Source organism: Hydractinia symbiolongicarpus, chromosome 1, assembly GCF_029227915.1.
Source record: "Hydractinia symbiolongicarpus strain clone_291-10 chromosome 1, HSymV2.1, whole genome shotgun sequence".
In the NCBI taxonomy this organism is placed as follows: Eukaryota; Metazoa; Cnidaria; class Hydrozoa; order Anthoathecata; family Hydractiniidae; genus Hydractinia; species Hydractinia symbiolongicarpus.
In genome coordinates this window covers 13,809,715-13,880,944 of record NC_079875.1, presented here as the reverse complement: position 1 = coordinate 13,880,944, position 71,230 = coordinate 13,809,715, and the positions used below count along the sequence as shown (strand labels likewise).

General features: G+C 33.8%; 7 protein-coding genes across 13 annotated transcripts; 1 reads left to right on the top strand and 6 right to left on the bottom strand.

The window, feature by feature from the left end:
- Window positions 1-6,550: 6,550 nt before the first annotated feature.
- LOC130630865 (uncharacterized) lies at window positions 6,551-8,113 on the bottom strand. Of its 2 annotated transcripts, XM_057444367.1 has the most exons (4): window positions 7,700-8,113; window positions 7,319-7,354; window positions 7,218-7,236; window positions 6,551-6,684 (listed from the first exon to the last, which is right to left on the bottom strand). In XM_057444367.1, the coding sequence occupies exons 1-4, from the start codon at window positions 8,047-8,049 to the stop codon at window positions 6,640-6,642; spliced, it is 450 nt and encodes a 149-aa protein (XP_057300350.1). In that variant the 5' UTR covers window positions 8,050-8,113; the 3' UTR covers window positions 6,551-6,639. The 2 variants fall into 2 exon arrangements, with proteins under 2 accessions (XP_057300350.1, XP_057300339.1); XM_057444356.1 differs by lacking the exon at window positions 7,218-7,236.
- Window positions 8,114-12,100: 3,987 nt separating this feature from the next.
- On the top strand, window positions 12,101-13,045 carry LOC130653346 (uncharacterized). Its single transcript, XM_057456072.1, has one exon. The coding sequence runs from the start codon at window positions 12,101-12,103 to the stop codon at window positions 13,043-13,045; it is 945 nt and encodes a 314-aa protein (XP_057312055.1).
- Window positions 13,046-16,668: 3,623 nt separating this feature from the next.
- LOC130630671 (uncharacterized) lies at window positions 16,669-18,255 on the bottom strand. 2 transcript variants are annotated; one of them, XM_057444344.1, is made up of 4 exons: window positions 17,842-18,255; window positions 17,454-17,489; window positions 17,342-17,360; window positions 16,669-16,807 (listed from the first exon to the last, which is right to left on the bottom strand). In XM_057444344.1, exons 1-4 carry the CDS (start codon window positions 18,189-18,191, stop codon window positions 16,763-16,765), a joined length of 450 nt encoding a protein of 149 aa, XP_057300327.1. In that variant the 5' UTR covers window positions 18,192-18,255; the 3' UTR covers window positions 16,669-16,762. The 2 variants fall into 2 exon arrangements, with proteins under 2 accessions (XP_057300327.1, XP_057300266.1); XM_057444283.1 differs by lacking the exon at window positions 17,342-17,360 and having other exon boundaries at window positions 17,842-18,254.
- An 8,457-nt stretch (window positions 18,256-26,712) lies between these two features.
- LOC130641212 (uncharacterized) lies at window positions 26,713-28,279 on the bottom strand. 2 transcript variants are annotated; one of them, XM_057447929.1, is made up of 4 exons: window positions 27,861-28,278; window positions 27,495-27,530; window positions 27,391-27,409; window positions 26,713-26,851 (listed from the first exon to the last, which is right to left on the bottom strand). In XM_057447929.1, exons 1-4 carry the CDS (start codon window positions 28,208-28,210, stop codon window positions 26,807-26,809), a joined length of 450 nt encoding a protein of 149 aa, XP_057303912.1. In that variant the 5' UTR covers window positions 28,211-28,278; the 3' UTR covers window positions 26,713-26,806. The 2 variants fall into 2 exon arrangements, with proteins under 2 accessions (XP_057303912.1, XP_057303903.1); XM_057447920.1 differs by lacking the exon at window positions 27,391-27,409 and having other exon boundaries at window positions 27,861-28,279.
- A 938-nt stretch (window positions 28,280-29,217) lies between these two features.
- LOC130641193 (uncharacterized) lies at window positions 29,218-32,455 on the bottom strand. 3 transcript variants are annotated; one of them, XM_057447907.1, is made up of 4 exons: window positions 32,042-32,455; window positions 31,661-31,696; window positions 31,557-31,575; window positions 30,879-31,017 (listed from the first exon to the last, which is right to left on the bottom strand). In XM_057447907.1, exons 1-4 carry the CDS (start codon window positions 32,389-32,391, stop codon window positions 30,973-30,975), a joined length of 450 nt encoding a protein of 149 aa, XP_057303890.1. In that variant the 5' UTR covers window positions 32,392-32,455; the 3' UTR covers window positions 30,879-30,972. The 3 variants fall into 3 exon arrangements, with proteins under 3 accessions (XP_057303873.1, XP_057303890.1, XP_057303881.1); XM_057447890.1 differs by lacking the exon at window positions 31,557-31,575 and having other exon boundaries at window positions 29,218-31,017; window positions 32,042-32,096; XM_057447898.1 differs by lacking the exon at window positions 31,557-31,575.
- A 2,600-nt stretch (window positions 32,456-35,055) lies between these two features.
- Window positions 35,056-36,621, bottom strand: LOC130641179 (uncharacterized). Of its 2 annotated transcripts, XM_057447880.1 has the most exons (4): window positions 36,184-36,621; window positions 35,803-35,838; window positions 35,720-35,738; window positions 35,056-35,194 (listed from the first exon to the last, which is right to left on the bottom strand). In XM_057447880.1, exons 1-4 carry the CDS (start codon window positions 36,561-36,563, stop codon window positions 35,150-35,152), a joined length of 480 nt encoding a protein of 159 aa, XP_057303863.1. In that variant the 5' UTR covers window positions 36,564-36,621; the 3' UTR covers window positions 35,056-35,149. The 2 variants fall into 2 exon arrangements, with proteins under 2 accessions (XP_057303863.1, XP_057303854.1); XM_057447871.1 differs by lacking the exon at window positions 35,720-35,738 and having other exon boundaries at window positions 36,184-36,619.
- Window positions 36,622-64,309: 27,688 nt separating this feature from the next.
- On the bottom strand, window positions 64,310-65,176 carry LOC130653180 (uncharacterized). Its single transcript, XM_057456071.1, has one exon. It carries the CDS (start codon window positions 65,174-65,176, stop codon window positions 64,310-64,312), a length of 867 nt encoding a protein of 288 aa, XP_057312054.1.
- Between the last annotated feature and the right edge of the window lie 6,054 nt (window positions 65,177-71,230).

The window sequence follows — 71,230 nt, the reverse complement described above, 5'->3', positions numbered from 1 at the left end:
TTTAAGTCCTTTAATAAAATCCCCGAGCACATACTACTTAAACAGAATCGCGATTCACAATTTTTGGCGTAGATCCCGAAAGTAAAACCTTGCGAAAATATAATGAAATGAGCTATTCCTTTATATCACTCCCATCGTCATTTTTTAAACGTTTTGTGTAATAACTGTTTCTCAACTATTTGAATCGATTCAAGGTCGTGCAGTTTTTTTTATCGTTGTTGGCATTTTATTGCATCTTTACACATTGTATGCGATGCACAGTCCGGTAAAATATGCCGCAAACAAATGTGCTTTTATGTTTCATATTGTTAGGAAGATGTGAAAAAAAAATTGCAAAAATCAACAGCTATGCCTATTGCGAAAGTCAATTTTCGCAAAAACAAGTTTACATGATCATTCGCGATAGCTGTTTCGCAAAAAATATTAAAAGAGGCCACCTGCGAAATTTGTTTTTCTTGAGCCGCAATTTTTTTTGATTCATAAAAGTTTTTCCTTTGAATTCTGCTTTTGAAAAAACCTCGTTCTCTTTCTCTCTCTCTACATTCTATCTTTTCTTTCAAGGAAGAATTAAAATTAATATAATGCTTTTTATGGCGTTTATTTAAAATAAACGGCCAAAGATTCTTTATTTTCTTCTTCCTTTTCATTATTTCCCCTCCAAAAATTAGCGCTGGAACAGAACCTATTTGCAAAAAGGGTTATATAATCGAATGTAAAAAACAAAAATAAAGAAATGTGTAACAGATAACAAAACAAAACATAAAAAATTGATTTAGGAATTAATAACTATTTTTCGGCCATGCAGCTGTTAGAGAAAAAAATTCTTAGTTGGGATTTTCCATTCTGTTGCGTGCAAAAAGTATGATTTCGATGACAAAACAGGGCTCCTGTTTTCACGACAAAAGCGTTCAAACGAATCCAATCGATAGTGACACTAGGTCAAATATAAAAGAGTTATTGGAAGATTTTGCTTCTAACACAACAGCTCATGGCTTTGCTCAGATAAATTTGAGTGGTCGAACATCAACAAAAATGTTTTGGATGTTGGTCACCTTGGCTGCGTATGTATATTTATACAAAGAAGGATCATCTTTATTTAAATTTTATAAGAGTAAGCCAATCACGACCAACGTTTACTTTGAAGAAAACGAATATATGGATTTTCCTGACATTTTAATATGTAACCTAGATCCTGTCAAAGAGAAATTAAAGAACAAGTTTATAAAAGAGGGTATAGAGGCTTACAAAGAGATGCATTTTAATGACACTAATTTAATGCCTTTTGCAGATTTACGCACTGAAGATCTATTTAGAATATTGCATTATTCAATGGTTGCTAAATATGGCATCTCAGCAATACAATCAAAATATCTTAAAGAAACGTTAGACATAAAATGCTATTACAAATATTACAAAGTCGATTGTTCTTCTTCAATCAAATGGAGCTCAGCTCGTGGCAACTGTTGGCTTGTTGATCTAACGCAAGAAAAGTTAAGATCTATCGACAAAGGGAGTTTTGATGGTATTGCAATAAAAATAGATCTATCTCCGAATCGTATTTCTAGTTTAGAAGATTTCACATCATATCCTGGTGTTGACATTTTGATTCAGGATAAAAATTACATGTTCTTTCCCGGCTATGATGGAGAGAGTTTGGCCCCTGGTTATTCGTACAATATCGGTTTGAAAAAAAAAATTGTCAAAAGGATTGATCGATTTGGTAACAACACTTGTATGGAAGACTATTGGGTTACAAATTCATTACAGCATTATTCCCCTAATATTTCTTACAATAAAGCAAATCAACGGTTGTGTAGACTGATAGAAATGTTCAAGGAGAGTATGGAGATGTGCAGATGCACCAACGTTGCATCTATTGCAAAAATAATTGATGAAAAGTTAGTATGTTGAATAAATGACAGTTGCAGTTTTAATCAGACGTTCTCAGGTAAATACATATCGAAATGCCCTTTACCATGCCATGAGACGATTTATGAACAACAAGTATCCAGCCGACCTATAACACCAAGTTCAATAAAAAATTCAGGAGCTGCTGAAATTAAATTATTTTTTAGAGAGCTAAGAACAGAAGTATGGGAAGAACAGCCTGCCTATAAATTTGAACATTTTTCTGGAGAAATGGGTGGTTTATGCGGTTTGTTCGCAGGCATTTCGTTAATCACCTGTTGGGAATACATATGCATTCTGGGAGCTCTTTTATTCTATTGCGCACAAAAATTGTTTCAAGTTACAAGAAAAAGGGCTATAACATGGCATGTTAGTGGGAAGTCTTAAAGGTAAAAACCTGACAAAACACTGTACTGTCTCATGGGAAATAGAATATGTTTTCCATATTCACCGGGCATGTTTAATCTAGATACTGATTAAGAAATATTTGACTTTCCAAACAATTTCAAAGAGATGGCGACAAACCATCCACATCTTGGTTACCATTGTTTTTTATATATCTGACTAGAATGTAATGGAAAAGGTTTTGATGGCATTCCACTTTGACGACAATGACAGCAATAAAAGCAAATACAGCAATATCAAGTAATACGATGTTTACTTTGTTTTTATGTTTATTGTGGGTTCCTTGTGAATATTGTTATTAATATACTCTTAATTATTAACACGTTAGCACGGACATAAAATTCCAACTAGTTTTTATTTCATTATATGTGTAACTAACTTCTTTAGAACGTCTTTCTCAGTAAGGTCGATTTGTAAATTTGTAGGAAGCTTACCCTAAGTAATGAATTTTAGTTGGCCAGTGTGAAATTGACTTTCAGAAGTTAAGGTTTTTTTGTGTGTAGATCTTCTGTGTTCTTCCTATTCCTATATTAAAATGGATAGGTATACACAGGCATACATTGTACACATTTAGTTGTTTCCCATCTGCACTGCGCATTAAATTTAACAAAAACCACTCTAATATAACCGTATCCAGCTTAGATTGATCTTTTTTCTTAATCTGCATACTTTTTGGCACACCTTGGCCGTAAAGTGACTATAAATAGTAATCCTTTTTTACATCTGATCAAAATTTTCCACGAATGTGCACTTCCTACAACTACTGCAATTATCTTTTCTTTTTTAATATTCTTGGATGTTTTAACAAGGATAAGTAAACTGTCTCGTCTGTTGATTTGACTATTTCAACAACATAATGATTACTGTATTTTTCACGAAGCCTTCTGCAAAAAGGGAGCTTTTCTATCATGCAGGATCATTCCAATATAAAGAATACAATGGGTTGGAATCATAACAATTACACTGACCAGAGGTGTTGCTGCAAGTGTGAGATAAGTTAATTGTGAAACCTTGTTCCTCTTTCTTGTAGCTGGATACCATTTTGTTTTGGGTTAAGTCTACACCAGTTGAGTTTGGTACCCAGCTTTCCCCAGTTCCTATCAATTGCATTTTAGTATAATGTGCCTAATTGAGCTCACATCAGGGAGGCTAGGCCCAAGTAAGGAAACCTATAAGTGGAGGCACAGTAGGCAGTGCAGGCTGGTTGGTTGTAACAAAGAAATGTGTGCTAAGAAAGTATAGATGACAAGAAAGTAGTCTTTTATTTGGACACACCCTCTAACACATCCGAATAGGTCACTAAGAAGACTCGTGGTTTCAGTCTACTGAGCAAAAAAAATTCAACATTATAATACGACCTCAGCCATGTTCTAGATTTATTTAACATTTTTAATCAGTATACTTTATTTACTCTGATGAATCTTAAGCTTTTTCTAAGTTAAACCTCGTTCCTGTGTTTGTGTACTATTAATGTCATTTGTGTCAAGAACAACTGTCCATATTACTATCCGACTAAACGTATACAACGAGAACCTAGTTGATAAAAATAATGAGAAAAAATCTTATAAAATCTTATAAAGAACATAATTGGCTTTAGATTCTAAAAATAGTGAAAAAAAAATATTTCCGTACAGTTTTCCTTGTTTTTCTTTTTTAGAAAACGAGTTCAAGTTTCCAACGTATTTCGGAAAAACAAAAATTAGTACATTTGAGGCTGAGAAATAGATTCAATAAGCAATAAAATGATAACCTCATAAGCACATCCAGCTGAAATTAAATTTTCTTTTATACAAAAAAAAAAAAAACGAAAAAAAGAAAACCAACTGCTCTTTCTTGCATTTGTTTAATGTGACAACAAGTGCCCTTGCCACTTTATGCTTCACTTTGCTTTGTCACGTGACCTAGAAAACAAAAATGCGGAATAAGCAGAAATATCACACATCTTAAGTTAGTTTCGCAGAACTATCCACGTGTTTGTGTCTGAATTCTTTTGTGTGTATTGACGCGCAGGGTTTAGCGGAATCGACGCTATGCTCAACAAAATAATTGTTGGTCTTCCAGACATTGATTGGTTTTTATTATTCATGAAAACCAGGCCCTCACAGCCTGGGTACAGATGCGTTTCTTTAACACTGGATTCCAAAGTGTCTGGATGCATTTTACAGAATTTTAAAGAATGTAGAAAAGGTCCTGGTCACTCTGGCGTTGCAGTCACAAAAGTAGCATTCTTAAAGTCTTGCATCTGCTAGTAAAGAAACATTAGGGACGTCTTCTAAAAAGGAGAGAAACCATGACAGAAACGTTACAATTAGCTGTTTGAACAATCTCTAAAAAAATCTACCCAAGAAAGGAATTTTTCACGGATACCCAATGCTTCCATATGAAAGGCTAATAATTCAAATTACTCGTCGTTAAAGGTCAAGTAAACTGGTTGGTGAGCGTAACAATATCTTAAATTTTTCCCTATTCCATAAGTTTTGTAATAAACTATTAAGCTAATTTAAAAAGGAATACAGTGGAATCCCCCTAAAGCGGACACCCTATAAAGCGGACAGCCCTCTAAAGCGGACAAAAATTTTTGCACCGGCAGAATTTAGGTCAAACTCTCATAAAAAAATCTCTATAAAGCGGACGATTATAAAGCGGACACTCTATAAAGCGGACAAAAATCTTTGCACCAAATGACAGTTTCCCTTATAAACACTCCCTATAAAGCGGACAATGGAAAAATAACGAGATGAAATGTCACTTTTTCTTAAAATTTAAACCATTTTACTTAGTACATCTTTGAGTTTTGTTATTTACCGAGTCCAACACTTTCCTTATATTTTTCTCGGCCCACTCAACTGCCTTTTCAACACCAATTAATTGGTACTGGGCAGGAATTTCTAGTATTTCGTAGCCAGCACCACGGTTCACTCGCTTCCCAGTCACTTTACATCCGATGGTACAGTTAGGAAGCGACATGAATTTGTTGAATAGTTTACTAAGGTTTTTAGGGACGTGCCCAACTACTTTATCGTCATCTGTAACAGCTACAGCAAACTTGTCATGTTCGTTATCTTCTTCCGCTTTTAAACAAAAATTTTCTTCTCCGACATATGTCCATGTAAGCATAAAATTAAGCGATCTACTATTTTTGATGATACATGCCAAGAAATGTTGTCAACCATTACGAAAAAGATTGAGGAACTTCAGCTTCAAAATAGAAAACAATCCTCAATCAAAGATTATTTCAAATAGGGAGAAAAACGTGTATTGAAAGACCTATAAGATAAATGAAATATATCTTCGTAATATAACTTGGTTTCTTAGTTTATAACCTTAGCAACACTTAAAGGTTGGTTGCAACACCGACAAATTTGAGCTGCTAAACTTACTTTACACAGCCAACTTGGGTTCTTTGCTCGATAAGCTAAATCTATTGATGTTGCCGTCTACCCTAGTGTTGCAAGTCACCCCATGATACCCGCCAGTACTACAAAAAAAGCTTTTTTGGTCAAAATTAGGTCTAAAACTAATTTTTTGGTCAACTTCCTATAAAGCGGACATCCCTCTAAAGCGGACACTTTTTTTTGCACCAATGGTGTCCGCTTTAGAGGGATTCCACTGTATTAACGTAATATGTTGTTGTCAAAGGTCGGCATTATCTGCTGTTCATGATAAAATTGATGGCCACCGCGTTGTAGAGCATTCTACATTTAGTGCTGTTATGGCAGGTGTGTTAAACTAAAAACCACTTCTTCCAAATTACACTTTCATTTGGGTTATGTTGATTGTAATTGATTTTTTGAGACAATTAACTTCCTATAAGATCTTTGTAATAAAAACGCAAAATTTCAGTGCCTTCACGTTTAGAAAAATTCTTTTAATTGAAGGGAGCCCTAGCTCCCATTCGATCTACAAAAGTTGTGCAAGCACAGCAATCGCATAACTAAACAACAGCCTAAGATATCAATCATTTCTTCATGCTAAGCGCTAAGCAGAAAGGAACTTTATAGTCTCTGGCATGACTCGGCCGTGGTTTAAACCGAAGACCTGCCGCACTGGAAGCAAACGCTCTACCAAAGACTATCAGTCAGTAAAGAATAAATTTGTCGTGTTCTATAAGAATGCTCTACGCCACGTTTTGCAGTGCGTTAAGTTTCTACGTCAATTGACAATCTGGTTGTAAAGATTCAGGTGTTAGAATTCGGAATAACTTTGCGGGTGTTTTAATAAAGTAAAAAGGCCTGTATCCCAGCATTCATTTTTAATAGCAAAAACAATAGCAAAAACTAAATACAATACACGTAGTTAATATTTAAAGATAAATCACAGTAGCACTCAAGCTGCAACTCCCGGAAGTTGCAATAAACAAAAATCCATTTTCTAAAAAAAAAATCACAATGTATAACTGAATGATGTCTCAAAAATGAGGCATAGTCGTGGGAAATCAAAAATTGAATTACGTGACAGCCGCATTTTCTTAAGACTAATCAAACATTTCATATACATGTTAGCTTAGCCATACTTAAAGTCCTGAATCTGTAATGTAAAATTGTTGATTAAAACTCACACAATTTTCTGCGTAAAATGCGACAATAATTTCTCGGCATCTTATTAATTAAAAAAGTCGGAAATTCCGACAAAAAATTTGCCTGAATGGCCCATCTTGCTGACATTTTAGAGAACGTAATTTATTGCATATCAGAATTGATGTAATAAACAAGTCTTATTTTTCCTTTTTGCTGCACAAAGAACAGGAATGTCTGAAAATGTAATTGAAGGATAAATATGTGAAGTTAAAAATGTGATGTAAACAAACAGTGTTTTTAATTAATCATTCCTATTCAGAATTTTGTTTTTTTATAAAAAAATATTTCATGTAGCTGTATAAGTTAATTTTTCTGATAAATACTTACGCATCTCATTTTACAGCATCTAAAAATAATCGATATTAAATGTTACAAATATAAATAACGAAAGAAAATATAAAAAAACTGTAATGAACATTATGACTTACAATTGTGGATCATATTCATTTTTGCAAGTGTCCATGCTAAAAAGAAAACCGCTTATTATTCATAAACGCTTATATTCAAATAGAGAATATAGTAATTGGTTTTCGGTACTACATTATCTGCAAAGAAAGTACAGAACACTTTCTTTCTTAAACAAAGTGATATGGAATCCAAGGAAACATCAAGCGCCGTTTAATACTTTTTAAATCGCGCGAGTTAAAAATTTATTAACTAACAATCATTTTATGCAATCTTAACAGCCGCCACAACTGCCAGATGCACACTGACTGAAAATTAACTGGATAAAATTAAAATTTTAACTTAATAATGCATTTCTAAATATAAAAAGTATCAATTATTTTTAGCATTACTTAAGGACTTACCAATGCACGTAATCTATTTCTCGCTTAAAATAACCACTTTCTTGCTGGTTGATTCTAGCTCCATCTCTAGTCATGTCGAAAAACTGCGGTTGTCTCATTCTCCTCATTCGTTCCATGTCTTTCCATTGTTGGATCCTTAGATTTCTTTTGGCAACTTCATCCCTGGCTGCGTAAAAATCATTCATAACCAAATTATGTTTGTTCCATTCCTGATCCTTTTCTATCTGCGGACGGGATGATTCGCTTCGTAGATACAAAGCTCTTCTCATTTCCTCATCTCTTTTTCCCGGATTAAAACTTGAGGCAACATTGAGGTAAAAAAATGATATTAAAACTCCTGCGATCAACATTTTCAGTTCAAGATATGGCGGCCTTTATTCATAAACGCTGAGAAGTGAATGGTAAAATTACTTAGATAATTTTCCCGCTTTATGCTATTTCGATTCCCAAGAGGTCAATTGACGTTACATGTTTCAAGCAACTTAAATTAATCCCAAACTAATTCAATTGAAATAAACATTTAGATTGCCCAAATCAGCATTTAAACACAATCATTTTAATTTTGATGTGCGAAAACAACGTTCAACAAAGACACAATGCCTAATAAGCAATTTGTGAATTGAAATAACATTTTCCCATTGGATTAAACTAATTACCGGAGAATCAGGACCCGTTGAAATCAGAGTTTAAGGTTATAAGAGAAGTATACTGGTTACGAAGTTGTGTAATAAACCGGGAACGAAGTTTCTTCTTGCATTCTGTGCTGCAACGCAAACCTGGTTCTTTGTTGATGTGCATGCACTTTGGATTACTAAGAATACATATTTTGTGTATGGAATGCAATAACTGCCTTATTGACTAGACGGTGGACATATATGGATTCTGTCATGTGCATTATGTCATATTACCTGTGAAATTAATGTTGATAAATATATAAAAGATAATAATTATATAAAAGATAAATTTACTATACGTTTTTAAGAAAGACTCGATTACTAATTATTAGCATATCATTTACGTGTAGTTATAAGTATTTTTAATGTAACACATCTAACTTGTTTGCATATTTAGCTATGATTTACATCTTTTTTCCAAGATCTGTCTTTGATATAATTTAAAAAAATTATTTTCAGTAGAATCATCGAAGCCAGTAATATAGCATTTTTTAAAAAATACAAAGCTATCACAAAAAGTAGTTTTCCGTAAGTCATACTGAAGAAGAACTATTTTGTTTATCATTAACATGCTGCCAAGCAGTGAGCTGGATTCGCTCCGCAGTCCCCAGAACTGGGAGCCGCAGACAAACCCACTACGCTACGTTGCACTACACTAAAAAATAGTTATTCTTCAGTATGACTTACACGCTTTATTCTCGCTGTGATGATCAGAGGTCTGATCGGGGTGAACCATTCTCTGTTGAGAATTTAATACGGATGTGCTATGATAAATACTCACCTATATGGAGTTTTCCGTAGTTGCATAAATCCCGATTTTACTTGCATATCTGTTACCCATATTTTGAGTGTTCTGTTTATCACACACTGCATGGGAGAATCTAGCCAGTATTTTTAGCGAAGCGTTATGACCTAAGAGAAAAACGAAAATTGGTCAAAACAGTTGAGGGTCTTGGGGGAATTCCCTAAGCAGGAATATTTTCGTAAACTAAAGTAGCAAGAGCCTCCTTTACCAGGTTTTTTTTTCCTTATTGATATGAGCTTATATCAAAAACACATAAAAAACTGGGGATGAGGGTAGAGCCTCCTTGTGACTATGCATAAACCGTAGCTTTGTTCTATTTTTGTTTTATATCTATTATGTATTCAATAAGATGAGGGTATTACAACAAAAACAAGTTTCGCTGCCAACGCACTGCTATTAAATGCTATAAAGCAGAACAAATTGTGGCACCCACACTCATTAGTCGTAAATTTGCACTACTGACAAAGGCTTATTCCTTGTTTCAGAACACACACAAGAAGCCTTCGAATGTGTTTAAACCGTACAATTTGAAGCCTCAAAGTGTTCTTTAATTGCTTTTAATATTTCTCTTATTTTGCTAATTTTGAATCTTAAAGATAATATGCAAACATATGCTATATATGTTGGTATATTATCTTGAATGTTTTAGTATGCTTATATCTGCAGCGGAGATCCTGCAATGAATCAATATCGAAGTATGTTGTAAACAAAACGAGACAGAACAGTGAGAACAAAATCAATCACAGAGATTAATTTAATGAGCCAGTACACAGAAAACAAGTATGTAGCTCGTTTTCAGCGTCATATATTACCAGTTTCGAAATTTTGAAATATTTTGTTAGGTAACTAAACATGTTTAGCACCTTCAAGTTACATTTGCAAGTTACCTGTTGATGCTGGAGGTTATGCTGAATATAAATATAACTTAATAAGAAGTAAATAAAAGGTTAAATTGACAGTTTTTATTTTCCTTTAAATAGACCCAACGTGCCTCATGATTCGTTCGCCTGTGTCTGCCATTTCGATTTTTCTTGAGTGGCATTGTTGTTGTCGTGTGCAATGCAATGTTTAGTAAAGAATGTTATAGACATCCACCGGTAAAAATCGCATATTTAGTTTTTTGTTTTACCCTGATATAATGGCATATAATCACTTGTAATAATAAAACCTTAAATTTTCTTAAAATTTTAGACCTATGAAGCCATATTTTCTATGGTTAGTTCTCATTTGTAAACAAAGAATATACATGTGAAGCAGTAAGTATTGCTCAGTGTTCCTGCGTACACCCCTTTGCAAAAACCTGAACATTAATGTCATCCTCATGTTTTCAAATGTTAAACCTAAGTCTGGTTATGCTTCTCTATGTTTGTGTTTGTTTTCAGGAAAAACAAAAAGTCAAAAATTTAAAACTTATAATTGTTCTTATTTTTCAACCTTTTGTTCATCCACTATGGAAAACTGGTATGTAGCAAAGTTTCAGTGCTGCCATTCTAACCAAGATAGATAGATTGGGAAAAAAATCATGATTTCTTTGCCACTGGAACTCTTATAACTTTGGTGTTCGCTAAAGCTTACTTGAATATACTGTGCATTTGATGAAAGTGAACTCTCGTAGCAGAACCACCTCCTCGAAGATCGAGTACATGAAAAAATAAGTGAGAATATTTACAGTACAAGCTAGTCTTTATTATTTACAAGGATTCGTAACTCATCCACCATCATATTCCCCAAAAAACAAAACAGCATGTTAATTTTAATCGACCCGACACCTGTTGTAATCTAGGTAACAAACCTAGCTATAGCTAGCTACTTTAAAATATGGTTGTGACCACTATGTAACAAACACATAGTTGCATAAGAACAAAACATACATAACACACCTCAAAAAAATCAAAATCGACTTGTTCTGTAATATTAGGAAAATACTTTCATTTTTTTAAACCAGTTCGACATGCTCTGCTTGTCCATCTATGTCATTATTTTTTACTTTGCTGACTAGAAAGTTGGTTTATATTTACTGACTAAAATTAAGATGAATTAATACAGTTTAAGTCAGTACAATTTAAGTCCTTTAATAAAATCCCCGAGCACAATACTACTTAAACAGAATCGCGATTCGCAATTTTTGGCGTAGATCCCGAAAGTTAAACCTTGCGAAAATATAATGAAATGAGCTATTCCTTTATATCACTCCCATCGTCATTTTTTAAACGTTTTGTGTAATAACTGTTTCTCAACTATTTGAATCGATTCAAGTTCGTGCGGTTTTCTTATCGTTGGTGGCATTTTATTGCATCTTTACACATTGTATTCGATGCACAGTCCGGTAAAATATGTCGCAAACAAATGTGTTTTTATGTGTCATATTGTTAGGAAGATGTGAAAAAAATGCAAAAATCAACAGCTATGCCTATTGCGAAAGTTAATTCACACAAAAAAATAGTTTACATGATCATTCGCGATAGTTGTTTCGGAAAAAATATTATAAGAGGCCACCTGCGAAATTTTTTTTTCTTGAGCCCGCAATTCTTTTTGATTCATAAAATTTTCTTCCTTTAAATTCTGCTTTTGAAAAAACCTGGTTCTCTTTCTCTCTCTCTACATTCTATCTTTTCTTTCAAGGAAAAATTAAAATTAATATAATGCTTTTTATGGCGTTTATTTAAAATAAACGGCAAAAGATTCTTTATTTTCTTCTTCCTTTTCATTATTTCCCCCCAAAAAATTAGCGCTGGAACAGAACCTATTTGCAAAAAGGGTTATATAATCAGATATAAAAAGCAAAAACTAAAGAAATGTTTAACATGATAACAAAATAAAACATAAAAAATTGATTTAGGAATTAAGAACTATTTATCGGCCATGCAGCTGTTGGAAAGAAATTCTTAGTTGTGATTTTCCATTCTGTTGCGTGCAAAAAGTATGATTTCGATGACAAAACAGGGCTCGTGTTTTCACGACAAAAGCGTTCAAACGAATCCAATCGATAGTGACACTAGGTCAAATATAAAAGAGTTATTGGAAGATTTTGCTTCTAACACAACAGCTCATGGCTTTGCTCAGATAAATTTGAGTGGTCGAACATCAACAAAAATGTTTTGGATGTTGGTCACCTTGGCTGCGTATGTATATTTATACAAAGAAGGATCATCTTTATTAAAATTTTATAAGAGTAAGCCAATCACGACCAACGTTTACTTTGAAGAAAACGAATATATGGATTTTCCTGACATTTTAATATGTAACCTAGATCCTGTCAAAGAGAAATTAAAGAACAAGTTTATAAAAGAGGGTATAGAGGCTTACAAAGAGATGCATTTTAATGACACTAATTTAATGCCTTTTGCAGATTTACGCACTGAAGATCTATTTAGAATATTGCATTATTCAATGGTTGCTAAATATGGCATCTCAGCAATACAATCAAAATATCTTAAAGAAACGTTAGACATAAAATGCTATTACAAATATTACAAAGTCGATTGTTCTTCTTCAATCAAATGGAGCTCAGCTCGTGGCAACTGTTGGCTTGTTGATCTAACGCAAGAAAAGTTAAGATCTATCGACAAAGGGAGTTTTGATGGTATTACAATAAAAATAGATCTATCTCCGAATCGTAATTCTAGTTTAGAAGATTTCACATCATATCCTGGTGTTGACATTTTGATTCAGGATAAAAATTACATGTTCTTTCCCGGCTATGATGGAGAGAGCTTGGCCCCTGGTTATTCGTACAATATCGGTTTGAAAAAAAAAATTGTCAAAAGGATTAATCGATTTGGTAACAACACTTGTATGGAAGACTATTGGGTTACAAATTCATTACAGCATTATTCCCCTAATATTTCTTACAATAAAGCAAATTAACGGTTGTGTAGACTGATAGAAATGTTCAAGGAGAGTATGGAGATGTGCAGATGCACCAACGTTGCATCTATTGCAAAAATAATTGATGAAAAGTTAGTATGTGGAATAAATGACAGTTGCAGTTTTAATCCGACGTTCTCAGGTAAATACATATCGAAATGCCCTGTACCATGCCACGAGACGATTTATGAACAACAAGTATCCAGCCGACCTATAACACCAAGTTCAATCAAAAATTCAGGAGCTGTTGAAATTAAATTATTTTTTAGAGAGCTAAGAACAGAAGTATGGGAAGAACAGCCTGCCTATAAATTTGAACATTTTTCTGGAGAAATGGGTGGTTTATGCGGTTTGTTCACAGGCATTTCGTTAATCACCTGTTGGGAATACATATGCATTTTGGGAGCTCTTTTATTCTATTGCGCACAAAAATTGTTTCAAGTTACAAGAAAAAGGGCTATAACATGGCATGTTAGTGGGAAGTCTTAAAGGTAAAAACCTGACAAAACACTGTACTGTCTCATGGGAAATAGAATATGTTTTGCATATTCACCGGGCATGTTTAATCTAGATACTGATTAAGAAATATTTGACTTTCCAAACAATTTCAAAGAGATGGCGACAAACCATCCACATCTTGGTGGTTTTGATGGCATTCCACTTTGACGACAATGACAGCAATAAAAGCAATTAGAGCAATATCAAGTAATACGATGTTTACTTTGTTTTTATGTTTATCGTGGGTTCCTTGTGAATATTGTTATTAATATACCCTTCATTATTAACATGTTAGCACGGACATAAAATTTCAACTAGTTCTTATTTCATTATATGTGTAACTAACTTTTTTAGAACGTGTTTCTCAGTAAGGTCGATTTGTAAATTTGTAGGAAGCTTAACCCTAAGTAATGAATTTTAGTTGGCCAGTGTGAAATTGACTTTCAGAAGTTAAGGTTTTTTTGTGTGTAGATCTTCTGTGTTCTTCCTATTCCTATATTAAAATGCATAGGTATACACAGGCATACATTGTACACATTTAGTTGTTTCCCATCTGCACTGCGCATTAAATTTAACAAAAACCACTCTAATATAACCGTATCCAGCTTAGATTGATCATTTTTCTTAATCTGCATACTTTTTGGCACACCTTGGCCGTAAAGTGACTATTAACAGTAATCCTATTTTACTGATCAAAAATTTCCACGAATGTACACTTCCTACAACTACTGCAATTATCTTTTCTTTTTTATTATTCTTGGATGTTTTAACAAGGATAAGTAAACTGTCCCGTCTGTTGATTTGCCTATTTCAACAACATAATGATTACTGTATTTTTCACGAAGCCTTCTGCAAAAAGGGAGCTTTTCTATCATGCAGGATCATTCCAATATAAAGGATACAATGGGTTGTAATCATAACAATTACACTGACCAGAGGTGTTGCTGCAAGTGTGAGATATATTAGTTGTAAAACCTTGTTCCTCTTTCTTGTAGCTGGATACCATTTTGTTTTGGGTTAAGTCTACACCAGTTGAGTTTGGTACCCAGCTTTCCCCAGTTCCTATCAAGTGCATTTTAGTATAATGTGCCTAATTGAGCTCACATCAGGGAGGCTAGGCCCAAGTAAGGAAACCTATAAGTAGAGGCACAGTAGGCAGTGCAGGCTGGTTGGTTGTAACAAAGAAATGTGTGCTAAGAAAGTATAGATGACAAGAAAGTAGTCTTTTATTTGGACACACCCTTTAACACAAGCGTTAGTTAAACTACTGATACGGACGTTTTATCCGGATAGGTCACTAAGAAGACCCGTGTTTTCAGTCTACTGAGCAAAAAAAATTCAAAATTATAATACCACCTCAGCCATGTTCTAGATTTATTTAACATTTTTAATCAGTATACTTTATTTACTCTGATGAATCTTAAGCTTTTTTTAAGTTAAACCTCGTTCCTGTGTTTTTCGTCACAGAAAAGTACAAGTGTACTATTAATGTCATTTGTGTCAAGAACAACTGTCCATATTACTATCCGACTAAACGTATACAACGAGAACCTACTTGATAAAAATAATGAGAAAAAATCTTAGCATATAAAGAACATAATTGGCTTTAGATTCTAAAAATAGTAAAAAAAAAATATTTCCGTACAGTTTTCCTTGTTTTTCTTTTTTAAAAAACGAGTTCAAGTTTCCAACGTATTTCGGAAAAACAAAAATTAGTACATTTGAGGCTGAGAAATAGATTCAATAAGCAATAAAATGATAACCTCATAAGCACATCCAGCTGAAATTAAATTTTCTTTTATACAAAAAAAAAAAAAAAACGAAAAAAAGAAAACCAACTGCTCTTTCTTGCATTTGTTTAATGTGACAACAAGTGCCCCTGCCACTTTATGCTTCACTTTGCTTTGTCACGTGACCTAGAAAACGAAAATGCGGAGTAAGCAGAAATATCACACATCTTAAGTTAGTTTCGCAGAACTATCCACGTGTTTGTGTCTGAATTCTTTTGTGTGTATTGACGCGCAGGGTTTAGCGGAATCGACGCTATGTCCAACAAAATAATTGTTGGTCTTCCAGACATTGATTGGTTTTTATTATTCATGAAAACCAGGCCCTCACAGCCTGGGTACAGATGCGTTTCTTTAACACTGGATTCCAAAGTGTCTGGATGCATTTTACAGAATTTTAAAGAATGTAGAAATGGTCCTGGTCACTCTGGCATTGCAGTCACAAAAGTAGCATTCTTAAAGTCTTGCATCTGCTAGTAAAGAAACATTAGGGAAGTCTTCTAAAAAAGAGAGAAACCATGACAGAAACGTTACAATTAGCTGTTTGAACAATCTCTAAAAAATCTACCCAAGAAAGGAATTTTACCACGTCGTTAAAGGTCAAGTAAACTGGTTGGTGAGCGTCACAATATCTTAAATTTTTCCCTATTCCATAAGTTTTGTAATAAACTATTAGGCTAATTTAAAAAGGAATATTAACGTAATATATTGTTGTCAAAGGTCGGCATTATCTGCTGTTCATGATAAAATTGATGGCCACCGTGTTGGAGAGCATTCTACATTTAGTGCTGTTATGGCAGGTGTGTTAAACTAAAAACCACTTCTTCCAAATTACACTTTTATTTGGGTTATGTTGATTGTAATTGATTTTTTGAGACAATTGACTTCCTATAAGATCCTTGTAATAAAAACGCAAAATTTCAGTGCCTTCACGTTTAGAAAAATTCTTTTAATTGAAGGGAGCCCTAGCTCCCATTCGATCTACAAAAGTTGTGCAAGCACAGCAATCGCATAACTAAACAACAGCCTAAGATATCAATCATTTCTTCATGCTAAGCGCTAAGCAGAAAGGAACTTTATAGTCTCTGGCATGACTCGGCCGGGGTTTAAACCGAAGACCTGCCGCAATGGAAGCAAACGCTCTACCAAAGACTATCAGTCAGTAAAGAATTAATAATTGGTCGTGTTCTATAAGAATGCTCTACGCCACGTTTTGCAGTGCGTTAAGTTTCTACGTCAATTGACAATCTGGTTGTAAAGATTCAGGTGTTAGATCGTCTTCCGATTTTGAATTCGGAATAACTTTGCGGGTGTTTTAATAAAGTTAGAAGGCCTGTATCCCAGCATTCATTTTTAATAGCAAAAACAATAGCAAAAACTAAATACACAGTAATACACGTAGTTAATATTTAAAGATAAATAACAGTAGCACTCAAGCTGCAACTCCCGGAAGTTGCAATAAACAAAAATCCATTTTCTAAAAAAAAATCACAATGTATAACTGAATGATGTCTCAAAAATAAGGCATAGTCGTGGGAAATCAAAAATTGAATTACGTAACAGCCGCATTTTCTTAAGACTAATCAAACATAATTTTATATACATGTTAGCTTAGCCATGCTTAAAGTCCTGAATCTGTAATGTAAAATTTTTGATTAAAACTTACACAATTTTCTGCGTAAAATGCAACAATAATTTCTCGGCATCTTATTAATTAAAAAAGACGGAAATTCCGACAAAAAATTTGCCTGAATGGCCCATCTTGCTGACATTTTAGAGAACGTAATTTATTGCATATCATAATTGATGTAATAAACAGTCTTATTTTTCCTTTTTGCTGCACAAAGAACAGGAATGTCTGAAAATGTAATTGAAGGATAAATATATGAAGTTAAAAATGTGATGTAAACAAACAGTGTTTTTAATTATCCATTCCTTTTCAGAATTTTGTTTTTCTACAAAAAAATATTTCATGTAGCTGTATAAGTTAATTTTTCTGATAAATACTTACGCATCTCATTTTACAGCATCTAAAAATAATCGATATTAAATGTTACAAATATAAATAACAAAAGAAAATATAAAAACAACTGTAATGAACATTAAAAAAAATTATGACTTACAATTGTGGATCATATTCATTTTTGCAAGTGTCCATGCTAAAAAGAAAACCGCTTATTATTCATAAACACTTATATCCAAATAGAGAATATAGTAATTGGTTTTCGGTACCACATTATCTGCAAAGAAAGTACAGAACACTTTGTTTTTCTTAAACAGAGTGATATGGAATCCAAAGAAACATCAAACGCCATTTAAATACTTTTTAAATCGCGTGAGTTAAAATTTAATTTATTAACTAACAATCATTTTATGCAATCTTAGCAGCCGCCACAACTGCCAGATGCACACTGACTGAAAATTAACTGGATAAAATTAAAATTTTAAATTAATAATGCATTTCTAAATATAAAAAGTATCAATTATTTTTAGCATTACTTAAGGACTTACCAATGCACGTAATCTATTTCTCGCTTAAAATAACCACTTTCTTGCTGCTTGATTCTAGCTCCATCTCTAGTCATGTCGAAAAACTGCGGTTGTCTCATTCTCCTCATTCGTTCCATGTCTTTCCATTGTTTGATCCTTAGATTTCTTTTGGCAACTTCATCCCTGGCTGCGTAAAATTCATTCATAACCAAATTATGTTTGTTCCATTCCTGATCCTTTTCTATCTGCGAACGGGATGATTCGCTTCGTAGATACAAAGCTCTTCTCATTTCCTCATCTCTTTTTCCCGGATTAAAACTTGAGGCAACATTGAGGTAAAAAAATGATATTAAAACTCCTGCGATCAACATCTTCAGTTCTAGATATGGCGGCCTTTATTCATAAACGCTGAGAAGTGAATGGTAAAATTACTTAGATAATTTTCCTGCTTTATGCTATTTCGATTCCCAAGACGTCAATTGGCGTTACATGTTTCAAGCAACTTAAATTAATCCCAAACTAATTCAATTGAAATAAACATTTAGATTGCCCAAATCAACATTTAAACACAATCATTTCAATTTTGATGTGCGAAAACAACGTTCAACAAAGACACAATGCCTAATAAGCAATTTGTGAATTGAAATTACATTTTCCCATTGGATTTAACTAATTACCGGAGAATCAGGACCCGTTGAAATCAGAGTTTAAAGATATAAGAAAAGTATACTGGTTACGAAGTTGTGTAATCAACCGGGAACGAAGTTTCTTTTTGCATTCTGTGCTGCAATGCAAACCTGGTTCTTTGTTGATGTGCATGCGCTTTGGATTACTAAGAATACATATTTTGTGTATGGAATGCAATAACTGCCTTATTGACTAGACGGTGGACATATATGGATTCTGTCATGTGCATTATTTCATATTACCTGTGAAATTAATGTTGATAAATATATAAAAGATAATAAATATATAAAAGATAAATTTACTATACGTTTTTAAGAAAGACTCGATTACTAATTAACAGCATATCATTTACGTGTAGTTATAAGTATTTTTAATGTAACACATCTAACTTGTTTGCATGTTTAGCTATGATTTACATCTTTTTTCCAAGATCTGTCTTTGATATAATTTAAAAAAATTATTCTCAGTAGAATCATCGAAGCCAGTAATATAGCATTTTTTAAAAAATACAAAGCTATCACAAAAAGTAGTTTTCCGTAAGTCATACTGAAGAAGAACTATTTTGTTTATCATTAACATGCTGCCAAGCAGTGAGCTGGATTCGATCCGCAGTCCCCAGAACTGGGAGCCGCAGACAAACCCACTACGCTACGTTTCACTACACTAAAAAATAGTTATTCTTCAATATGACTTACACGCTTTATTCTCGCTGTGATGATCAGAGGTCTGATCGGGGTGAACCATTCTCTGTTGAGAATTTAATACGGATGTGCTATGATAAATACTCATCTATATGGAGTTTTCCGTAGTTGCATAAATCCCGATTTGACTTGCATCTCTGTTACCCATATTTTGAGTGTTCTGTTTATCACACACTGCATGGGAGAATCTAGCCAGTATTTTTAGCGAAGCGTTATGACCTAAGAGAAAAACGAAAATTGGTCAAAACAGCTGAGGGTCTTGGGGGAATTCCCTAAGCAGGAATATTTTCGTAAACTAAAGTAGCAAGAGCCTCCTTTACCAGGTTTTTTTTCCTTATTGATATGAGCTTATATCAAAAACACATAGAGCCTCCTTGTGACTATGCATAAACCGTAGCTTTGTTTTATTTTTGTTTTATATCTATTATGTATTCAATAAGATGAGGGTATTACAACAAAAACAAGTTTCGCTGCCAACGCACTGCTATTAAATGCCATAAAGCAGAACAAATTGTGGCACCAACACTCATTAGTCGTAAATTTGCACTACTGACAAAGGCTTATTCCTTGTTTCAGAACACACACAAGAAGCCTTCGAATGTGTTTAAACCGTACAATTTGAAGCCTCAAAAGTTTTTTAATTGCTTTTAATATTTCCCTTATTTTGCTACTTTTGAATCTTAAAGATAATATGCAAACATATGCTATATATGTTGGTATATTATCTTGAATGTTTTAGAATGCTTATATCTGCAGCGGAGATCCTGCAATGAATCAATATCGAAGTATGTTGTAAACAAAACGAGACAGAACAGTGAGAACAAAATCAAACACAGAGATTAATTTAATGAGCCAGTACACAGAAAACAAGTATGTAGCGCGTTTTCAACGTCATATATTACCAGTTGCGAAATTTTGAAATATTTTGTTAGGTAACTAAACATGTTTAGCACCTTCAAGTTACATTTGCAAGTTACCTGTTAATGCGGGAGGTTATGCTGAATATAAATATAACTTAATAAGAAGTAAATAAAGGTTAAACTGACAGTTTTTATTTTCCTTTAAATAGACCCAACGTGCCTCATGATTCGTTCGCCTGTGTCTGCCATTTTGATTTTTCTTGAGTGGCATTGTTGTTGTCGTGTGCAATGCAATGTTTAGTAAAGAATGTTATAGACATCCACCGGTAAAAATCGCATATTTATTTTTTTGTTTTACCCTGATATAATGGCATATAATCACTAGTAATAATAAAACCTTAAACTTTCTTAAAATTTTAGACCTATGAAGCCATATTTTCTATAGTTAGTTCTCATTTGTAAACAAAGAATATACATGTGAAGCAGTAAGTATTGCTCAGTGTTCCTGCGTACACCCCTTTGCAAAAACCTGAACATTAATGTCATCCTCATGTTTTCAAATGTTAAACCTAAGTCTGGTTATGCTTCTCTATGTTTGTGTTTGTTTTCAGGAAAAACAAAAAGTCAAAAATTTAAACCTTATAATTGTTCTTATTTTTCCACCTCTTGTTCATGCACTATAGAAAACTGGTATGTAGCAAAGTTTCAGTGCTGCTATTCTAACCAAGATAGATAGATTGGGAAAAAAATCATGATTTCTTTGCCACAGGAACTCTTATAACTTTGGTGTTCGCTAAAGCTTACTTGAATATACTGTGCATTTGATGAAAGTGAAATCTCGTAGCAGAACCACCTCCTCGAAGATCGAGTACATGAAAAAATAAGTGAGAATATTTACAGTACAAGCTAGTCTTTATTATTTACAAGGATTCGTAACTCATCCACCATCATATTCTCCACAAAACAAAACAGCATGTTAATTTTAATCGACCCGACACCTGTTGTAATTTAGGTAACAAACCTAGCTATAGCTAGCTACTTTAAAATATGGTTGTGACCATTATGTAACAAACACATAGTTGCATAAGAACAAAACATACATAACACAGCTCAAAAAAATCAAAATCGACTTGTTCTGTAACATTAGGAAAATACTTTCAATCTTTTGAACAGTTCCACATGCTCTGCTTGTCCATCTATGTCATTATTTTTTACTTTGCTGACTAGAAAGTTGGTTTATATTTACTGACTAAAATTAAGATCAATTAAGAAGAATTAATACAGTTTAAGTCAGTACAATTTAAGTCCTTTAATAAAATCCCCGAGCACAATACTACTTAAACAGAATCGCGATTCGCAATTTTTGGCGTAGATCCCGAAAGTTAAACCTTGCGAAAATATAATGAAATGAGCTATTCCCTTATATCACTCCCATCGTCATTTTTTAAACGTTTTGTGTAATAACTGTTTCTCAACTATTTGAATCGATTCAAGATCGTGCGGTTTTTTTTTATCGTTGGTGGCATTTTATTGCATCTTTACACATTGTATGCGATGCACAGTCCGGTAAAATATGCTGCTAACAAGTGTTTTTTTTTATGTGTCATATTGTTAGAAATATGTGTAATGCAAAAATCAACAGCTATGCCTATTGCGAAAGTTAATTCTCGCAAAAAATAGTTTACATGATCATTCGCGATAGTTGTTTCGGAAAAAATATTAAAAGAGGCCACCTGCGAAATTTTTTTTTCTTGAGCCCGCCATTCTTTTTTGATTCATAAAAGTTTCTTCCTTTAAATTCTGCTTTTGAAAAAACCTGGTTCTCTTTCCCTCTCTCTACATTCTATCTTTTCTTTCAAGGAAGAATTAAAATTAATATAATGCTTTTTATGGCGTTTATTTAAAATAAACGGCAAAAGATTCTTTATTTTCTTCTTCCTTTTCATTATTTCCCCCCAAAAAATTAGCGCTGGAACAGAACCTATTTGCAAAAAGGGTTATATAATCAGATATAAAAAGCAAAAACTAAAGAAATGTTTAACATGATAACAAAACAAAACATAAAAAATTGATTTAGGAATTAATAACTATTTATCGGCCATGCAGCTGTTAGAAAAAAATTCTTAGTTGTGATTTTCCATTCTGTAGCGTGCAAAAAGTATGATTTCGATGACAAAACAGGGCTCGTGTTTTCACGACAAAAGCGTTCAAACGAATCCAATCGATAGTGACACTAGGTCAAATATAAAAGAGTTATTGGAAGATTTTGCTTCTAACACAACAGCTCATGGCTTTGCTCAGATAAATTTGAGTGGTCGAACATCAACAAAAATGTTTTGGATGTTGGTCACCTTGGCTGCGTATGTATATTTATACAAAGAAGGATCATCTTTATTTAAATTTTATAAGAGTAAGCCAATCACGACCAACGTTTACTTTGAAGAAAACGAATATATGGATTTTCCTGACATTTTAATGTGTAACCTAGATCCTGTCAAAGAGAAATTAAAGAACAAGTTTATAAAAGAGGGTATAGAGGCTTACAAAGAGATGCATTTTAATGACACTAATTTAATGCCTTTTGCAGATTTACGCACTGAAGATCTATTTAGAATATTGCATTATTCAATGGTTGCTAAATATGGCATCTCAGCGATACAATCAAAATATCTTAAAGAAACGTTAGACATAAAATGCTATTACAAATATTACAAAGTCGATTGTTCTTCTTCAATCAAATGGAGCTCAGCTCGTGGCAACTGTTGGCTTGTTGATCTAACGCAAGAAAAGTTAAGATCTATCGACAAAGGGAGTTTTGATGGTATTACAATAAAAATAGATCTATCTTCGAATCGTAATTCTAGTTTAGAAGATTTCACATCATATCCTGGTGTTGACATTTTGATTCAGGATAAAAATTACATGTTTTTTCCCGGCTATGATGGAGAGAGCTTGGCCCCTGGTTATTCGTACAATATCGGTTTGAAAAAAAAAATTGTCAAAAGGATTGATCGATTTGGTAACAACACTTGTATGGAAGACTATTGGGTTACAAATTCATTACAGCACTATTCCCCTAATATTTCTTACAATAAAGCAAATCAACGGATGTGTAGACTGATAGAAATGTTTAAGGAGAGTATGGAGATGTGCAGATGCACCAACGTTGCAACTATTGCAAAAATAATTGATGAAAAGTTAGTATGTGGAATAAATGACAGTTGCAGTTTTAATCAGACGTTCTCAGGTAAATACATATCGAAATGCCCTTTACCATGCCATGAGACGATTTTTGAACAACAAGTATCCAGCCGACCTATAACACCAAGTTCAATAAAAAATTCAGGAGCTGTTGAAATTAAACTATTTTTTAGAGAGCTAAGAACAGAAGTATGGGAAGAACAACCTGCCTATAGATTTGAACAATTATCTGGAGAAATGGGTGGTTTATGCGGTTTGTTTACAGGCATTTCGTTTATAACCTGTTGGGAATATATATGCATTTTGGGAGCTCTTTTATTCTATTGTGCAAAAAAATTTTTTCAAGTTACAAGAAAAAGGACTATAACATGGTATGTTAGTGGGAAGCCTTAAAGGTAAAAACCTGACAAAACACCGTACTGTCTCATGGGAAATAGAATATGTTTTCCATATTCACCGGGCATGTTTAATCTAGATACTGATTAAGAAATATTTGACTTTCCAAACAATTTCAAAGAGATGGCGACAAACCATCCACATCTTGGTTACCATTGTTTTTTATATATCTGACTAGAATGTAATGGAAAAGGTTTTGATGGCATTCCACTTTGACGACAATGACAGCAATAAAAGCAAATACAGCAATATCAAGTAATACGATGTTTACTTTGTTTTTATGTTTATCGTGGGTTCCTTGTGAATATTGTTATTAATATACCCTTCATTATTAACACGTTAGCACGGACATAAAATTTCAACTAGTTCTTATTTCATTATATGTGTAACTAACTTCTTTAGAACGTGTTTCTCAGTAAGGTCGATTTGTAAATTTGTAGGAAGCTTAACCCTAAGTAATGAATTTTAGTTGGCCAGTGTGAAATTGACTTTCAGAAGTTGAGGTTTTTTTGTGTGTAGATCTTCTGTGTTCTTCCTATTCCTATATTAAAATGCATAGGTATACACACGCATACATTGTACACATTTAGTTGTTTCCCATCTGCACTGCGCATTAAATTTAACAAAAATCACTCTAATATAACCGTATCCAGCTTAGATTGATCCTTTTTCTTAATCTGCATACTTTTTGGCACACCTTGGCCGTAAAGTGACTATAAATAGTAATCCTTTTTTACATCTGATCAAAAATTTCCACGAATGTGCACTTCCTACAACTACTGCAATTATCTTTTCTTTTTTAATATTCTTGGATGTTTTAACAAGGATAAGTAAACTGTCCCGTCTGTTGATTTGATTATTTCAACAACATAATGATTACTGTATTTTTCACGAAGCCTTCTGCAAAAAGGGAGCTTTTCTATCATGCAGGATCATTCCAATATAAAGGATACAATGGGTTGTAATCATAACAATTACACTGACCAGAGGTGTTGCTGGAAGTGTGAGATATATTAGTTGTAAAACCTTGTTCCTCTTTCTTGTAGCTGGATACCATTTTGTTTTGGGTTAAGTCTACACCAGTTGAGTTTGGTACCCAGCTTTCCCCAGTTCCTATCAAGTGCATTTTAGTATAATGTGCCTAATTGAGCTCACATCACGGAGGCTAGGCCCAAGTAAGGAAACCTATAAGTAGAGGCACAGTAGGCAGTGCAGGCTGGTTGGTTGTAACAAAGAAATGTGTGCTAAGAAAGTATAGATGACAAGAAAGTAGTCTTTTATTTGGACACACCCTCTAACACAAGCGTTAGTTAAACTACTGATACGGACGTTTTCTCCGGATAGGTCACTAAGAAGACTCGTGTTTTCAGTCTACTGAGCAAAAAAAATTTAAAATTATAATACCACCTCAGCCATGTTCTAGATTTATTTAACATTTTTAATCAATATACTTTATTTACTCTGATGAATCTTAAGCTTTTTTTAAGTTAAACCTCGTTCCTGTGTTTTTCGTCACAGAAAAGTACAAGTGTGCTATTAATGTCATTTGTGTCAAGAACAACTGTCCATATTACTATCCGACTAAACGTATACAACGAGAACCTGCTTGATAAAAATAATGAGAAAAAATCTTAGCATATAAAGAACATAATTGGCTTTAGATTCTAAAAATAGTAAAAAAAAATATTTCCGTACAGTTTTCCTTGTTTTTCTTTTTTAAAAAACGAGTTCAAGTTTCCAACGTATTTCGGAAAAACAAAAATTAGTACATTTGAGGCTGAGAAATAGATTCAATAAGCAATAAAATGACAACCTCATAAGCACATCCAGCTGAAATTAAATTTTCTTTTATACAAAAAAAAAAACGAAAAAAAGAAAACCAACTGCTCTTTCTTGCATTTGTTTAATGTGACAACAAGTGCCCCTGCCACTTTATGCTTCACTTTGCTTCGTCACGTGACCTAGAAAGCAAAAATGCGGAATAAGCAGAAATATCACACATCTTAAGTTAGTTTCGCAGAACTATCCACGTGTTTGTGTCTGAATTCTTTTGTGTGTATTGACGCGCAGGGTTTAGCGGAATCGACGCTATGCTCAACAAAATAATTGTTGGTCTTCCAGACATTGATTGGTTTTTATTATTCATGAAAACCAGGCCCTCACAGCCTGGGTACAGATGCGTTTCTTTAACACTGGATTCCAAAGTGTCTGGATGTAGAAAAGGTCCTGGTCACTCTGGCATTGCAGTCACAAAAGTAGTATTCTTAAAGTCTTGCATCTGCTAGTAAAGAAACATTAGGGAAGTCTTCTAAAAAGGAGAGAAACCATGACAGAAACGTTACAATTAGCTGTTTGAACAATCTCTAAAAAAATCTACACAAGAAAGGAATTTTACCACGGATACCCAATGCTTCCATATGAAAGGCTAATAATTCAAATTACTCGTCGTTAAAGGTCAAGTAAACTGGTTGGTGAGCGTCACAATATCTTAAATTTTTCCCTATTCCATAAGTTTGGTAATAAACTATTAAGCTAATTTAAAAAGGAATATTAACGTAATATATTGTTGTCAAAGGTCGGCAATATCTGCTGTTCATGATAAAATTGATGGCCACCGTATTGATTTTTTGAGACAATTAACTTCCTATAGGATCTTTGTAATAAAACGCAAAATTTCAGTGCCTTCACGTTTAGAAAAATTCTTTTAATTAAAGGGAGCCCTAGCTCCCATTCGATCTACAAAAGTTGTGCAAGCACAGCAATCGCATAACTAAACAACAGCCTAAGATATCAATCATTTATTCATGCTAAGCGCTAAGCAGAAAGGAACTTTATAGTCTCTGGCAAGACTCGGCCGGAGTTTAAACCGAAGACCTGCCGCACTGGAAGCAAACGCTCTACCAAAGACTATCAGTCAGTAAAGAATTAATTGGTCGTGTTCTATAAGAATGCTCTACGCCACGTTTTGCAGTGCGTTAAGTTTCTACGTCAATTGACAATCTGGTTGTAAAGATTCAGGTGTTAATAATAAAGTAAAAAGGCCTGTATCCCAGCATTCATTTTTAATAGCAAAAACAATAGCAAAAACTAAATACACAGTAATACACGTAGTTAATATTTAAAGATAAATAACAGTAGCACTCAAGCTGCAACTCCCGGAAGTTGCAATAAACAAAAATCCATTTTCTAAAAAAAAAAAAATCATAATGTATAACTGAATGATGTCTCAAAAATAAGGCATAGTCGTGGGAAATCAAAAATTGAATTACGTGACAGCCGCATTTTCTTAAGACTAATCAAACATAATTTTATATACATGTTAGCTTAGCCATGCTTAAAGTCCTGAATCTGTAATGAAAAATTTTTGATTAAAACTCACACAATTTTCTGCGTAAAATGCGACAATAATTTCTCGGCATCTTATTAATTAAAAAAGTCGGAAATTCCGACAAAAAATTGCCTGAATGGCCCATCTTGCTGACATTTTAGAGAACGTAATTTATTGCATATCAGAATTGATGTAATAAACAAGTCTTATTTTTCCTTTTTGCTGCACAAAGAACAGGAATGTCTGAAAATGTAATTGAAGGATAAATATGTGAAGTTAAAAATGTGATGTAAACAAACAGTGTTTTTAATTATCCATTCCTATTCAGAATTTTGTTTTTTTACAAAAAGAATTTTTCATGTAGCTGTATAAGTTAATTTTTCTGATAAATACTTACGCATCTCATTTTACAGCATCTAAAAATAATCGATATTAAATGTTACAAATATAAATAACGAAATAAGATATATATAAAAAACTGTAATGAACATTATGACTTACAATTGTGGATCATATTCATTTTTGCAAGTATCCATGCTAAAAAGAAAACCGCTTATTATTCATAAACACTTATATCAAAATAGAGAATATAGTAATTGGTTTTCGGTACCACATTATCTGCAAAGAAAGTACAGAACACTTTGTCTTTCTTAAACAAAGTGATGCACCGTTTAAATACTTTTTAAATCGCGTGAGTTAAAATTTAATTTATTAACTAACAATCATTTTATGCAATCTTAACAGCCGCCACAACTGCCAGATGCACACTGACTAAAAATTAACTGGATAAAATTAAAATTTTAAATTAATACTGCATTTCTAAATATAAAAAGTATCAATTATTTTTAGCATTACTTAAGGACTTACCAATGCACGTAATCTATTTCTCGCTTAAAATAACCACTTTCTTGCTGCTTGATTCTAGCTCCATCTCTACTCATGTCGAAAAACTGCGGTTGTCTCATTCTCCTCATTCGTTCCATGTCTTTCCATTGTTGGATCCTTAGATTTCTTCTGGCAACTTCATCCCTGGCTGCGTAAAAATCATTCATAACCAAATTATGTTTGTTCCATTCCTGATCCTTTTCTATCTGCGGACGGGATGATTCGCTTCGTAGATACAAAGCTCTTCTTATTTCCTCATCTCTTTTTCCCGGATTAAAACTTGAGGCAACATTGAGGTAAAAAAATGATATTAAAACTCCTGCGATCAACATTTTCAGTTCAAGATATGGCGGCCTTTATTCATAAACGCTGAGAAGTGAATGGTAAAATTACTTAGATAATTTTCCCGCTTTATGCTATTTCGATTCCCAAGAGGTCAATTGACGTTACATGTTTCAAGCAACTTAAATTAATCCCAAACTAATTCAATTGAAATAAACATTTAGATTGCCCAAATCAGCATTTAAACACAATCATTTCAATTTTGATGTGCGAAAACAACGTTCAACAAAGACACAATGCCTAATAAGCAATTTGTGAATTGAAATTACATTTTCCCATTGGATTAAACTAATTACCGGAGAATCAGGACCCGTTGAAATCATAGTTTAAAGATATAAGAAAAGTATACTGGTTACGAAGTTGTGTAATCAACCGGGAACGAAGTTTCTTTTTGCATTCTGTGCTGCAATGCAAACATGGTTCTTTGTTGATGTGCATGCACTTTGGATTACTAGGAATACATATTTTGTGTATGGAATGCAATAACTGCCTTATTAATTTTCCTTAATTCGCCATGAAACGACAAATTCGTGTTTTATTAATTACTACCTTTACTAATCTACCACATAGAAAATTGAACCTACCATACACTTTGTCGATTCAACTTAACAAAACAGTTAAAGAAATGCAGTTAAAGCATTTAACATTACAGCGGAACTACTGCATTTAATAGGCCCATAAAATTGCCAAATAACACCTAAATAAGCTAGACATTCTGGCATTTTGGATTTCATTGGTTTCGCCAATGTAGGTTCAACAAGATTTATTGCTTATTTAACCGAAATTTTAACAAGGCGCGTTTTACTTTAATAGATAGAGTAGTTCTTTACATTAATTCTGTAACTCTCAATTTTTTATTGACAGCAAGGATGTACTTTTAAAAATAATGTTCACGTCTGTCTCTAATTGACCACTTTATAAATCTATTGTTTTAAGAATAATTCATCTTCTTTCAAGTTAGAAGTACCCTTTGTTTTAGATTAATAGCTTTATTTAACTAAATAATTTTTTTACAATACAACACTAAAGGACGTAGACGTTATACGTGGAAAGATAACAAAAAACATTGATAGTTGACATTACTGAACGACACAACATAAACTAAAATATCGATTTAACAGTTCAACTTTCTCGGATTATTGCTAACTCATTTGTAATCCGAACGTCGTCGTCGCACATGCTACGGACGGAATAGTTTCTGGAACCACGCAGACATAGAATTGCCGAACGCACCAAACTAAACGAAATTTTGCGTCTCAGCCACGCTACAACTTCTCCCTTTGTTTCATCTCTTTTTTCCGCGATCATGTCGGCTAGTCTGGATACGAAAACACTTGTTTCTCGACTCATACCCCCATTGATGCTAAATATTAGAGGTGTAAACGTCCCATGTTCGACGTCTATGATGCGTCTGTTATAAGATCTTTTTTTCTCTTTTTCTTGAAAAGTAAATAATGATGACATTGTTTGGCGTCGATAACTTGGAGCAATGGGATTAAAAATCCTTACATCTAAAAATGCTCGTTGTCCTCTCTGCCAAAAACCTCTTACACTTATGTCAGCTCTTGCTTCTGCGTCTGTAACTGCAGAACGGGGAAAATCAGTTGCTTCAGTGGTCAGGGGAATCAGGGGAGGTTCACAGTGTATGTCCCTGCATACCTCCTGCAATAAGGTAACCATCAGATCGCGCAGTTCGTTGTGTCGAATATTCACGAAACCACCAACATGACATGACAATGCATGCTCAATAGAATTTTGTTTGCCACAAGCACAAACAAGTGGCAATCCTTTAATGCTCCATCCGTAACGTAAAGAAATACTGTCAAGAAATTCACGCTTATACAGGCAAAATCCATTTTTTACCACGGATACCCAATGCTTCCATATGAAAGGCTAATAATTCAAATTACTCGTCGTTAAAGATCAAGTAAACTGATTGGTGAGCGTCACAATATCTTAAATTTTTCCCTATTCCATAAGTTTTGTAATAAACTATTAAGCTAATTTAAAAAGGAATATTAACGTAATATATTGTTGTCAAAGGTCGGCATTATCTGCTGTTCATGATAAAATTGATGGCCACCGTGTTGGAGAGCATTCTACATTTAGTGCTGTTATGGCAGGTGTGTTAAACTAAAAACCACTTCTTCCAAATTACACTTTCATTCGGGTTATGTTGATTGTAATTGATTTTTTGAGACAATTAACTTCCTATAAGATCTTTGTAATAAAAACGCAAAATTTCAGTGCCTTCACGTTTAGAAAAATTCTTTTAATTGAAGGGAGCCCTAGCTCCCATTCGATCTACAAAAGTTGTGCAAGCACAGCAATCGCATAACTAAATAACGGCCTAAGATATCAATCATTTCTTCATGCTAAGTGCTAAGCAGAAAGGAACTTTATAGCCTCTGGCATGACTCGGCCGGGGTGTAAACCGAAGACCTGCCTCACTGGAAGCAAACGCTCTACCAAAGACTATCAGTCAGTAAAGAATTAATTGGTCGTGTTCTATAAGAATGCTCTACGCCACGTTTTGCAGTGCGTTAAGCTTCTACGTCAATTGACAATCTGGTTGTAAAGATTCAGGTGTTAGATCGTCTTCCGATTTTGAATTCGGAATAACTTTGCGGGTGTTTTAATAAAGTAAAAAGGCCTGTATCCAAGCATTCATTTTTAATAGCAAAAACAATAGCAAAACCTATATACACAGTAATACACGTACTTAATATTTAAAGATAAATAACAGTAGCACTCAAGCTGCAACTCCCGGAAGTTGCAATAAACAAAAATCCATTTTCTAAAAAAAAAAAAATCACAATGTATAACTGAATGATGTCTCAAAAATAAGGCATAGTCGTGGGAAATCAAAAATTGAATTACGTGACGGCCGCATTTTCTTAAGACTAATCAAACATAATTTTATATACATGTTAGCTTAGCCATGCTTAAAGTCCTGAATCTGTAATGTAAAATTTTTGATTAAAACTCACACAATTTTCTGCGTAAAATGCGACAATAATTTCTCGGCATCTTATTAATTAAAAAAGTCGGAAATTCCGACAAAAAATTTGCCCGAATGGCCCATCTTGCTGACATTTTAGAGAACGTAATTTATTGCATATCAGAATTGATGTAATAAACAGTCTTATTTTTCCTTTTTGCTGCACAAAGAACAGGAATGTCTGAAAATGTAATTGAAGGATAAATATATGAAGTTAAAAATGTGATGTAAACAAACAGTGTTTTTAATTATCCATTCCTATTCAGAATTTTGTTTTTCTACGAAAAAAATATTTCATGTAGCTGTATAAGTTAATTTTTGTGATAAATACTTACGCATCTCATTTTACAGCATCTAAAAATAATCAATATTAAATGTTACAAATATAAATAACGAAATAAGATATATATAAAAAACTGTAATGAACATTATGACTTACAATTGTGGATCATATTCATTTTTGCAAGTGTCCATGCTAAAAAGAAAACCGCTTATTTTTCATGAACACTTATATCCAAATAGAGAATATAGTAATTGGTTTTCGGTACTACATTATCTGCAAAGAAAGTACAGAACACTTTCTTTCTTAAACAAAGTGATATGGAATCCAAGGAAAAATCAAGCGCCGTTTAATACTTTTTAAATCGCGTGAGTTAAAAATTTATTAACTAACAATCATTTTATGCAATCTTAACAGCCGCCACAACTGTCAGATGCACACTGACTGAAAATTAACTGGATAAAATTAAAATTTTAAATTAATAATGCATTTCTAAATATAAAAAGTATCAATTATTTTTAGCATTACTTAAGGACTTACCAATGCACGTAATCTATTTCTCGCTTAAAATAACCACTTTCTTGCTGCTTGATTCTAGCTCCATCTCTAGTCATGTCGAAAAACTGCGGTTGTCTTATTCTCCTCATTCGTTCCATGTCTTTCCATTGTTGGATCCTTAGATTTCTTCTGGCAACTTCATCCCTGGCTGCGTAAAAATCATTCATAACCAGATTATGTTTGTTCCATTCCTGATCCTTTTCTATCTGCGGACGGGATGATTCGCTTCGTAGATACAAAGCTCTTCTCATTTCCTCATCTCTTTTTCCCGGATTAAAACTTGAGGCAACATTGAGGTAAAAAAATGATATTAAAACTCCTGCGATCAACATCTTCAGTTCTAGATATGGCGGCCTTTATTCATAAACGCTGAGAAGTGAATGGTAAAATTACTTAGATAATTTTCCCGCTTTATGCTATTTCGATTCCCAAGAGGTCAATGGGCGTTACATGTTTGAAGCAACTTAAATTAATCCCAAACTAATTCAATTGAAATAAACATTTAGATTGCCCAAATCAACATTTAATCACAATCATTTCAATTTTGATGTGCGAAAACAACGTTCAACAAAGACACAATGCCTAATAAGCAATTTGTGAATTGAAATTACATTTTCCCATTGGATTAAACTAATTACCGGAGAATCAGGACCCGTTGAAATCAGAGTTTAAAGATATAAGAAAAGTATACTGGTTACGAAGTTGTGTAATCGACCGGGAACGAAGTTTCTTTTTGCATTCTGTGCTGCAATGCAAACCTGGTTCTTTGTTGATGTGCATGCGCTTTGGATTACTAAGAATACATATTTTGTGTATGGAATGCAATAACTGCCTTATTGATTTTCCTTAATTCGCCATGAAACGACAAATTCGTGTTTTACTAATTACTACCTTTACTAATCTACCACATAGAAAATTGAACCTACCATACACTTCGTCGATTCAACTTAACAAAACAGTTAAAGAAATGCAGTTAAAGCATTTAACATTACAGCGGAACTACTGCATTTAATAGGCCCATAAAATTGCCAAATAACACCTAAATAAGCTAGACATTCTGGCATTTTGGATTTCATTGGTTTCGCCAATGTAGGTTCAACAAGATTTATTGCTTATTTAACCGAAATTTTAACAAGGCGCGTTTTACTTTAATAGATAGAGTAGTTCTTTACATTAATTCTGTAACTCTCAATTTTTTATTGACAGCAAGGATGTACTTTTAAAAATAATGTTCACGTCTGTCTCTAATTGACCACTTTATAAATCTATTGTTTTAAGAATAATTCATCTTCTTTCAAGTTAGAAGTACCCTTTGTTTTAGATTAATAGCTTTATTTAACTAAATAATTTTTTTACAATACAACACTAAAGGACGTAGACATTATACGTGGAAAGATAACAAAAAACATTGATAGTTGACATTACTGAACGACACAACATAAACTAAAATATCGATTTAACAGTTCAACTTTCTCGGATTATTGCTAACTCATTTGTAATCCGCACGTCGTCGTCGCACATGCTACGGACGGAATAGTTTCTGGAACCACGCAGACATAGAATTGCCGAACGCACCAAACTAAACGAAATTTTGCGTCTCAGCCACGCTACAACTTCTCCCTTTGTTTCATCTCTTTTTTCCGCGATCATGTCGGCTACTCTGGATACGAAAACACTTGTTTCTCGACTCATACCTTCATTGATGCAAAATATTAGAGGTGTAAACGTCCCATGTTTGACGTCTATGATGCGTCTGTTATAAGATCTTTTTTTCTCTTTTTCTTGAAAAGTAAATAATGATGACATTGTTTGGCGTCGATAACTTGGAGCAATGGGATTAAAAATCCTTACATCTAAAAATGCTCGTTGTCCTCTCTGCCAAAAACCTCTTACACTTATGTCAGCTCTTGCTTCTGCGTCTGTAACTGCAGAACGGGGAAAATCAGTTGCTTCAGTGGTCAGGGGAATCAGGGGAGGTTCACAGCGTATGTCCCTGCATACCTCCTGCAATAAGGTAACCATCAGATCGCGCAGTTTGTTGTGTCGAATATTCACGAAACCACCAACATGACATGACAATGCATGTTCAATAGAATTTTGTTTGCCACAAGCACAAACTAGTGGCAATCCTTTAATGCTCCATCCGTAACGTAAAGAAATACTGTCAAGAAATTCACGCTTATTCAGGCAAAATCCATTTTTTACCACGGATACCCAATGCTTCCATATGAAAGGCTAATAATCAAATTACTCGTCGTTAAAGGTCAAGTAAACTGGTTGGTGAGCGTCACAATATCTTAAATTTTTCCCTATTCCATAAGTTTTGTAATAAACTATTAAGCTAATTTAAAAAGGAATTTTAACGTAATATATTGTTGTCAAAGGTCGGCATTATCTGCTGTTCATGATAAAATTGATGGCCACCGTGTTGGAGAGCATTCTACATTTTGTGCTGTTATGGCAGGTGTGTTAAACTAAAAACCACTTCTTCCAAATTACACTTTCATTTGGGTTATGTTGATAATTGATTTTTTGAGACAATTAACTTCCTATAAGATCTTTGTAATAAAAACGCAAAATTTCAGTGCCTTCACGTTTAGAAAAATTCTTTTAATTGAAGGGAGCCCTAGCTCCCATTCGATCTACAAAAGTTGTGCAAGCACAGCAATCGCATAACTAAACAACGGCCTAAGATATCAATCATTTCTTCATGCTAAGCGCTAAGCAGAAAGGAACTTTATAGCCTCTGGTATGACTCGGCCGGGGTTTAAACCGAAGACCTGCCTCACTGGAAGCAAACGCTCTACCAAAGACTATCAGTCAGTAAAGAATTAATTGGTCGTGTTCTATAAGAATGCTCTACGCCACGTTTTGCAGTGCGTTAAGTTTCTACGTCAATTGACAATCTGGTTGTAAAGATTCAGGTGTTAGATCGTCTTCCGATTTTGAATTCGGAATAACTTTGCGGGTGTTTTAATAAAGTAAAAAGGCCTGTATCCCAGCATTCATTTTTAATAGCAAAAACAATAGCAAAAACTATATACACAGTAATACACGTAGTTAATATTTAAAGATAAATAACAGTAGCACTCAAGCTGCAACTCCCGGAAGTTGCAATAAACAAAAATCCATTTTCTAAAAAAAAAAATCACAATGTATAACTGAATGATGTTTCAAAAATAAGGCATAGTCGTGGGAAATCAAAAATTGAATTACGTGACAGCCGCATTTTCTTAAGACTAATCAAACATATACATGTTAGCTTAGCCATGCTTAAAGTCCTGAATCTGTAATGTAAAATTTTTGATTAAAACTCACAATTTTCTGCGTAAAATGCGACAATAATTTCTCGGCATCTTATTAATTAAAAAAGTCGGAAATTCCGACAAAAAATTTGCCTGAATGGCCCATCTTGCTGACATTTTAAAGAACGTAATTTATTGCATATCAGAATTGATGTAATAAACAGTCTTATTTTTCCTTTTTGCTGCACAAAGAACAGGAATGTCTGAAAATGTAATTGAAGGATAAATATGTGAACTTAAAAATGTGATGTAAACAAACAGTGTTTTTAATTATCCATTCCTATTCAGAATTGTTTTTCTACAAAAAAAATATTTCATGTAGCTGTATAAGTTAATTTTTCTGATAAATACTTACGCATTTCATTTTACAGCATCTAAAAATAATCGATATTAAATGTTACAAATATAAATAACGAAATAATGAACATTATGACTTACAATTGTGGATCATATTCATTTTTGCAAGTGTCCATGCTAAAAAGAAAACCGCTTATTATTCATAAACACTTATATCCAAATGGAGAATATAGTAATTGGTTTTCGGTACCACATTATCTGCAAAGAAAGTACAGAACACTTTCTTTCTTAAACAAAGTGATATGGAGTCCAAGAAAACATCAAGCGCCGTTTAATACTTTTTAAATCGCGCGAGTTAAAAATTTATTAACTAACAATCATTTTATGCAATCTTAACAGCCGCCACAACTGCCAGATGCACACTGACTGAAAATTAACTGGATAAAATTAAAATTTTAAATTAATAATGCATTTCTAAATATAAAAAGTATCAATTATTTTTAGCATTAATTAAGGACTTACCAATGCACGTAATCTATTTCTCGCTTAAAATAACCACTTTCTTGCTGCTTGATTCTAGCTCCATCTCTAGTCATGTCGAAAAACTGCGGTTGTCTCATTCTCCTCATTCGTTCCATGTCTTTCCATTGTTGGATCCTTAGATTTCTTCTGGCAACTTCATCCCTGGCTGCGTAAAAATCATTCATAACCAAATTATGTTTGTTCCATTCCTGATCCTTTTCTATCTGCGGACGGGAAATGAGAAGAGCTTTGTATCTACGAAGCGAATCATCGCTTCGTAGATACAAAGCTCTTCTCATTTCCTCATCTCTTTTTCCCGGATTAAAACTTGAGGCAACATTGAGGTAAAAAAATGATATTAAAACTCCTGCGATCAACATCTTCAGTTCTAGATATGGCCGCCTTTATTCATAAACGCTGAGAAGTGAATGGTAAAATTACTTAGATAATTTTCCCGTTTTATGCTATTTCGATTCCCAAGAGGTCAATTGGCGTTGCATGTTTCAAGCAACTTAAATTAATCCCAAACTAATTCAATTGAAATAAACATTTAGATTGCGATTTCTTGTAAAGAATGGCTCACTTATGAATCATCTTTAACAGCCATAAAATTGTGATTTTGCGGTGTAGGCTAAACCCAAAGAATAGTCCCACGGGAGTTGAATTGATTGAATAGCAGTTGATATCACAGAGTACGTTTTCAAGCACATAGCCACAACTGTCAAATTGTAGCAAGAAGTTTGTTGTTAATCACATGTTACGAAATACAAGTTAAAACTAAAGTCCATAAGGGTCTTGGAAGATATTGAAAATATTTTCTAAAAATATGTAATGATCTACGCTTAACATACGGACTGCAAAAAAACGACCGCAATCCCTGCGCCTAGCGTATAAATATTTTCCAGCCTAGAATATTGGGTTTTTAGTCTTTAGTTTTCATTACATGTCTAGCAATTATTTTATTGAGGCGCTAAAATGACTATAATTATTATTATCTTTTTATCGTATATTGACTATGGAAATTTCAAACTGTTTCTATATAATACATTTGTGTTCTAATGTTATTTATTGGCCAACACTTACGTAATAGGGTGCCTTTTGTGCTAAAAATATTAATTAAGCCAAAAATGGAGTGTCAAAACGATAAAAAGTAATTTGTCGCAACGTAGGGGCGTAAATTACGCCCACATGGCGCAAAATATTATGTGAGAGCGTAATAAAAGGCGTAAGCACAACACAATAAAATGTAAATCTAATATATTGATCACATATAGTAAAATGCACTTTATATTCTAAAAAAATATTCCATGTTTAATTTTTGCATAAGAGACCTTAGAAATATGAGCGTAGATGGCCACCTGCTAAAAGGGCGCAATTTTAATTTTTTCTTGTAAAAGTAAAATAGGCCAGTCAAACAAAAGTTACAAGTAACAAAGAGAAGGATAGGGCATTTTTGTGTAGGCCCGAAACCAACAAAGTAAATGAATAACTAAATTCACAGTTGTTTTATAAGTCAATTTTTTGTTTGTTTCTGAAAGAAGCAGATATTCTTCATCATTGATTATACATAACTCCAGCTTATGCAAAAGCAAATCCTCTATCTTGTTTTGATGATATGGCATTTAATTTGGCGAAATTATTTTTTAAAAACAAACCGAGGACGGACTCCGAAGGCTAGCAACCATGGAAACAAAAGTTGCCGTCAGTTCTCGGTTTGTTTGCGAAAGTTCACTAATGTGTCACCCACGCAAATCTATTTAACAAAATCAATCATTTAGGGACATCTTTTCTGCAAAACGTTTTTCCCCAATAAAAATGTATTTTAACCCCATTTTTCGTGCCAATGACAATTAAAATAGCTATATGTCACTTCACTTTAATATAATTCAGAATTTTTGTTTTTCTCGTCAGGATAATAAACACATGATGTTTCCTATGATTTTTTTTACAATAAAAGCCCCATATACGTTTTGTTTTCAATTAAATGTACATCTGTTATAAATAGTCCAATGCATTAATGCAAATATACAAATAAAAAAAAACATAGGCAATACTTTATTTTTATCCAAGTGAATATTTAAATTCTGAACAACGCAATGTAAGCGTAAAGTTAGTACGGATAAGGTACCTTAGGTCTTCCTTATAGGTGCAGTAACATTTCATAAAAAAAGTAAAGAAAATCATACAAGTCCTGTTAAAAATGCTTTCTAACAAACAACAACGAAAATATCTGATTTAATTATTCTCACCCTTCAACTTAACCTTTACTTGCTCTCTTTACATAATGAATTTCCACAAGAATGTTTTTAACTACAATGTAATTAACTCGCGTAGGTAGCGAAGGGTTAATGTGCAAAAAACGCTATAAGATGGCTGACAATTGGACAGCCTTTAATTTGAGAAATCTGATGCAGCGAGCAGTGGATACTTATTTGGTAGATTCAAGGAATTAAATATACTCTCTATAACAATGATGGACGCGTATACAATCGGTGTTTTGTTACTTATTGCAGGTAAATTTGTTAATTGGTGCCAAACGGAACCAAATATAAGGACTCTGATGCCTTGAATTAGCTTCTTATTTCAACATGGAATTTCAGCAATATTACAACTTCATAACATATTTGTTAACCCTATTCCTACCGAGCAGGTGCTCATTCGGCTCTCCCTGTACATTATCATTTGCCATTTTTATGTCTTTTCTCTTGTGTACTGAATTTTTTTGACTTTTAATATCTCATCAATAGTCATCATTAGTCATGTGACATAAAAAAATTAGAATTACCAATATATTTTTTCTTCGTGTTACTATTGCCACACAACATAGAAATAAGGCAAAAAACGGTTATAATTTGACACTTTTGCTCATTTGTAAGCACATTCCGTTTTGTGTTAAATTAAAGTCTCTTTTTGACTATGCATATATGAATGCTGTGAATGCAATAGCCGACATTTTGGATTTTTAACATTTTTTTTCAAATTTCAGAAAACATAAGTAGCACTTGCAATTGACAAGTTTTAGACATTGTACGTTTAAGGGGGTTACAAATTAGTGACAAAAAGTCCCGATCGGAATAGGATTGATACTAAGTTTTCTTTACTACGAAACAGTTTTTATGCAATATTGCAGTTTATTAGAATGGCTTTCAAGATTTTTTATAAGTGGTTAAATGGGAAGGGTTCAGAGAGTTCGAGGGAGCAAAAAAACTGAGGAACACTGATAGACACTGCGTCATCATGCAGCTTACTGTAAAACCAAACTTTTTAATTTTAGATATTATGTTAATCTTATTTAGATTTAGCGAAGGCGTTTCCATTGTCCAGTGATCAACCAACCACGATCGATATTCATGAAAATATGGATGGTGAGTATTCCTTTCCAACAAATCAAAATAAGTGAAACTAGGAAAATATTCGTAAGGAAAGCCAAAGAAAAGTATGCTTCAATGCTAATGTTTTGTTACACATATGTTACCCCCACTTACAAGGTTACCTTACTGGGTTTTTAATTAAATCATGAGGGGCTGTTTGTTTTGGTAATTAGCTACTATAATTAGTTTTAAACACGTCCTAAACGTAAATCCTACATCCTTATCCTTTTCCTGTTAATTGCGCGAGTTGATGGGATTCAATAACAAAGATGTGTCCAACTTCATCAGATTTCATTACATATTATGTAACACAATTGTGATGAAATGTATGCTAGGTCAAAGTAACAAATTCTTGAATGTTATTGATTCATCGTTGATAGATTATTTTGACTTAATATAAAAAGGTTTTCTAATAAACTAAGTGCTCCTTTTCTAAGGAATGGAGAAATAAAGCTTGAACCAATCAGAAGCTGAAATATTTCCTTCAAGGTAAACCCATGTGACAATGTGGTAACTGGTTGCACTACCGCAATTCCTTTTAGGTTAACATGCTCAACTAGTTATTAGCCTGTGGGAAAATTCTCAGTTGTAGCTTCAAAATTCCACCGGTTATGTATTTCGTGAATTCTTAGCATAAGGTGACGATTTCGCTACCATTTTGAACAAGATACGGCTATTATTATAGACTAACCAGAGACCCGGAATTTCGGCGTCGAGTCACGCTAGCTTTAGCAGAATGCTGTCTCGAAACTTAAGTTCCTAGTTAAAATCTTAAAATTGGTTTGTTTAAGATTTATACATGGCTAGAAAACGTAACGATATATCTATCTTAGCATATGAGAGCTGAAAAAATACTTATTTTTATAGATACAAAGAATTTGGAAGACAAAAGGGTCAAAAGGAGATCTACAAACCTCACGACACTTCCAAACCAAAAATGACATTCGCAACTTGTGTGGGGGTTTCTGGGTTCTGCCCTGAATCCGAAATTAAGCTGCGTAAAACAAAAAAACAAAGGGTCCGCAAATTATCGGTTTCTGCAATAATTTTCCAAAAAAAGCTGCGCGTAACCATTTTGAACAGAATGCGGCTATTATTATAGAGATACAGGCCGTTAGCCTGTGGAATTGGTGCATCCTTGGCATAACTTGGAGATTCGGCTGCTATTTTAAACAAAATATGACTATTTTTATAGAGATAGGTTTGGTAAATTTAAACAATTTCGATTAAAAAACATTAATGTTTTTCTAATAATTTTTTTGAGAGATATGTTGAGAAAACGTAGCTATGCTTAAGAAGTTTTCTATTCCAAAAGATCTTATTTCTTTATAATGATCGAATTTCAGCTGTTGCCTGTTGGTAGGTTACCATCACCATCCATTTGTAAGTGGGAAACGATCAATTTTTTCACAAAATATTAAATTTGATCTTTCAATCTTTAGATCATTACATGGATTCAATGACCTCAGCTATGGAAATGATTCTTTCTATAAATAACGCTCACGAAAAAGGTAATGTAAAAGATTTCAAAGCGCAATTAAGTGTATTTAGTATTAACGTATTGCACAAAAACTATTAATTCTAATACTTTTTATTCACCTAAAACCTGGACATAATAATGTGTGAATGGACGCTTTTGGCCATTTCTTAGAACATAAAAAACTCTTGACATTACTCTGTAACCGGGACGTCAAGAATGCGCTGGATGCCTGTCTAATGGACCAATCTGCTCCATGACCTGGAAGGACCCATAAATCGTGAAATTGGGAGTTTTAGCGTAAAAATATTAAAATAGTTTTTGATGTTGCATCTAACAAAAAAACTTCTAAGATCTAAGCGAACATTGAAAATTTTAAAGTGCGTGTTACTTCCATAGAAACAGCGTTCCCAATGGTTTGTGAAAACTTCTCCCTTCTTATGTAAGGGCTTTCACTCTTAAATAATCCTAAGCCTTACACCCAATTTGACTGAAGTTGTGCATAGGTTGTGTATTTTGGTTTTCTATTTGTTGCTAGAATTTAAATCCACTCGATATTTCCGGGAATAAAGGTGGCTTATCTTTATACATATAGTTTACAATGTTTCGTAAGGCAGACGCGTTTTTCCAGTGAATTATTGTTAATTTTATGTTTTGTGCTTTTTATCATTCAGAAATGCCTGATGTCGCATACGGCGATGTGATTATGCACCAATCACAAAGCCGCAAACGAAGATCGACGTCAACGCGTAACTTATGGTCAAATGGAATCATTCCCTACATAATTAAACCCGGTTTCCGTACGTAACTACTCAATACTTTTGTCACAACAGATACCTGTATTCATGGGCTAAGTTTGTTTTTTGTCTCAAATGGTTTGTTTTTTCTTCCTTATTTTTTGTAATCTGAATAGCAATGTCTAACATTTAGTCAACATCTCTGGAACAAGTCAAGTTGATGTCATTCGCAGCGTAATGAGGGACATTGAAAATGTAACTTGTGTGAAATTCCAAGAATACGAAGCTGATATTGTACCATCGACGCATGTGGAGATTCGCACAGGGAAAGGGTAAGCATAGTTGCAAAGAAATATTTATTTAACGTAAATTTGCATTTTCTACTGCTTTAACGTCTAAATCTTTCCCCGTCAATTACACCAATTTTCTATACAGTTGTTTGACTGGACAATCTATATAGCACACAGATTCAACTAAATTACTACAGTTCTAGATTATACGCTTCACGATACACAAAGCTAAAAAATTATAACATATTGTAAATATTACATGAAATAAAATTAAAAAAACTTATGTGAAACTCTGCGATGGTTGGTAGTAGAGTGTTCGATTCTAGTGCAGAAAGTCTCGTGTTTAATTCTGGCCGAGTTATGCCAGAATATAAATGTATGGATAGCTCCTTTCTGTTTGACGTTCGGAATGATACTAGGATTGATATGTTAGACGGTTGTCGAGATCAGCGGCTTCCGTATCTCAAATAGGAGTTTTAAATGCATTAATACACTCATTGATAACAGCACCATTTGGAACTGGGGCTATCCTTGGGAATATTAGTAATAATAATAATAATAAGAAGAAGAAGACTAACGATTATAAAGTATAAACAACTCCAAAAGTTTTTAGTTATGTGATATTGCCTTTTTCGATATCACATAAACTAGCCATGTGAGACAAGTAAAATTTTTATGTGGATGAGACTAAGAGATAGTTGCAAGCCTATTAAAAATTCACAGGAATTCACGAAATCCTCTACTGGTCCTGAGTTACCAATTTTAATTGGAGTTTCTGGTAATAAGCTCTAATAAGAAAGACTCGAAACATATCAGGCGTCCCTTTTAACAGAGGTTAAGAAGATTATGCATCGCTGCATTATTTAAAACTCCATATTGACATGCCACTAGTTGCAGATCATCAGTTGGAATGGTTGGTGGAAAGCAAGAATTAATCTTGGAGAGATTCGGTTGCATAAGGAGATCAATTATTCTGCATGAACTGCTCCATGTTCTTGGAATATATCACGAACAATCACGTACAGATCGTGACCAACATGTAACAGTTCACACCGACAGGATCAAAGCAGGTGAGTTGATTTAGTTTACATCATTGACAATCCCGCACAGATCGGGCCAAACATTTCATAGAATTATAATTAGACGATTTAAAAAGCCCATACCATAACAAAATCAATAAAATTAGGATGGAGGAAAGATGGAATTGAACGTTTATGTGACTTAATCTGAAATAATGAAACTCTTCAGAAATGTCATACTGATTTCTTTTATTCCTTGCTTTTTCCTTCATTTTAATAACTAAGTAATTTTATCACTGGAAAATGACGCGCAACGTTTGTTTCTCTAAAACCAAAGCAAAGGGGATTTTAAAGAAAACTTAAATGTGGAATTCCGATTCTATTCTACTTGAAGGTCACGATGAAGATTTTGCAAAAGAGATAGACGACGAGAGTTTGAACACGTATTATGATATTTTTTCGATCATGCATTATGGAGAGTAAGTATCTATAAATTATAGATCGCCTGTTGCAACAACATATATCTCTTTAATAATAGCCGTACTTTGTCTGTCTGTCTGTGTGCGATAAACGAGTTCCGGGCGGAAACAAAAAATGTGATATATAAAGGACGGGATTGCATTTTTCCACGCAAAATGGTACTGCGAGTATCGAGCAACACATAATGCGGTATAAAGAGTACGGGCGAACACATGAATCTTTCCATGGACCACAGACTAGTCTTAAATAATACCAGTTTTATGTTGAAAATGGCTGCCAAATTGCTATGTTGTGCATGAAGTAGCTGTGCTCAGAATATGTACGACAGTAAACATTTGATTCTTGGACTATATACGACATGAAGATTTTAAATACTTTCATGGTTTCTTAAAGGGTTCTTTACAGGGTTTCATTGTAAAAGGTTTCCGTGAATCACAGATACACATGTAAGTCATAATATTGCAAAAGGGTTAAGGAATATTGAACATTGGAAATTTTTGAAATAGTGCCATAGATACTAAATCTCCAATTACGTCATTGATAAGTTATTAGATTGCCATCTAGTAATATCCTATCTTGCTATTAGAAATAAATAAGAAATAAAAACAATGAGGAGAACCCATCTTCTGTAATTTCGTTTTGATAGTGCGTTATAATATTGCAAGTATCTACTTTGAGACAAATAGTTCTTTGCAATAAAATAGTAGCAATGAAGAAGAATCTATTCTACTTTGAGGGAACATTTTATTCATATATTAGGACCGCAATTTCTATAATAATAATACCTGTTTTCTATCTGTGTGTGCGTGCGCGCGCAAAAAAGGTTGTGCTACGGCACACGCAATAGTGTGGCATCTAACGGGCGACCCCTGGTGACACCATTTTGTTCTTTGCTGCATTTGAGTACAGGTTAGGGACTGATCTATCTTTGTAAAATGTTATGTTATGTAAAATTTGACAGTATTGTATTCTTTGCTACCTATAGGTACGCTTTCTCAAATGGAAGTGGTACAACTCTTAGTTGGAACATTGACCCTTTCGCACCTCTTGGTGGCAAAGAACTAACCCAATATGACATTCTTCATATCAACAGCCTTTACAATTGCCCTCAACCTGTTGTAGAAAAACCAAACAACGGTGAGTATATATTGTATCTTTGGTTGGAGTTACTTCGCAGAACAAAGGTTTGACTCATTTTAATTTTTTTAGGAACTTCATTGCTTTGAAAAAAATGCGAGCATAACTTTATTAAGTTTTATAAAACCAAAATTTGAAAGATAAAAATATTATTATTATTTTGTTGTTACAAGCCATGAGAAGTAATACATATGGTGATTTAAAGCCCGCCAAAAACAAAAAAAGAAATATTTACGATTTTAATATGTTTATCTGATGCCCTTTTCATATTAAATGCCTTTACTTTCTCCCCAAAAATGTTTCCTGAAATCAGGGTGAAGGCTGCACAAAATAATGACAATATAAATTCTTATTTCTTTTCCTTTCAGTATGCGCTGATCGTAACAACACATGTACTTTCCTTAGCAACATTAGCATAGATTGTCAAGATCGCTACTATCGGCAACAATGCCCAAAGACCTGTGGAACATGCACTGGTCCTGAGAATGATCGCTGTGTCTTTTTTACAAACCATATGCATACCGGTGAATGTAAACATCTGGCCGAGCTCGGACATTGCGCTAACGATAGTCACTTCTTCATCATCGATGTTTGCGTGAGGGCGTGTTGCGAGAAGGGTTTTTATAGAAATTCTTATGATGTATAATTTTATGTATTTTAATTGATACATACTTTGTTAGTATTAATACGTAGAACCTTGTTATAATACCGCGGAACCTCTTTAAAACAGACATCCTTTAAAGAGGGCTTCTCCTTAGGACGGACATAAAAAATCGTCCCGGACGTCGTCGGCACCTTCTTGATTTAAATTTGATGCGTTTAAAATCGTTGTTTATTGAAATTGTTTGTAAGATTTAATGGAAAAGGACAACATGAAAATGTCAAAAGAACTGATTTTTGTTGAATCAAATGCTATTGTGCGGAAAGAGTGTATGCAATATTATCAAAATAACTGATTTTTGTTGCAAACTGTTTTTCTTTAACATTTTGGATTAAAAGAAAATATGCAATAGATATACAAAAATAATTAAATTTGGCAATTTTTGATTTTGTCGTTATTATCATATTCTACATAGACCATCGGTATGCAATAGACCAAAATAAGAGAATTGAGTATTATTTAGAATTTGTATTTTGTGTTGCAAATTTTGGTGCAAACTATTTGCTTTTTAAATTTGACTTTCGTGGGGAAAGAGCATATGTAAGACAAAAAACATTTTAGCCAATTAGTTTAACACCATATCAGCTGTTATTTTTTATATATATATTATGTAACCTTTTGTAAAAAACTAATGTATGAGATTTGAGATTTATCTAATGTAAGATTTTTGTTAATTTAAGGCTTACAACCGTTCTTTTTGAATTTTTGTGTAAAGTTTGGTGAAAAAGGACCGTATGCAGTATGTCGAAAAACGTTTATGATAATTTATCCTTGCAAACCATTTTTGACATTTAAGATAAAATTTCCTGTTAGAGGCACTATGCATTATTTGAAAGGTAGTTAACTGTTTATTCTTCACATTTGGTGTCAACCTTTGGCAGGGTGGATTGTGCAATAATATAACCAATTTTGATGAAGATTTGTGTTTGACATGTTGCTAAGTGTGGTTGTTAAGAGTTTAGAGATCAGCTTTTTTTGTTTCACACATGATAAAATATGTTACCACATACAATTTGAATGATTTAAATTTCATGGGCCGGATTTATATTGAGATGCTTTGGCCAACGTTTTTCTGAATAATTTTCGCATTGTAAGAAGAAGTAATTTTAGTAGCTTTATAGTTTAAATGTCACAAATATACCGCAGCTGTTAGACACCTTCAATTTTGTTAGCCACTTATATAATTAAAATTGTGAAGTGAAGAGAATCATTACCAGTCTCCGGAATGACTGCTCCACCGGATACCACCAAATAACAGTAAAATTCCTGAAACCAGTTGCTGACAATATCGTCCACATCATTACCAATTCCATCGACAAACAGATCTTTCTTGACAGCTGGAAAACAGCGCAAGTCTGCCCAATACCAAAAGTTGACAACCCGCTGCATCTGAAGGACTACAGGCCAATCTCCATTCTGCCAGTACTGTCAAAAGTCTACAAAAAGGTGATGTGAAAATGTGAGCCATCTACAACAACACACAATCAGGTTTTAGGAAAGGACACTCAACCACCACAATTCTCTTAAAATTCAGAGACGAAATTCAAAAAGCCTTAACCAGAAGTGTTACAACAGCAGTATTGATTGATTACTCAAAAGCATTTGACACTATTGACGACCGTATTTTTTAAAAAGAACTCGCTGCTTTCAACTTTGACAAAAGCAAGATCAAAATCCTATCGAGCTATCTTACCAGCAGGAAGCAGTTTGTACAAATTGACAACAAAACATCATCTCACATTCCCATATGCTTTGCCGTTCCTCAGGGAAGCATTTTGGGTCCTGTTCTTTTTAACATCTACGTAACCGAGTTACCTGCAAATATCCACTCAGAATCCATACAGCGGCTTCGAAACTGTGCTGCTGGATACGTTCTTTGTCGTCACGCCAAGCACCTGAAGAATTGTCCTCAATTGGTTGCAAATTCGAGAAAACATTGATTATAATGTCGTTAAACTGGTGCATCGTGGGCTCAACGACAAGCTTTGGCCAGGTTACTTCAAAATAAAAATCATTAGCCACACGAGAACAATACGATCTAATGCTCAAGGTCCATTGATCGATCACATTAATAACCCGAAAACCTCCCAAAGCCAAGCGAAGATATTTAATGAACTTCCTTCGGCGGTCAGGCAAATAAAAGAGAAATAGAGTTTTTATTTAAAAGCAAAGCAATTTTATAGAGACAAAGCTCTTGCTCGTACATTATCAATTTGATTCTAATCTCTTTCTTTTTGGATTTTATTTTGCCAATCTTGTTTGATTTCTTTTTAAATGTTCCATTCTATTCCAGGTTTCAATATCAGCTTTTGTATTCCAACGCTCTTCATTCTACCGTAACGCGATTTTAAAGTCAGTTTTTATGTACTCTTCACTTCTGATATTATCCGTTTTTAAACTAACATTTATTGATAATTTATCTAAATTGTATGTACTTTTATTACCCCACTGTTGAGTATTTTCGAATGTTTACGTTTATTCGAACGTTCTCGGAAAATTTGATTGGTTTTTTTTTTCACGTGACCAGTCTATATGACGCCGTATTAACCGACATCAAAACAAAAACAAAACAAGAAAGTTAATTTAAAGTGGTAGAAAAATGTCAATTACTCCTTGTTTTCGTCTGGTAGACGATAGTTTATTTGACGATTTAAATGAAATAGACGAATTCATAGCAGGACAACAGTCAAAAGCTACAAAATATTGTAGGACGTTTGCAGCAAACACCTTTGTCAGGTATTGTTGAAGCATTCAAGAATATAGACCACCTCATCTCATACCACCAGAAGAACTGAACAACACACTGTGCAAACTATTTATTAATGTCAAACAAAAGAACGGAAAAGAATATGAACCTGACTCCCTTACATCACTACACCGTGGCTTACAAAGACATCTAGACAGTATGAAAGTTCCTTTTAACATCCTCGTTTATGATGATTTTGAAGAGTCCAGAAAAGTGTTAGCAGCAAAACGAAAACAGTTGACAAAACTTGGGTACGGAAATAAACCAAATGCTATAAGGGAATTGGAGGAACATGAAATTGAAAAATTATACAAGACTGGCTTTTTTGGAAAACAGGATGCACTCACACTGCAAAGAACAATGTGGTGGGTTATCTCATTACATTTTGGCTTTCGTGCAAGAGATGAGGCAAGAAAGTTGCTTTGGGGAGACATTGTGTTGGAAAACGATCCAGAAAGAGGGGAATGTTTAGTTTTGGTAAAGGAAAGAGGTACGAAAACCAGAAAAGGAAATGAAAGGGAAGAAAAAAGATTTTTCTATCCCACTGCATATGCCACCGTAACGGAAAGATGCCCAGTCTCCCTTTACAAAGAGTTCAAAAAACATCGACCGGAGGAATTGCTGATGGAAAACTCGCCTTTTTTTCTTACATTGAGGCAAAAAATTGACTACACAAGAGAAGACAGTTGGTATTTGAAAACTCCCCTAGGGAAAAATAAAATTGAAGAATTTTTAAGTTCCAAAAAACACGGGCTTACAGGCAGAAAAGTGGCAAATCATTCCGTTAGAAAAACATCGATTGGAAAGCTTTTGGATGCAAATGTCCCCGAAGTTTATGTAGCCCAACACAGTGGTCACAAAAATATTGATTCGTTAAGAAATTACAAATCAGCTAGTACCACTCACCGTTACAAAATGTCAAACATCTTGAGCTCAAATAATAACCAACTTGACGTACATAACCAATCGACAGCTCTTAATACTTCCAGTTCCACGCAGTCTTCAACCCTCTCTTTATTTTTTTCCGGAGGAAATTTTAACAATTGTATATTTAATTTTAATACGAACACTCCACCAGCGAAACGACAAAGAATTGAATTTTAAAACTGTTTTGAAAATATTCTATTTTTAAAAGTTGTATTGTATTGTTTATTTTTGAACGAGTTGTGGATCGAATGTCTGTGTACGTTCGGAATATAAAGAAAGTTACATGGTTTCCACCTAAGCCTTTTTTGTTAAAGACCCCTGGACTCTAAAACCTTTTTTTCATTAATGGTTATGAAATAATCAGTGGGGTAGTAAATGACTTATTAACCTTATTAGCCTGTCTATACGGGAAAATATAGACCTCTGTCACTCGCATGGACCTCACTGCGCTCGGTCCATGACGTCATGACCTCGGTCTATATTTTGCCGTATAGACCGGCTAAACGGTTAATAAGCCATTATTTCTTTTTATTTCTTTTTTTGACTTTAGGGCGAAGAACCATTGTATAATATGGAACCCAAATTTATGCTTAATAATAATAATAATAATAACTAGTCGATAAAACCAGTGGAAAAATCCACTGAGGCAGGATATAATTGAAAAATAAGCGTCGTATGAATTTTGATAACATCAGCAACCCATCCGCAAAAAAATTAGAACCTTGTTTTTACGTTACCTATTGTGTAGATCCTAAAGCGCTGATCAAGAAAATGTATGTAGTCACGTGCTTTTGATGAATGGTTAATGAGATATAAGGGTTTAAAAATAGGTTGTTTCAGATGTTTTGCTGACGACAGCAGTGAAGATCCCAAAAAAAATTAGAGAAATTTATTTTATTTTTTTATTGTGATGTGTAGAGGTTAAAACGTTGATCAAAATAATGTATAGGATGATATGTTTTCGACGAATGCAAAAGGAGATATAAGGGTTTAAAAATTATGCTGACGTCAACAAAGGCCCGTGAAAACACAAAAATTTTATTATAGAAATTTATATACCTCTTGCCTTCCTCGTATAGATCTTGAAACGCTGATCATGTACTTTTGACAAACGGTTGGTGAGATATTAGAGTTTGAAGGTTTTTTGATGACGTCATCAACCCGTCCCTTCCGAAATGGATTCGAGAGAATGTAAACTGGGATAAACATATCACTATCGTTAACTCAAAAATTTCTGAATCTTTTGGTATTCTCTATAGGACTAGTCATGTATTGGAAACATAGTTTGGAGTAGTACTCACAAAACTAAATTGGAGTCTCTCTATCGGCAACAAAAACATGCCACGAGAGTAATTACCTTTTTTACAAAAACTAACCCCCCCATACATTTTATTGACCCCCTCCCGCCTTTATCAATGTTGAAATATCGTTACGGTCTACCCTGGCTCTCCAACATTGAGAAATGGGGGGAGGGTTTTTTTAAAACAAATCGTGTGCATCATATGTTGGGAACATATGATGCACACGATTGTCTGAATATTTCAAAAAATTGAGAATAGGTTCCCTTGCAAATAGACATCTAAAAATTTTTTTAGAGGCTAGACCACATATCAACAACAAATGTTGAGGTGAAAAAAACATTTTATAATTTGCAGAACATGATTTGCTTGTAATACATCAATCATTTTCAACTGAATTTTCAACTGTGCTTGCATGTATATTTCTGCGACTACTGATGATGCAGGGCCTCCCATGGCAACTCCGTCTGTTTGAGTGTAGAAGTTCTTGTTAAACAGATACCATGTTTTGGTTAGAACAAGTTCGACCAAACGCAGAAAATCCGGTACTGGATGCAAGCACACGAGACAACAGCATTAGTCACATCAGACAGACGTCTAAAGATTTGGAAAAGATTTGTTGACGACGTATTCGCCATAATCAAAAGATCTCATCTAGAAGAGTTCCATGAACACATCAACGGCCTACATCGACAAATCAAATTCACTGTTGAGCTTGAACACGATGGAAGTATCGCTTTCCTGGACACTTTGGTCAAACGCAAGAATGGTTCCTTTCAGTTTCAGTGTATCGTAAACCAACACACACTGACCAGTACCTTAACTTCGAATCAAACCATCAGAAATCTTGCAAAGAAAGTGTCATATCTTCATTACTGAATCGTGCCAACAGCGTAGTCAGTGACAAACAGGAGAGGAAAGAAGAAATTCGACGTGTAAGAAATGCATTAATCGCAAATGGATACAGTCATAAAGTCATCACGCAAGTAGAAAATAAAATGAAGAGAAGATGCAACGGAGACAACAAGGAAACATCAGAGGATTTCATCGCATCAGCATTCCTACCCTTTGTACCAGGTACTAGCGAGATCCCTCGTCGAGTTTTAAGGCAACACAAGATCAAACGCATTCTTAACTCTAAAGACACCCTAAGAAGCACTTTGCCTAAACCAAAAGACAAAATAAACCTGGAAGAACAATGCAATGTTGTTTACGAAATCCCCTGTAAAGATTGTGATGCAGTGTACATAGGCAAAACAAAAAGAAAGTTTAAGCTACGAGTACAAGAACATATGCGCGCAGTGAGAAACGGAGATGTAAAGAAAAACGAAATTGCGGACCACAGCTGGAGCAGAAGGCATCAGTTTAATTGAGATGAGAAGAAAATCATTGACAGAGAATCCAGAACAACGGCCAGGAAGATTGAAGAAACCATCAACAGTGTAGCACGTAACAAACACATAAACAGCATCTCGTATCAACTTCCTGGGATGTGGTTACCAGCCCTACAGAAGAAGTAGTTACCTACATCTAGGTCCGAAACTGTTAATTACCGTAATTAGCTGTAATTATCAGCTCGTTTCTGATTGGTTAATTTTTATGAATTTCGATCCTCTACAATTATATAAATACATGCTCAACATCATTTTACTTTGCCCGATGATGGGAGAAGGATCTCCCGAAACGTCGCCTATTAAACTATCATGTTCAAGAAATGATAAACTTTCCACAGTAATATGAATACTGACAAACCGACAGACAAACAGAAATAATATCTTCAATAAAATGAAGAAAATAGTAATAAAATATTAATAATAACGAAATAGATAGATGAGTACAACTTAGCTGCCAGATCTGCTTATTAAGAATGGGTTGTTGCCAACCTATATACAAACCTTCCTTCACATTTAATTGCTATTTGGTAGACGCATAGTCTATAATAGAAAAAATAAGATTCATTACAACTGTATTTGCACTCCAAATTATTATTAAGATGTTTGTAGACATGGGAACTCTTGTCACTCTTTAAATGTTCCTTAACTCTAGTAGCAAAATGTCTGGTCGTTTGACCAATGTAACTAGTATTACAGCTAGCACAATAAATTTATAAACTACATTAGATTTAAGGAACAAGGAATATATAGGCATTTTAGCCCCTCCCCAACCTGAATAGGCTTAACAAGGTTAGCTAGATGTAGAAGTAGTAATAAAATCGCGGTGCATCTTCAATCGCGATAGCGCGATGGTTTGATTTCGTCTCGGCTCATCGTCAGTTCGACGTTTTTGAGGTGGTTTAAAACAATTACTTTTATACGCACTATATTTACAAAGTGTAGAAAAAATATGCAAATTGGTCTGTTATTTTAATCTTCATTAATAATTCATGAATTGTTTCTGCACAAAAACATCGTTTCTCCATTGCGATTGTTAATATGCACAGCAACTTTAACTTGTTTTTTTTCTCTTTTTTACCGTCATTTCTATACCTTTTTGGGGAAATAATGGCAATTTAAATCTCCTTAATACTAAAGAAAAAAATCAGACACTGCATATTTCCTAAACTAATTAGTAATAATTAGATCGCAGTGTTTTTTTCCGCGTTTCTACCGTCATTTGTATACCTTTTTGGGGTAATAATAGCAATTTAATCCTCCTTAATACTAAGGAAAATATTCAGACAGTGCAGTCTTACGAAAGTTATTAGCAATAATAAGTTCGCAGTGATTTTCATTGAATACCTTTAACTTTTAATACTCTGACTAGACATTGGAATAAAAATAAGACACTTAGGTCACTCATCAGCTGAATTTATATGTTTACAAAGGTTACTAAACCTTTGTAAACATATAAATTCAGCTGATGAGTGACCTGTTTTTGTGTGTTGTGAATGATCTTATTGTTGTTGTTTTCTAAGCAATTCCAAGTTTTTTTGTAACAAAACTGCATATCTTGTAGTTTTGTTAACAAATACAATGATGAAGAATCATCGCACTAGTAAATTGACAACAAAAAACTACATTATTTGCGACGTTCGGGTGTTCAATCACACTCATTTTCAAGCAATCAAAAACGTACTATGTTCTACTAAATATATACAAGTTTAACAGTAACCACAGTTACAGATTAAACACTAATTGTATAAATACAATGGAGCAGATCTAATGTTGTTATTCAACTGGGGACTATCCCGCATTATGAACAAACTCTCCCTAATCTCTAGCAAATACCGGTTGCTACCCCTAGAGAGTATACTAAAATCGTCAAGAGATGATGTGGTGTGACAGGCTTTAAGATAATCTTTAATTGCCGTGCAATTAGATGAAGTTGATTTCTTACCTGTTAAGGGAAACACTCCGACGTGCTCGCTTGCCCGAACCTTAAGATGACGCGACGTCTCACCTATGTAAGTGGCGTTGCAGCCACTGCACTTATATTTGTAAATGACACTGGACTTTAATTCTTTGGGCAACAGGTCTTTAAATCTGAAGAAGTTAGATAAGCGAGTGCGAGTTCTGAAAACAACAGAAAGTTTACAACAATACAAAAAGTTTTTCTAACTTCGTTTCGTTTGTAAAGATGTTTTACCTAAAAAAGGAAGAACAATGTTTTTCTTCTCAGGTGTGTATGTGACTTCTTTGGTTTTGCGAGATATTGAAAAAAAGTGTTTTATGACCTTGTCAATAAATAGTTCAGGATAACCATTTCGAATAACGATATCTTTGATTCTAATAACCTTATGATGGAAAATTGAATAACTTGGACAAATTTTAAAACAACAATGAAGCAAAGCATAAATTAAGCCGAATTTATAGCTTTCAGGAATAAAACTATCGAAGTGCGTGTACACTCCGCTAAAAGTAGGCTTTCTATATGGATGTAATAAACTTTCGGTCCACATCGCGAATAATGGATATGTAGTATGTAGATAAGTAGTTTTGTTAACGTCATGATCCTATACATTTTCTCTATCAGTGTTTGAAGCTCTACAGATAGAGGCACGGGCTAAACCAAATTTCTAAATAATCTGTTTTTTGTACGTTTGTGAGACTTTGCGGACGACATCAAAATTCAACTCACGGTTCTCTTTTCCATTGTTACTCTGTATAAGTGGAGTTTTTTCACCAGCCTTGTCTACTAGTCTTATATAATAATACGGAGATTGTGTCTGCCTGTGTGTCTGTACCACACAAAGTGGGTGTGTTCACTTTGCTTTGATGTTGCCGAAAAAGTTATGTCGCATATGTTAAATTTTCTGACGTTACGGCGAGACGTCAATAGCACTACTCTAACGTCAATATCTTATATTAAATTAATGAAGCCATTATAGTGCATTTGAAACTTTGATGCCACATAACTTGGAAACGAGGTGGTTACGGCAGTCATTTTTCACTGCGTGGGTAACTAGGGACCACCTGTGCTCAATTTGGGTAAGTTTCCTGAACCTGGGTCTCCGAATCCGTTCCGGAATGGACGGGTTGGCGACGTCATCAAAAAACCTTTAAACCCCAATATCTCTGCAACCGTTTGTCAAGGATACATGACTGTATACATTTTTTGATCAGTGTTTCAAGATCTATACGATAAAGGCAACAAGTATACAAATTTAAAAAAAAAAAACTTTTCTGTGCTTTTGGTTTTAAACCTTTATATCTCTTTAACCATTCGACAAAGGGACATGATACTATACATTTTCTTGATCAGCGTTTCGAGATCTATACATTGGTGGCAACGAGTAAACCAATTTCGGGGAAAAGAAATGTGTATTGACGGGTCCTGGCAGTCGTCATGAAAATAGAAGTTACGGTTCTCTTTTCCGATGTAGTCCTGCCTAAGTCGATTTTCCCACGGGCCTTATTGACGATTATATATATATAATTACCAAATGAATTGACTTAATAACATCATGTCAGTACAAACATTTCTAGAAAGATTCGAACCAGAAATATTTAAAATCAGTGATATTTGATTAATTATTGACATTGGGAAGAAAACTTTGATAGTTTCTATACAGAATATCACAATATAAATAGCTTTTAGAAGATAAAAAGGTCAAATAGACCTTTAAACCCAGCACTGTCCACGACCACTTTCAAAACCAAAATGGCCTTCGTCATCATGTTCCTTCGTTGGCATCGTCCGGCCGCGAAAATCGTGGATTGGTGTTTCAAAGAATTAGGCGTTTTGATTGGTATACTACGTGCGAGGGGTCAAAGCAAAGTAATAAAACTGTCAGTAAAACTGTCCTATTTGTTTTCTGGGGCTTCCGAGGGAAATTAGCGATTGAGATCACGGAGGTAATTATTATTAAAAATGGCGTATGTAATTACTTTTAATCACTTATTTATTTTTTTATTAAGATTGGTAAATTAAAATAATTAAATTACTTAGGGAAATAATTTAATTTCTTGACGCACACGTATTATAATATAGATAGTATTTGTCAAGGAAGTTAAGAACATTGAGGCTGAAACGAAAACACACTATTCTTATAAAACACAGCGTGTATATCGGAGAGAAATTGTAAAAAACAATTTTTTCGCTGTTACTGTTTTTAACTGCACGAAGTGGGTGATTCAGTGTTGATGTCGTTACAATAAACCTAAATGTAAACAAACTTAAGGTGGCAGTAACCCTTTTTTAGCTGTCCAAATAGCTGAATTATTTACTCAGTGTTTTATTTATAGCATTTATTTTTACTATTTCCTATAAATATAGGCCTTAATATATAATAAAATGATTTTAACTTAACACTAAAATTGCTGAGTAAGCAGAAATTTCTATTTAAAAATGTATTATAAACAAGAAAAAAATCGGCTTCTACGAGCTCCAACTTTTTACAATCTCGTTATTTTTCATCAGCTTCTGATTTTAAATGAACATTGGGTTGACCCTGTTAAAACGGTGTGCGCATTTATTTTGTTATTTCTTATTTTTTTAACAATAGCCTTTTGTTTTTTTCAAAAGTTTCTTTGTTAGCATCCCCTGCTGCATCGAACACTGTTAAAAGAAAAGTATTATGAATAAAAAGATTTCCACACACCGTATCAAGGCTGCAAGGTTCACCAAGCATGTCTGAAAATTTTAAAGTAAAACGAAAATGATATTGAAAGTTAAAGCTCGTGCAGTGTAGCATAATGAAGATCTTGCTTGTTGTTATTAACGTTTCTCTTTAATAATTACGTCATTTCTTTCTGTACAATTTCGCAAGCGCGTAGACTTAAACCATATTCGGCAGAACTAATTAATTATTCATGAATTTTATTTTAATGAGGGATAGTTGAGGCTGAATATTTTTGGTGAAAGATAATAGTATTTTAGCCATAAAATTGTGACAAGTGTGTTATATCAGAAAGAAAATAAACATATAGTCTATAAACAATCTTTCGTAACTAATTATTAAAAATTTCGGATTTTCAAAAGGGTTAGTGCCACCTTAAATCGATTTTTATATCTTTCACGCTAGGAACGATTTAAATTCGAAAACGCTGCATTATCACACACGGCAAATTTGTACTGTTCTCCTGACGCATTAAATCAAAAATTTGATTTTATTGATTTTGAGGTTGGGTCCAAAGGCAAACTTTTGTTTCAATATTGCATCACTTGCATTTCTGTGTTTTTTTAACATTGAGGTAAATATTCTCTGCTTGAATAAGAAAGTCATGTACTGCTGTGCTTTTTGCAATTCAGTACGGTACTTAGACAATGGCAGCAGATACCATTGCCATGCAAACGCTTCGAACATAGCTCTCTATGTTGTTTCACTCATTACAGAATTTAAATAGCTTTCTTGGCGAATATAACAAACTTTACCTGTTATCGTCTGAAATTCAAATTATTCATTTATGGTCTAAACGGGATAAAAATTGTGAAATTTTAAAAAAAGAAAGTCATTTAAGTCCTAGGATTTTTAAAAACAGAAATACATATCCTCACTTCGCTCTTATTACCATCAAAATTTTTTAACCGGCCAAAAAGTCAAAATTTTGAAATCTTTACAACTGTTTAGACGAAAAGTTTCATCCATCTTCACAATGATGCCGACTTACTTTTAAAAGAAGAAGTTGATAGTTACAAAAAAACAAATCCAGTTCTTCTTCATTCTGTACAAATTTGTATTTCTTAACTTAGATTTGTCTAAGTTAAGAACCAATTTGCCTTATGTATGTCTGTCAAGTTGAAGGTTTATATGCAGAACTTTGCAGACATTTGCAATTCCTCTATAGGATTCGTTTTTAGAGGTTAATCCACTTGTCTGTTACTTAAGTGCATGAAGAGCAACTTTTAAAAAAATAATTATTTTACACAATGGTATCGGAAATACTTTTAATGGTGTTTTTCTAGCTACTTGGAAACAAATTTTTATAATTCTATCCGTAACAGAGGCAATAAGTCCCAACGAAACGCATATCGATGCTGTCATTTTCAGTTTTACTTTTTCCCAGCGGCAGAGCACTAGCTGAAGTCACATATTCAGAGAGCTGATAAACAAACTCGTCACTTTCTGAAGCCCATTCGATTTCTAAAATACTGTGTAATTACTGTGTAATTTTAAGCGTATTTGCTTTGGTATTTGCTTAAGCGTATTAAAGGGAGTTCTTTTTTTCCGAAGAGTATCATACGGTCGTTGCGTCTCTTTAGATGATTTAATGCGTAGTAATCCATGGGTTTTCTAAAGTACTGGCTTTTTTCTTAGGGAATGTTTTCTCATCCCAGTTGGCTTCTGAAAGAAATTGTCGAAACTTTTCTGTGGAACATTCATTGATCTCTCGCTTATAAATGGTTGGGGTAGTTTAATTATGAGGGAGAAGTTTGTCAGAAAGCAAGAAGGTTAGGAAATGATCAGACACATCAGTTTTAATCATTCCAGTTTGATAATTGTTGTTATGAAAATTATTTGTGACTGTGTTATCATGGTACTTGTTAGAGTAGGATTGTGTCGTAGGAGGGTATCTACAAGGGTTTTTAGTTCATTATTTGATGTATGATTGAGAAGATTTAGATTTAGATCTCCGCCAATGTAAATGTGGTTATTTAACTGATCTAATTTACTGAGGTTTGATTGAAAATGTTTTTTAAATTCTTTTAAGATCTCGGCTGGTTTTCTATACATAACAATTACAGTTATATTTCTGGTGTTTTGATTTAAAAGTTCAACGGTTTGCGATTCACAATGCGCATTATTTATACTAAAGGTTCTTCTTAATTTGTAATAAATAGAGTTGCGTATAAAGAGGCATGTTTTACCAGTCTTGTTCTCTGAACGTGGTTGGTGTATTGACTTATAACCCGGAACGTCCGTCCGTCCGTTATACGTCCGTCCGTCCGTTATACGTCTGTCCGTCCGTTATACGTCCGTCCGTTATACGTCCGTTATACGTCCGTCCGTCCGTCCGTCCGTCCGTCCGTCCGTCCGTCCGTCCGTCCGTCCGTCCGTCCGTCCGTCCGTCCGTCCGTCCGTCCGTCCGTCCGTCCGTCCGTCCGTCCGTCCGTCCGTCCGTATCTCTCTATATCTCTTTATCTCTATCTTTCTATCTCTCTATCTATCTCCTCAGGCGACTTTAAAGATTCCGCATTCGCTGGTGGAGGTCAATAAAAATAAAATAGAGAGTTAGCCACACGTGTTTTCCTTTTTAAATTTTCTTTTAATTAATCCATCATAAATAAATCGCAAGTATATCAAAATTTCCCTGTCCTCTTTAAATTTGCCATTGCAGTTCCGTTTTGGTTTCGCTTTTTGCATCCGAAAAAACCTTGATAACATAAATGTTCGTATCTTTTAATCTGTTAGCATTTTTTAATATTAAAAGTTTGTCTTTTCAGTTCTGAAATTTAGATATTATTGTTCATAGCCTGTTGTTATCTCCTGACGTAAGTCTTTTTAATGTCATTTTCCCCTTCTTTATCCAGGTCCTTCAATTTGTCATTTATTAAACCTTGCGTAAACGATTCACCAATCGTTAATTCAAATTTTTTTTGCTTATTTTCCATTTGTGTAATTCTGTCGTTAAAACTTGTTCCGTTAGATTTTTATTTTTCTCAGTTACAAGATTTGCGTTGCTTGTGATTATGTATAGCAATGTCTGCTCTTAAATCTCATATATTTAAAATCATTTTTTTGTTTGATTTATGCCATTATAATTAAATAAATTTTTGTTATTCACTTTTATTTTATTTATTTTTAAATGTTATTATTTGTCATTAGAAGTTTCCGTACTTCCAATATTGGAATCTGAAATATCTTAAGAATGAAAACATGTTGGTAAAAAATTCTAAAAGGCTTCTTAAGAAGTGAAATAGGCCATAGGGACCATCGTGTGCCGCAGGACCCAGGGAAATGTGTAATATTAAATAGGACAGAAACACCTTATTTGTTTCAGATTTTATTTTTCTAATAAGACCGACTTCGGGCACAGTTGCCATATGCCACGAAAATATATCTCAGAAAATGCTGACGTTAGCGGGTTTTTTTCTTGCCAAGTGGATATTTGATATACTTACATGTTGTATACTAAGTAGGGATTTTTTCATTTTAATGAAATATATCAAGGGTACCAGTAAAGTGTTAGGCAAAATTGACACTTTTTAACATATAAAAAATTATTTTTCGCATTGTCGTGTTTCAAAAGCTACTTTTTGGCATTCTGGTAAAAAAATCTGGAAGCTAGAGAGAAATCAAAATACCAAAAAATAACTCTGGCAACGAATGGAGGAATTAAAAAAAATTCAATAGGTTTTAAAAGCATTAAGAGGTTTGGAAACAAAGAGGGCATTTAAAACTCCCTTGCCACAAATTAAAAAATGGTTAATTGAAAAGGCTTTAATCAAAGATCCTTTTTGCAGAACTAATTAAAGGAAAAATGGCATCCAAACTAGTAATTAAAGCATTAATTGTAATTAGAACAAACGTAAGATTAATTGAGCAACAAAATACGTCAAAATAGCACTCTGGTGACGGTACAGTTGTTCGTCAAATTTTACATAATGGCTGACTGGGTACGATTTTTAATTTTTCTTGACAAAAATTCAAGTCCTCTTTCTATCATATTTTTATATTAACATATGGTAGAGTTTTTCTTGCACTGTGATTGGCTGATCTACACGGAATATAATTTAATTTTTAATTGTCTAGAGAGAAACTACTGCTATTTTTACTGACTTTTCAAAAAGGTCTTAAAGAAGCAAGTACTATCCGTCGCAGAGAATTAATGTGAACATGATGTTAGATAAGAGGCTATAATAAAACGTTTTACGCTGAGAAGCTAAGTAAAATGCAGCAAACCACGTGATTTAATGACTAATTAAAATTTGCACTAACTGCGAAAGCAATTAAATCTAATTTGCACTGATGGTACATCCTTCCAAAGTTATGTTATATGAAAAAATGTTAATATTAAATAAATTTAAAAAACCTATAACGGGGAAACAGAATCGTATAATCTATGCATATATACCTGTATAGTTTTTAGTTTTTACATGAGGCACAGCGCACGTCACCGAGTTAACTTGAACAAGATGACTACGAATATTTCTCCCACTGCAGAATGATACAAAAGACTAAGGAGTAAACACTTTTTTACCGGAGGATCAGTATAAAGAAGAGGCAAGAGTTTAGTGATGATGGAACTGAGATGACTTAACATTGGATGGAAAGTCACCACCAGTGAGACTCCAACCTCTTTATTAGCCCTATTCTTAACCTCTAGGGTTTCATTACGGCCTACTGCAGCACACCTACTGATCTGCGATTTAACGACTCGTCTCGGATAACCTCGTTTAAAAAAACCATTCAGACAATTCGCTCAGCCTTTTCCCACATATCTTATCCTTCGAACGTAATCTCCTCATACATAATGCTTGACTATAAGTACGTGATGTTTTCATAAGGATGACAGGAATTAAAATGTAATTTACTGATGTCTGTCAATATCTTTACAATACAAGTCTTTTTCAAAATATAATTTTTAAGTTTCCACGGCACCATTTAAGAAGTTAATACTGTCCAAAGACCTTCGTCTGAAAACTTAGGATCATGGTTACACTATATAGCGTAATCAGACGAGGGGTTTAACTACTTTCTTTTCCAAAAAATCGGTTTTAACTTCATCCATAAATATGCACGTGTAAGGTGGGGTAAACGAGTTAAATTCAAAAACTTGTTCCGAAGAACAAACTCTGCCATTTTTACTAACTCATCGCTGGGAAGAGTTTTAATTCCTGCAATTCCGACCTCTCTCTAAGTGCCTTGAGACTTGTATCATCTGGAATACTGGGATATAGGCTTATAACAACAGGCAAAGTGACGTATTTTGGCAAAACAAAAAACATACGACCCCGCACAAATAAACATACGTCTTCATGCCGTACGGAAAATAGCTCCGCCATATTGGACAATCATGTCTGTTAAATTACTATATATATATACCCTGCCTATACCGAAGAGGATTAACAACTATTCCTTTTATAAGTGATTGCATTTTATTTTTTAGCAATTCGCTTTTGCTCATAAAAAAAACAAAAAAAACTTCATCCTACCTGTTTCAGAAATAACGAAAAAAATCAGAGACAAAAATTATACTTCCTTGCGAATATAAACATCGATTATTTGTAAAAAACGTTCAAACATTTTTCACTTTCATAAATTATGCGCACTCTATGATTTTGTTTTTATTTTTTATCATGGTTCACTAGATACCACATTAACTACTTTAACCGATTTTTGATAACATACTGATACGTATCGCCCTTACTATAGAAGTAAGTGATATTAGTCAAGTGATAATTTAACTTTTTTAATATGCCAGAAGATATGTCTGTCCGCAAGAAGAACTTCGTGTTACGGAAACACGAAAGTGATACTTAAGGAATGCATGGCCCTGTGGATTTCTCAACGGGCTACTTAGTATATATTAATAGGGAACTTTCGAGTATCTTTTGTATAGTGTTTTTATGTCTCGTTTTCTTATAATGACGTCAATTACATTAAGTGGACTTAGTGAAGCATAAAAAACTGCGAACTGGCAAAGAAACTGACAACGAGTCGTTAAACACACATTTAGGAAAAATTATATTATGCGTGCATTTTTCCTTCGTTAAAGTATTTGACGTAGCTCTAATCTCAAAATGGTTCTTTTCGAGAAAAAAGGAGAACGGCAACTTTGGGGTGCTTTGGTTTCTTTTCCCTGATCTTCTTTGCCTCCATACGTAATAAACGTAGCTTGCGAATTGCAAGCTAAACATGACATGATTTTCTTGAAACCAGGTTGTTTTGTTAGATAAGATAAACTCTCAAGTCCGAGTGCCGTCCGCGTGGGCAAGAATACTAAAGTTGTCAACACAAACAACTCATCAAAAGAAGTGACGTTTTTGAACATATAAATACTTCTACAGATTGTTTTGTTTATGTTCTGATTATGCTAACTTTCGTATCTTCATCATAAAGATGAGAATGTAAGGTAACGATGTATAATCTTCTTATTGGCCTAACTATTTTTGGCCGAGTTTCTAACATAAGGCATATCAGAATTTATCATTTTGTAGTCTTAATAGTATATTTAAACTTCTAAAGACTAACTACTTTAGTTCTAACGGCCGACTATCTAAAAACATCATCTCTGTCATTAGTTACGCTTCCTATATTGACCATACTTTCCTATTGTTAAATATTTCTTGTACTTTGAATAAAATCGAAAAACAAAGAGTGGAAATGGTTTTATATCTATTGAGTATCGCTAATGTAATTACTATAATTGAAGTCAAGTTGTTGTTTTTTGTCCGGATTTTTTTCATCAACGCTCAATAAAATGTGCACGCAAACATTGTTACTGATCTTCTACGCAGTCTATTTAAATTTACGCGAACTAATACATTCAAGTAGATGGGCGTTTATACTGAGAAATACGATATTGATGCTCATGTCATTTAACTTAGAAAATGTATAGAATATTGTATCAGGGAAATGAAATCAGTATAATGACGTTACTGAGACCCGAAATTACGTCATTTCACAACCTCGTGTCCAGGATATCTTGTATCTCACCATTTTTCCACTCAGAATCTGAGTTGTTATAATTATTAAGACTTAACCCAGATTTTTCTTAAAGCTTAGACTTGTTAAGTAAGCAAATGCCACGTGACGTCAAGAGTAAGCTACGATGTCTGGCGAGTTAAGGAAAGTGATGGTTGAGTTAAGGCAAATGAAAGGAACAGTATGTTTTTGGTCCAGTCAAACCGAATTTACTAGGATCATATTGATTCTTTGGTTTGGTGATGTTAAGGCGATAAAAAGATATACATCGATTAAAAAAATACACTGAGCTAGCTAGAATTTAATGTTTTTTAGTTTTGTGAATTTCAGTAACTACAATTTATAGATTTTTTTCTAAAACTATGGCTAGTGAGACAGTTTAGACGTCTTTGCAATTTGTCAAAATTGTGGTCATACTCTCCTTTGTCTTGTGCATTATCAATTATATTGTATGGTAGATAAGCACCTTCTTTTTATTTATGTCTTTACAACGACAACAATGATGTTTTTCTGGGTGGAAAGAAAGTGTAAAAAGAAAATTTTGTATTGCTTAACAACAATAGAATTATGTTAATATTAGCCGAGACCAAGTGCCCAACATATATATGAAAGACGGGCAATAAAATTTCATCGGTTAATGCGTGGTGATCATATTGTCATGATTAAGTTTCCCAGGTGTCATTTCCTTTTATTTTCCAGTTATTCTTCGATAAAATATGTCATTTACAAATGTCTTTGCTTCATGGTAAAATTTTGTCCAGCCATGCTTTCTCTTCCCCTATAGGGAGTCCCTCTCTTATTGGATAGATCAAATAAGGGAGTTTCCTGACATAAACCGTCCGGATCTAGACTCCACAATGGAAACACTCTATGTTTGGGCAATTTACAGTGATTTTTAACCGTATTTAGCGTATAATCAGTTTTGTTTTCACCAAGCATGATTTTATGAAACACTTTCATATCGCCAAAATAAACTCCATGCAAAGCAAGATACGTATGACAAATCTCAGTTTTTTTTTAAGCTCAGGTACGAGAGACACAGGTGGGTGATGCCATACGCGCTCATTATCAGCAAACCAGGAAACATTCTGAGTTCTTGATATATCCATGACCCATTTTGAAATCGAAGTTGTGCCAAAGTCTGTACAAATCAACGAATTCTCGTCTTCCAAAATCCGTATCGCTAATTTATTATTAAACACAACGAAACCTTCGTCAATTCTCGCTGGGGAGCATCTAGTAAAACCCCAGAAAAGGTACTCAAGGTTCATGCGTTTAGGTAGCTCGAACATAAGACGATGGATGCACGGGTAATAATCATCATCCACTCTCAAGAAGTAATCAAAGTCGTATTCCTGAAAAGCGAACCTTAAACTTTCTAAAATCCTCAGCGCAAAATTCCTTCCAAGAGGCGTCCGTAAAATTTTCATATCATTGTTATTATGACTAGATTCATTTTGTAGCTGCATTATGATCTTATCCAATGGCTTTCCGTCAGCTGTTAATCCATCCAATATGAATAGGCTTTTGCATCCCTTATATTCATGACAAGTTTTCATCCACGTGTCTCGAATGTCATCTCGACGATTTTTGTATTTACTTGCAGTAAAAATCCCAATAAGTAGGACTATCTTTCTATTTTTGAGGTTCCTTTGAATTTGTGATTGAATATTTAAAACTTTAACAAACTGAACTGAATGTTCTTCGTGTATATATAATCCCTTCGTTGAAAACGAAATCAACAAAAACAATAAAAAACTAAGACAGAATATCATAATTTTTGGAAAAACACTCTCGTGTTTACGTTTTTCTAGACTTTTCATATCTTCGCATGTTATAAAAAACTATGTGATGGTAATCAAGAGAGCTTGCAAGTAAACCATTGTCCCACAATAGTTTCTATAATTATAGCCGTATTGTGTGTGTTCAAAAGCGTTACCAATATTCTTTTGATCTTTACGCGAGTTTTTGAGAACCAGGGAGTTGCTTAATCAAAGTTTTTGTGATTGAATAAATTAAATTACGAAAATTAATTAATTTCTTTAAATAATTTAATTACTTTAATTTATTACCATAGGTAAGGAAAATAAATTAGGTGACTAAAATAAATGCATTATTTTAATGCGTCATTTTGATAATAATTAAACCCCGTGATATCAATCACCGTTTATGCTAAGTAGCCACAGAAAACAAATGGGACAGTCAAAGATTATCGCGGCCTGCATATGCCAACGAAGAAACATAATGGCCATTTTAGTTTTTAAAGTGCTTGTGGTCACTGCTATGTCTGTAGGTCTGTTTAACATTTTTGTCTTCTATAAGCCTTCAGAGATAGAGAAAAGACTTGTTTTTTGATTGTTCTAAAATGTTAAGTTAACTAAATTGTCACGTTTTTAGTCACGTATAGATCTTAAACGCACCAGTTTTAGGTTTTTTGGCTAGGAACGAAGATTTTGAAGCCTTTTATCATACCCTAAATTTATTTTTTATGTTGAGGTTGTGGCCATTTAAGTACCTCACATCTTTAGCTAAAAAGCATAGAGTATAAAAAGAGTATAAAAATACAGTTTGGCTACAACTATATTCTTAAGCAATAATTCATATGCTAAATAATGCAGTTAGCTAGGTAGCTGTTACTTTTATCATTATCCTGAAAACTCTTTCTGCAAATAAAATGGGTAAGCCATTGTTTTAGCTGGACGTGTAACGGTAGGCTGTTCCCTGTGTTTTTATTTATTTAAACCGAAGTTGCAATGAAGTTTTTCTAAAAAAAGGGAATTAATAAACGGATACTGACCGGTTTTGATGTTGTACTGTGAAATACAAAGCCCGAGGTCTGTAATTACAGACCAAGCTTGAAAAAAAAACATTCCTTTGTCAACAAACAACAACAAAGCTATTTTTTTTAAACTTCTATTCCCAAGCCTCCAAGGAAAAATAAAAACGCATGTTCGATTTTAAACTTTTGGGATTTAAAATCGTTGGATTAAACTTTTGCTGATATTAATTGTAACGAAGAAAATACTAAATCTAAAAAAAATACTAAATCTCCTATTCTGTCATTGATAAGTTATTAGATTGCCATCTGGTAATATCCTATCTTGCTATTAGAAATAAATTAAAAATAAAAGCAATGAAGAGAACCCATCTTCTGTAATTTTGTTTTGATAGTGCGTTATAATATTGCAAGTATCTACATTGAGACAAATAGTTTTCTACAATAAAATAGTAGCAATGAGGAAGACTCTATTCTACTTTGAGTGGAAACACTTTATTCGTATTCTAGGACCGCAGTTTCTATAATAATAATAATATCTGTTTTCTATCTGTGTGTGTGTGCGCAAAAAAGGTTGTGCTACGGCCACACGAAATAGTTCGCCATCTAACGGGCGACCCCTGGTGACACCATTTTGTTCTTTGCTACATTTGAGTACAGGTTAAGGACTGATCTATCTTGTATAACGCAACGTTATATTCCTTATTTTTATGTAAAACTTGACAGTATTGTATTCTTTGCTACCTATAGGTACGCTTTCTCAAATGGAGGTGGTACAACTCTTAGTTGGAACATTGACCCTTTCGCACCTCTTGGTGGTAAAGAACTAACCCAATATGACATTCTTCATATCAACAGCCTTTACAATTGCCCTCAACCTGTTGTAGAAAAACCAAACAACGGTGAGTATATATTGTATCTTTGGTTGGAGTTACTTCGCAGAACAAAGGTTTGACTCATTTTAATTTTTTTAGGAACTTCATTGCTTTGAAAGAAATGCGAGCATAACTTAACTTTATTAAGTTTTATAAAACCAAAATTTGAAAGATAAAAATATTATTATTATTTTGTTGTTACAAGCCATGAGAAGTAATACATGTGGTGATTTAAAGCCCGCCCAAAACAAAAAAAGAAATATTTACGATTTTAATATATTTATCTAATGCCCTTTTCATATTAAATGCCTTTAATTTTTTCCCAAAAATGTGTCCTGAAATCAGGGTGAAGGCTGCACACAATAATGACAATATAAATTCTTATTTCTTTTCCTTTCAGTATGCGCTGCTCGTAACAACACATGTACTTTCCTTAGCAACATTAGCATAGATTGTCAAGATCACTACTATCGGCAACAATGCCCAAAGACCTGTGGAACATGCAATGGTCCTAAGAATGATCGCTGTGTCTTTTTTACAAACCATATGCATACCGGTGAATGTAAACATCTGGCTGAGCTCGGACATTGCTCTAACGATAGTCACTTCTTCATCATCGATGTTTGCGTGAGGGCGTGTTGCGAGAAGGGTTTTTATAGAAATTCTTATGATGTATAATTCCATGTATTCTTTTATTGATACATACTTTGTTAGTATTAATACGTAGAACCTTGTTATAATACCGCGGAACCTCTTTAAAACAGACTTCCTCTAAAGAGGGCGTCTCCTTAAGACGGACAAAAAAATTCGCACCTTCTTGATTTAAATTTGATGCGTTCAAAATCGTTGTTTTTTGAAATTGTTTGTAAGATTTAATGGGAAAGGACAACATGCAAAATGTCAAAAGAACTGATTTTGTTGAATCAAATGCTTTTGTGGGGAAAGAGTGTATGTAAGACAAAAAACATTTTAGCCAATTAGTTTAACACCATATCAGCTGTTATTTTTTATATATATATTATGTAACCTTTTGTAACAAACTAATGTATGAGATTTGAGATTTATCTAATGTAAGATTTTGTTAATTTAAGGCTTACAACCGTTCTTTTTGAAATTTTGTGTAAAGTTTGGTGAAAAAGGACCGTATGCAGTATGTCGAAAAACGTTTATGATAATTTATCCTTGCAAACCATTTTTGACATTTAAGATAAAATTACCTGTTAGAGGCACTATGCATTATTTGAAAGGTTGTTAACTGTTTATTCTTCACATTTTGTGTCAAACTTTGGCAGGGTGGATTGTGCAATAATATAACCAATTTTGATGAAGATTTGTGTTTGACATGTTGCTAAGTGTGGTTGTTAAGAGTTTAGTGATCAGCTTTTTTTGTTTCACACATGATAAAATATGTTACCACATACATTTGAATTTCATGGGCCGGATGTATATTGAGATGCTTTGGTCAACGTTTTTCTGAATAATTTTCGCATTGTAAGAGGAAGTAATTTTAGTAGCTTTATAGTTTAAATGTCACAAATATACTGCAGCTGTTAGACACCTTCAATTTTGTTAGTCACTTATATAATTAAAATTGTGAAGTGAAGACAATCATTACCAGTCTCCGGAACGACTGCTCCACCGGATACCACCAAATAACAGTAAAATTCCTGAAACCAGTTGCTGACAATATTGTCCACATCATTAACAATTCAATCGACCAACAGATCTTTCTTGACAGCTGGAAAACAGCGCAAGTCTGCCCAATACCAAAAGTTGACAACCTGCTGCATCTGAAGGACGACAGGCCAATCTCCATTCTGCCAGTACTGTCAAAAGTCTACAAAAAAGTGATGTGAAAATGTGAGCCATCTACAACAACACACAATCAGGTTTTAGGAAAGGACACTCAATCACCACAATTCTCTTAAAATTCAGAGACGAAATCCAAAAAGCCTTAAACAGAAGTGTTACAACAGCAGTATTGATTGATTACTCAAAAGCATTTGACATTATTGACCACCGTATTTCTTTACAAGAACTCGCCGCTTTTAACTTTGACAAAAGCAAGATCAAAATCCTTTCGAGCTATCTTACCAACAGGAAGCAGTTTGTACAAATTGACAACAAAACATCATCTCACATTCCCACATGCTTTGCCGTTCCTCATGGAAACCATTTTGGGTCCTGTTCTTTTTAACATCTACGTAACCGAGTTACCTACAAACATCCACTCAGAATCCATACAGCGGCTTCGAAACTGTGCTGCTGGATACGTTCTTTGTCGTCACTCCAAGCTTCCTGAAGAATTGTCCCTCAATTGGTTGCAAATTCGAGAAAACATTGATTATAATGTCGTTAAACTGGTGCATCGTGGGCTCAACGACAAGCTTTGGCCATGTTACTTCAGAATGAAAATAATTAGCCACACGAGAACAATACAATCTAATGCTCAAGGTCCAATGATCACATTAATAACCCGAAAACCTTCCAAAGACAAGCGAAGATATTTAATGAACTTCTTTCGGCGGTCAGGCAAATAAAAGAGAAATAGAGTTTTTATTTAAAAGCAAAGCAATTTTATAGAGACAAAGCTCTTGCTCGTACATTATCAATTTGATTCTAATCTCTTTCTTTTTGGATTTTATTTTGCTAATCTTTTTTGATTTCTTTTTAAATGTTCCATTCTATTCCAGGTCTCAATATCAGCTTTTGTATTCCAACGCTCTTCATTCTACCGTAACGCGATTTTAAAGTGAGTTTTTATGTACTCTTCACTTCTAATTTTATCCGTTTTTAAACTAACATTTATTGATAATTTATCTAAATTGTATGTACTTATTCTTTTTATTTCTTTTTTTGATTTTAGGGCGAAGAACCATTGTATAATATGGAACCCAAATTTATGTTTAATAATAATAATAATAACTAGTCGATAAAACCCGTGGAAAAATCCACTAAGGCAGAATAAAATTGAAAGATAAGCGTCATATGAATTTTGATAACATCAGCAACCCATCCGCAAAAAAAATTAGAACCTTGTTTTACGTTACCTTTTGTGTAGATCCTAAAGCGCTGATCAAGAAAATGTATGTAGTCACGTGCTTTTGATGAATGGTTAATGAAATATAAGGGTTGGGTATAACAGGTTGTTTTAGATGTTTTGCTGACGACAAACAAACAACATAACAAACAACGTAACAAACACATAAACAGCATCTCGTATCAACTTCCTGGGATGTGGTTACCAGCCCTACAGAAGAAGTAGTTACCTACATCTAGGTCCGAAAATGTTAATTACCGTAATTAGCTGTAATTATCAGCTCGTTTCTGATTGGTTAATTTTTATGAATTTCGATCCTCTACAAATATATAAATACATGCTCAACATCATTTTACTTTGCCCGATAATGGGAGAAGGATCTCCCAAAACGTCGCCTACTAAACTATCATGTTCAAGAATTGATAAACTTTCCACAGTAACATGAATACTGAACAGACAAACCGAAGTAATATCTTCAATAAAATGAAGAGAATAGTGAAAAATATTAATAATAACGAAATAGATAGATGAGTACAACTTAGGTGCCAGACCTGCGTATTAAAAATGGGTTGTTGCTAACCTATATACAAACCCTCCTTCACATTTAATTGCTATTTGGTAGACGCATATAATAGAAAAAATAAGATTCATTACAACTGTTATTGGACTCCAAATTATTATTAAGATGTTTGCAGACATTAGAACTCTTGTCACTCTTTAAATGTTCCTTAACTCTAGTAGCAAAATGTCTGGTCGTTTGACCAATGTAACTAGTATTACAGCTAGCACAATAAATTTATAAACTACATTAGATTTAAGGGAACAAGGAATATATAGGCATTTTAGCCCCTCCCCAACCTGAAAAGGGTTAACAAGGTTAAGTAGTAATAAAATCGCGGTGCATCTTCAATCGCGATAGCGTGATGGTTTGATTTCGTCTCGGCTCATCGTCAGTTCGACGTTTTTGAGGTGGTTTAAAACAATTACTTTTATACGCACTATATTCACAAAGTGTAGAAAAAATATGCAAATTGGTCTGTTATTTTAATCTTCATTAATAATTCATGAATTGTTTCTGCACAAAAACATCGTTTCTCCATTGCGATTGTTAATATGCACAGCAACTTTAACTTGTTTTTTTCCTCTTTTTTACCGTCATTTCTATACCTTTTTGGGGAAATAATGG

What these genes read in the sequence shown, in the direction of transcription:
- LOC130630865 (XM_057444356.1), bottom strand. Translation starts at nt 8,049, where the DNA reads ATGTTGATCGCAGGAGTTTTAATATCATTTTTTTACCTCAATGTTGCC. An exon ending in GAAATAGATTACGTGCATTG is followed by an intron (nt 7,355 to 7,699) that starts GTAAGTCCTTAA and finishes TTTTCTTTTTAG; the next exon opens with CATGGACACTTGCAAAAATG. An exon ending in AATGAATATGATCCACAATT is followed by an intron (nt 6,685 to 7,318) that starts GTAAGTCATAAT and finishes TTTTTTTTTTAG; the next exon opens with AAAATGGATTTTTGTTTATT.
- LOC130653346 (XM_057456072.1), top strand. Translation starts at nt 12,101, where the DNA reads ATGATTTCGATGACAAAACAGGGCTCGTGTTTTCACGACAAAAGCGTT.
- LOC130630671 (XM_057444283.1), bottom strand. Translation starts at nt 18,191, where the DNA reads ATGTTGATCGCAGGAGTTTTAATATCATTTTTTTACCTCAATGTTGCC. An exon ending in GAAATAGATTACGTGCATTG is followed by an intron (nt 17,490 to 17,841) that starts GTAAGTCCTTAA and finishes TTTTCTTTTTAG; the next exon opens with CATGGACACTTGCAAAAATG. An exon ending in AATGAATATGATCCACAATT is followed by an intron (nt 16,808 to 17,453) that starts GTAAGTCATAAT and finishes ATTTTTTTTTAG; the next exon opens with AAAATGGATTTTTGTTTATT.
- LOC130641212 (XM_057447920.1), bottom strand. Translation starts at nt 28,210, where the DNA reads ATGTTGATCGCAGGAGTTTTAATATCATTTTTTTACCTCAATGTTGCC. An exon ending in GAAATAGATTACGTGCATTG is followed by an intron (nt 27,531 to 27,860) that starts GTAAGTCCTTAA and finishes TTTTCTTTTTAG; the next exon opens with CATGGATACTTGCAAAAATG. An exon ending in AATGAATATGATCCACAATT is followed by an intron (nt 26,852 to 27,494) that starts GTAAGTCATAAT and finishes TTTTTTTTTTAG; the next exon opens with AAAATGGATTTTTGTTTATT.
- LOC130641193 (XM_057447890.1), bottom strand. Translation starts at nt 29,900, where the DNA reads ATGGTTACCTTATTGCAGGAGGTATGCAGGGACATACACTGTGAACCT.
- LOC130641179 (XM_057447871.1), bottom strand. Translation starts at nt 36,563, where the DNA reads ATGTTGATCGCAGGAGTTTTAATATCATTTTTTTACCTCAATGTTGCC. An exon ending in GAAATAGATTACGTGCATTG is followed by an intron (nt 35,839 to 36,183) that starts GTAAGTCCTTAA and finishes TTTTCTTTTTAG; the next exon opens with CATGGACACTTGCAAAAATG. An exon ending in AATGAATATGATCCACAATT is followed by an intron (nt 35,195 to 35,802) that starts GTAAGTCATAAT and finishes TTTTTTTTTTAG; the next exon opens with AAAATGGATTTTTGTTTATT.
- LOC130653180 (XM_057456071.1), bottom strand. Translation starts at nt 65,176, where the DNA reads ATGAAAAGTCTAGAAAAACGTAAACACGAGAGTGTTTTTCCAAAAATT.